This window comes from Diadema antillarum, unplaced genomic scaffold (assembly GCF_040938485.1).
Source record: "Diadema antillarum isolate AM-2024a unplaced genomic scaffold, OU_Dant_1.0 seq00000106_RagTag, whole genome shotgun sequence".
NCBI lineage: Eukaryota > Metazoa > Echinodermata > Echinoidea > Diadematoida > Diadematidae > Diadema > Diadema antillarum.
In genome coordinates, this window is record NW_027271192.1 from 5,977 (window position 1) to 78,065 (window position 72,089).

At 38.9% G+C, this 72,089-nt stretch overlaps 1 protein-coding gene across 1 annotated transcript; it reads left to right on the top strand.

The window, feature by feature from the left end:
- Nucleotides 1-30,625: 30,625 nt before the first annotated feature.
- On the top strand, nucleotides 30,626-53,843 carry LOC139726956 (monocarboxylate transporter 7-like). Its single transcript, XM_071637944.1, has 7 exons — nucleotides 30,626-30,640; nucleotides 31,066-31,474; nucleotides 42,969-43,265; nucleotides 48,099-48,550; nucleotides 49,248-49,470; nucleotides 51,219-51,362; nucleotides 53,551-53,843. The coding sequence occupies exons 1-7, from the start codon at nucleotides 30,626-30,628 to the stop codon at nucleotides 53,841-53,843; spliced, it is 1,833 nt and encodes a 610-aa protein (XP_071494045.1).
- Nucleotides 53,844-72,089: the final 18,246 nt, after the last annotated feature.

Sequence of the window (72,089 nt, forward strand, 5' to 3'; positions counted from 1 at the left end):
GGTATAACCAAGGTGTGCAATATCTATAATACTGTGATGTTTCACTGGACCCAGGTTGCTGTATAGCCCTTACAGTCAGCACTGTTTCAACTAGAGTCACTTGTAACATCTAAACTGTATAGGTATGGTATACCTATAGGGGGTAGTTTAAAAAGGATGAGACCTCTCATTTTTGCTTCACTATGCAGATAGCACTTGAACAGAATAGAGGTGAAAGGTCAAAGATCAGTCGTCAATGCACTTTTGCACACACGCAAAAAAAAAAATCATTTTTAGCCATATGTTAAGCTAGAAATGTACAGAAAAGATGTAAAATGGACAGCTATTTGCATGAACATAATAATGGTAGTAGTTAAAAGGTTTGTGAAATTTGGGTAAAAATGTCATTTAAAGCCATGACTGTAGGTATGTCCACTGGTAATTTTTGGTAATAGGTTGAAGAGTAAAGGTTAATAAAAAATCAATTTTCTGAAATGGCAGGGGTGAAAGATGACAGGTCAAGATCGGAGGTCATCAAAATTATGTGAAAATGTCATTTTCTTGCCCTAAATTTCCTTAGGTTAGTCCAATAATATCATCATTTGGTGTAATAGATGGAAATGGAATTGAAAATATTTGTGCATCGAGGGTTGAAGGTCAATCTTAGATCAGGGGTCAAAATCAATGAGCTTCATCAGAATATCAAGGGCCTCCTGAACCCCCTGAAAAACAAAAACAAAAAAATATGTGAAAATGTCATTTTCTTACCCTAATTTCCTTCGGTTAGTCCAATAATAATATCATTTGGTGTAATAGATGGAAATTGAATTGAAAATATTTGTACATAGAGGGTTGAAGGTCAATCCTAGATCAGGGGTCAAAACCAATGAGCTTCATCAGAATGTCAAGGGCCCCATGAACCCCCTGAACACCCCCCCCCCCCCCCCCCCCCCCCCCCCCCAGTTAGGGGCCTGTCAGGGCCACATGCAGTGTGTACATTTAGTGATTGTGAAGCAGAGGCGTGCCTGTTCACTATGTGGCAGTCATTTGGGTTTTTTTTTTTCATCTGAGATTGATGTTGATGTTGATTGATCTTTCTACTTAAATATTATGTGTCTGATTGTAGCACGCTGTTTGTTGCACATACCTGGGCGGTGTTTCATTTATCTCGCTAAAAATACATCACAATAACCCAAAGATTACGATGTGCCTCAGTGCCCTGGGCCATGGCAGCATTTGAATCTGTAGGTCATGCCATTGGAACATTTCATTGATACTGTTGAGTCAGATGTTTCAGTGATTTTCTTTGTCATTGCGTGATACTTTTCTATCAATTCTATCCATACCCTGGTTTGTTGTGTGATTTCTGAAGGTTTGCATGTGTCAAGACTGGAGAGAGAAGGAATGAGGAAAGTGACAAGAACAGCTTACTCTCTCCTCCTACCTTTCTTTCTTTTCACTCTCCACAGTGGCTTGTTGGTAACATTCTGTAAAACCAAAAATATTTGCATGCATGAAATTGAATGAAAGGCTGATCCCTCCCATTCAAAAAAACAGAAAAAAGATTATGCCACAAATATTTTTCGTTTTACAGTATCCTGCTGTCAGGATGCCACATTGGTTTAATAAAAAAAAAAAGAAATGAAAAAAAAAATGTGTTACTGATCCAGACATTTCAATGTTACACTGAGTCCACTCTCCAATCTTATGGATGGTTTAAGTTTCAGTTACTAGTAGTTTCAACCATGCTTCCTTTTGACTGCTTGTTGGATCAGGGACTGTATTTTTATTTAGTTATAGTTTTTCATGATATTTAAAAAAACAAAGAGTTGTTTTTATTACTCCTAGCTGTTACAGCAGTTTCTATCATTTGTAAAACTAGACTATGTTAAGGACTCCTATGGTGAGTTTAATAATGATATGAGTGTTTGGAAAGCACCATGGTATAAATACTGTGGATCTTCAACAGAATATCTTGGGTTCAAATCCCACTCTGCGCGTTCATCATTGGACACATGAATTCATTCCACTAGACCACACCTACAAGTCATACAGTCCACATATTCGACTCTGAAAAGAATGTTCAGCTCTTGACTTCAACCTAGGCAAAGTAGACCCATAAGTGTGACACTACAGGCAAATAAGGCCCATCAGTTGAACATGAGGCAAAAACTGCCCAAGAGACTGACATCGCATCACAGGGCAAAGTGTATCTGTCTCATGGGCCTTGTTTCCAAAGTGTCAAACTTGCGAGATTTGTTTGCATAAAAAAAAAGGATATTCAGCCCTTGACTTTGACCCTAGGCAATGAAGGCCCATAAGTTTGACACTAGTAAAGAGGCCCATAAATGAAAATGAGGCAAAAATGGCCCAAGAGACTGACATAACATCACAGGACTAAGTGTGTCGGTCACGTGGGCCTTGTTTGCTTAGTGTTGAACTAATTGTGGACCTTGTTTGCTAAGTGTTGAACTAAGAGACTGACATTACAGTACATCTCAGGGCTAAGTGTGTCGGTCTTGTGGGCCTTGTTTGCTCAGTGTTGAACTTGTGGGCCTTGTTTGCTAAGTGTTGAACTTGTAAGCTTTGTTTACCTAGTGTCAGACTCATAGGACATATTTGCTTAGTGTCAGACTCATAGGCTGTATGATTTGTGGGTGTTGAACTAGTAACATACACCCAGACAAACTGTGTCACCCACAATGTCCCACTTGAGCCTGGTGCATAAATTGGTACCTGGGCAATGATAATGGCTGGGCCCTCTGGTACAGACCAGTGCTAACACTGAAGAGAGTCCTTTGGATGAATGAGACAGTGTATCGTCCCTGCCAATATAAACACATTAGACGTGTCTTCATCAGCCCGAAGTTTCAAAATAGCGTGCTATCTTGCGGTTACCAAACTAGCCCGGTGTCAAAATAGCGCACTATCTGTGTAGTAGAGACGCAAAGAGCGCGCTATTTGATCGGGAAAATTTCTCCAAAAATCTTGGTCTAGTTTGTGAACTAGAGCGCTAATTCGTGAAATAGTGCGCTATTTTGGGTGCATTTCCATCAGCCCGAAATTTTCTGTATCCCTCCACACTTCTGGTTAGCCAGCTGGCTATGGAAAGCGCATAATATACAAGCTAGTGACTGTGTATAGTACATACACACATGGTGCATTCAAGGATCACATGTGTGTGCTAGGCGTACTGTTGTTGACATCTTTAATACCAGGGAGGTGATTCCTCTCACCTGCCTGTTTTTGGTGCTTCTGGTCCACTCTACCTAAGCTGAAGATTCTTGGAGATTGTGTGTAGTTTGGACTTGTTTAAACATTGCAAATCATTAATTTCATATAAGATGCCTCACTGGACAGAAGAAAGAGTAGCATTATTAATATCCCTTTGGAGAGAATATGCTGTACTGCTCACCTCCCTGGTTGTAATATCGTATCGTACATATGATGATAAAAGGAGATTTTGAGCGGGGAAATCCACTTTCGAACTGCAAGCTAAGCAGAGTTACGATGCAAAGTGCGCATGCGTCAATTTTCGGGCTAATTTCCCCAAGCGGGCTGTTCGAGCTGATGAAGACGCACATTCGCTGTATCGGGCTATTTTTCAAGACCGCAAAATATCCCGCTAGTTTGAACTTCGGGCTGATGAAGACACACCTATTTAAAAAGAACTAGAGGAATCAGTTTAAAGTTAACCTGAAAAACTCACTATTACATGTTGCATAACTGAATGACAATCTTTTTTTTTTCATAAGCAATTCATATGTGATATTGTTAATGTTGTGTTGTATTACTGTGTAAACTACCTCAATTGGGTCTGTCTTGGTTGCCATGGTAGTTGCTTTTTTTAAGCCATTAATAAATAATTGAATAGAAATCCTACTGTACCTGCAGAATGTCTCAGTAATCCCCCATTATATTGTTCCCCTGCCTGTGCAATAATGGAATAAAACTCTTATCCAAGACTTTAATATATGAGTATTCATCTCTCTCTCTCTCTCTCTCTCTCTCTCTCTCTCTTTCTTTCTCTTCTTTATATATCCAGGATCAACTCTTGAAAGAAGGCCTAGTCTGGGTGGATGACCAGGATCGAAGAGAGAGACTCTACTGGTTTCCAGGCCTCTTCCCAGAGACCTGAGAGTTGGCATGACCTGCACCACTTGGCCCCTAAACCTGGATGGACCATCGGGATATACATTGTATTTCCCTTCTCATGCCAAGTGTTCTCCCAGACATTTTCACAGAAGCTTGCCAGCTTCAGTAAATGAAACTTGGAATGCATTTGATATAATGCGGCCTGCTGTCACACAGAGTTTTCAAAACTTCATCTTTGAGAAATCATGTGATATTGAACTCAGTTCGAAAAGGCTTTTGAACAGAATTTATGATTGTGTTCATGTATTAGAATTAAGAATTGATCATGGCTAGACTTGCACAACATGATGGGTTGCATAATAATCAAGTGAAAGTCACTCTAGTAGTTCTAGGACCCTTTTAAGACCACGTTGTTGATTATGGGTCGCTGATGAGACACAGTATGTTTAAACTGTACAGGAAATGAGAGTGCAATCACCGGCCAAGTCATCAGGGTCAAACCTACGATAAAGAGGATCTTTTAGAGAAATGGGAGAAACGACAGATAAAAGGGGATGCTTGATATACAAATGTGGACGAGAGTCCAGCCGACATTACGTTCGAGACGAGGTCGACTTCATCCAGTGGGAATAGGTTTCCAGCCAGACCCGGGATCCAAGTACGGAATGAAAAGAACCCAACTCATCTGCGCTTAGTCTTTACTCAAGGCAGCGAAGGGAATATCCAAAGGGTTATGATGTCCACAGCTGTCACGCGGTGCACTTAGTCTTTATCTAGACCAATGTACCGTTATCATATTTAAAGTTCCTCATAAAAGGGATTATCTATACTGTTTTTATACTACCCTATCAACAAATACATCAGTTTTAAACAAAAATCACTCTGTTCATTTACAATATCATTCATTATAATGTATCGTAGTGTACCGGTACATTGTTTTTGCATTATGTTATATTGTTGGAGGGAAATAAAGCGACATTGGCGTGGTATCAGCGTTTTCACCGTAGCGTTTTCGCTGGAAAATGATAAATAATTGAAAGATATGGTAAAATTCACAAGGAATTGCTTTTGTTGTTGTTGTTTTTAGATAAAAGGATATACACTGTATCATGCGCTTTGGATGTTCCCTTCGCCGTCTAGAATAAAGACTAAGCGCTGTGGACATCATAACCTTTGGATATTCCCTTCACACACTGAGCAGTTTTACTGCTGTGTTGATTCATTGTTACTTTTCACATTTTTATTCCCATTATGTACGTAAACGGTGTGTAGCAAAAAAATAAAAAAAGAAATAAAGAAAAAGAAAAAGCAATCCAACTTTGGAAGGTTACAGTTACTATTTCATAATTGTCAGCTATGGAGAGTGCAATGTTGATTGTAAGGAAAGGGGAACTCTTCCTCTTTCCATTGATCCCAAATTATGTTGATAAATGTCATGCATGACTGAGCACATGAACTTTAAAGACAGCAATGACAAATTGCACTTTTTTCCAAGTTTGAATGTTATCGTGAAGGAACAATGAATGTCTCACTGAATGGTTTGGATCTCTTACTGAAAGTGATCAAATTAAGAGGCCAGCCTGCACGACTGCAGGCTTGTGTTTAGGGTTTGTTATAACCTGTCATTGTCCATAACCTTCTACATGGCCACATGTTAAAGTCTTGGTCACTCCAACAAAGGCTAACTTATTTTCCATTTTCTGTCTTCACATTATAAGACATGGTTTGTTGCTGCAAGCTATTTGTTGAGTATGAAGAGTAAAAAGTGGACTGTGTGGGTTGGCCTTCATGGGAATGACCAAGTTATCGCCTGGTGACCATGTTAAAGGTTATTGACCATAAAATGTTACAAGACACCCTAAACACAAACCTGCATTCATGCAGGCTGGCACATTTATTTGGCCACTTTCATTGACAGATCCCATCCATTCAGTAAGAAACTCATTGTACCTTCAGGTGCGGGTTTCTTCACTTTGTCTTCCTCTACAAATTAAATTTGTTAAGATCGCAACTGCTGATCTGTAAATTAACAAACATGTCGGAAAAAGGAACCAGTGGGACTCGAACCTGTCATCTACAGTAGATGTACAGTAGATGACAGGTTCATTTCAGTACAGTAGATGACAGGTTCGAGTCCCACTGGTTCCTTTTTCCGACATGTTTGTTAATTTACAGATCAGCAGTTGTGATCTTAACAAATTTAATTTGTAGAGGGAGACAAAGTGAAGAAATTCGCACCTGAACCTTCACCCCGCTGAATAATATATTTCTTTCATTGTACCCTCATGATGACGTCCAAACTTAGAAAAAGTGAAAGTCATCATTGTTGTCTTTTCAAGTAAAGTTCATGTGCTCAGTCATGCATGACATTTGTCAAAATTATGAGGTGCCAATGGAAAGAGATGAGTTCTTCTTTCCTCACAACCAACATTGTGCTCTGCATGTCTGACGATTATGAAATAGTAGCACTCCAAAGTTGGATTACGGTTTGTTTATATATTCATATATATATATATATATATATATATATATATATATATATATATATATATATATATATATATATATATATATATATTTATATGCTCTGTAATGCACAAGTCATGTCTTTGAAATAAAAGTCTTTATCAAAGAGAAGGACCATTTTTTAAGCCTGTAGGTCCAGTCACAGATCTGTGCAGTGACAAAAGCAAAGTGAAAGGTAAAGATAACCATTTGCAATGCTGGCAAATACAAATTTTACATCTGGCATGTCATCATGATCATGTGTCATTGATGAGCATTGCAATAAAACTTGTCATCCAGTTTGCGCACTCAAAGAAGAGATCTCCTTCAGAATTTTATCAGTTACATAAGAGAAAGAGAGAAACCATGCAGAATAGTACAAAGATGATCAAAATTGGATTAGAAAGAAGGCAGTTATGATATTCTGAAAACTCAACTTTTTTTAAAAACACTTCTTGACTTATTGTTATAAATATTCTTTCCGGCAAGCTGATGATATCATGCTTTCACGATTTCTTGTTCATTTCATATACAGATTTTTTTTTTAATGTGATATTTCAGCCATATGGATTTGAAACTTGCCTTAAAATCACCACAAAACAAAAATAAAAAGAAACAAATGAAACTCTGATATATTTTGCAATGGGAATATGCTTTTACCTGTACTAGCTAAAAAGATTTGTTTTTTCTTCTGAATTTCCCATATAACATAACATGAAAGATTTGTGAGGGCCTGACAGCATTTACTGGCTCGTTTGAATATTTGGACTGGTCAAGAAATGTTTTTTGAAAAAAAAAATGTGAAATTTTACTATGTCCTATCTTCCTTATTTCTTATCTGATATTTGTCATTTTTGGAACTTTCTGTAGGGATTTTCTTTTTTTCTCATTCTCTTGCAGTTAATGTATTTTGGGGTGGATTTCATCTTTAGGGTGGGAGACTGGAGGTTTTGTATTCCTTCACATTGTAATGATGCCACTTATAGATTACTCCTATTTTTTATGAGAATGCAGCATCCTGTGCTTGTTGAGCAGCCAAAGAGGAAATTCAAAACATGTCATGGTAAAAGCAGTGTTTGATCTCGCTTGAAGTACCTGTGCAATGCACATGCCTGTGGACTTGCGTTAATTTGTGACACCCTATAGTCATCACTTATATAGTAGCAACAATAGTATATGAATATGTAGCATAGTTATTTTTCTGCTATTTTTCTTCAGATTACTTGGATATGCCTCAGAAAAAAAAAAAAAATCTTCCAAATGAGGGTTCTGTCAGTGATATCATCTGCCAGTCACTGCTATATTACAAATTTTATTATGAACAGAGGAAACTGGAATACACCCTCTCTTTATCCGCCTGTGTGCCACATTTATATCCTATCCATAAGTTCATGCATATTTGACTCATTGGCACAGAAAAGATTAATTGAGCTTAGTTTGCCTAATTTTGTTCAGTATTTTTAGTTTGTCATAATATCATGAATTGCATGGAATACATGCAAGTTCTGCTCAGCATGGGGTATTCATATATTCTTTTTGCAGTATAAGTGATAATCATGATACCATAGATCAACACAGAAGTCCAAATGCATTGCCTTGAATAGGTCATCTCAAGAAATATTGAGTACACACGTTGTGCCGATGTGTGCTGTTTGTGATGGTAGCTAGAGTCACTTTATGGTATGAAAAGAACTGTCCGTTTTGTAGTCTGAATAAAATGCACATAAATCTGAAAATTGTCGGATTGTAGAATTCTTTGAAAGTAAAGAGAGGTGTTGGTCTGTTTGAAGCATCCAGCTTTTTGTTACAAGTGAAGATAAAGGACAAAAAAAAAGGAAAATGGAATGGCAGAGAATGAAATGTGACCTTTGGCATAAGAGCTGCCTTTTTATTATGCTGCTTGGTATTTTAAGTGCAGCACCGTGTATTGTTAGTTGCAGTTTAGAGTTCTGGTTCTGTGTCACTGCCCCAGGGGGTGGTCTACAACCTCAGAAAACAAGAATTCCAGAGAGCCTGTGGGCGGCTAAGTCATTGTTATAGCAATTCTTGTTTTGTTGGCTGAAAGGGGGAGGCAAGCCCAAGCCTCGTATCTGGTCCGTCATGCTTGATGGACTGCATTGTGGTGTGAGCTACCATCATAGAGGCTTTCAAGGCCCATCATTTTACAGCCAAAGTTTTGCGAAAATGGAAGGGATGTATTTGTGTACATGTGTGTGTGTGTGTATGTGTGTACATATGTGAAAGTGAACATTTTTTGTCCATTAAAGGGAAAATTAATAATTATAAACATAATCGTACCATCATGTGGATTTAGCCAGGATATGCAGAATGAAAGAAGTTGTCAGTGATGTTTGAGGAAAATGATAAAATCATTCAGATAATCTGAATTTTCATAGTGGAATTTAAATTTATATAGCTGGATAAGAAGGCTACAAGAAAATATTACGAGCATTCCGCAGAATTGCATTTATATTTCTATTGCAAAAATTCCTGGTGTTCCAGTATTCCAGTTGACTTGAGTAAGAGTGAATTTGCCCATGAGAATGATGAGAGGTTTTCTCAAATCACAATACTGATCAGATGTAATGAAAAAGGATAAGAAATGTAAAATGCTGTGTGTGGTGTCACTGAAGAGGGACATTTATTAATAATTGATATTTTTAGAGCGCCTTTTCCACCGGATACAAAGCGCTATGAGATGTCATCCCTGGTGATAAAACAGGAGATAAAATACAAATTACCAGACAGTGACAGTACAAGTCCATTGCATATATTGGGATATCAAAATAAGTAAGTCTTCAAGTTTTGTTTGAAATGATCAAGTGTTGGTGATGATTTGAGAAAAGGAGGGAGCTTATTCCACAGCCTATAGGAGCAGCAGAGGAGAAAGCTGCATGGCCAGCTAGTTTGTTGCAAATACATGCAAACATAGTGGGTAGTTTTGCTAATGCAATCTTTCTTCTCTCCCTTAGAAATAATAAAATTGATAGGTGAAGGCAAAGATGTGATGATGGAGGACACTTTTTTTAAGTGATTTCTTGCTCAGCAGCAAAATCATTTGAGTATTACAATACATTGGTTAATAGAAAACTTAATTATGAGGCCAGCGGATATCTTCACCTCATTTGCATCAATGGTTCCTGCTAATATCTCTGTCCGGTGAACATTTTTCAAACATGAAACAAAAAACAATCAAAACTTGCTTCATTGTAATATCTGATTTTGATGGAAAACGAAAGTCTGACAATCTTTATACTTGATTTAATCCATGCATTGGTCGTATTTAAAAAAAAAGTTGAACATAATAGAATTACACTTATAAGCTGTTTTTTGTGTTTCCATAGTGAACCGTGCAGTGTGTGTAAACAAACCATTAAAGGACAAGTTCACCTTCATAAACATAAGGATTGAGAAAATGCAACAATATTAGTAGAACACATCAGTGAAAGTTTGAGGAAAATTGGACAATCGATGCAAAAGTTATGAATTTTTTAAATTTTTGTGTTGGAACCGCTGGATGAGGAGACTACTACAGCTTGTGAGTCATATGCGTACAACAGTATAAAGAAAATGTAAAAGAAAATTCAACATATTTTCACTTTTTTCGCATAATAAAAGAGCACTTGACTTGCCTCTTTCTAAAGGCATGGGGAATAATATTACCCATAACATTTGTCGGTAACGAGTCAGGGGAATATGTACTTTTTTCAAAAGATGGAATTTTGTGAAATTCTCTTTGTATTTTCCTTATATTGTTGTACGCATCTGACATCTAAGTTATTCATACACTGTAGTAGTCTTCTCATCCAGCGGGTACTGCACAAAAACTTCAAAAATTCATAACTTTTCAACGGATTGTCTGATTTTCCTCAAACTTTCAATGATGTGTTCTACTAATATTGCTACATTCTCTCAATCCTTATGTTTATGAAGGTGAACTTGTCCTTTAAGATCAGATTATTAAAGGGCAGTGTACTTGTTAGTCTGAAAAAAAAAGAACGTGTAACAAGCGCAGCAATGAAAAATTGATCAAGATGGATCAAATTAGGGAAGTTTTGAAATTGTGAAGTTTTGCTAAATTTCACAAAACCGTTCTTCAACAGTCAGTATGAATATGCAACTGACTGAGGTGCCATTGTCTTACAACTTGATATAGTTTAATACAAAATCTTCGAATTTCCCGAGATGGTTGTTGTTGTTGCTACTGTTGCTGTTCAAACGCAATTTGGCCCAATCTCAAATCCTCATAGACGTGACTGACCAATCATTTAGAAGTTAAGTCATTTATCCAGGAATAACATATTTTACACTTATCTGGCAGAAAAGAAAAAAACAACATTTTTTTGAGTGTATATCATACAGGCAACTGAACTGTGTTTGTTGACATTATGAACTCACTCATTTGCATATTCATCAACTGTTGGAGAACCCTTTGTCAAAATAGCTGAGCTTCACAATTTCATAACTACCCTCATTTTTATGCAGTTTTGATCAAATTTTCATTGTTGTCGTCATAAAATTTTTACTATTTCTAGACTAATTATTAACTGCTCCGGAATTGCCCGTAAACATATCAGCTGAACCAGTATATACACTCTGAACAATTTTCATACTTCCGAAGATGTAGAATGAGTGTACGCTGTATTACAGCTATTGTGTCTCAAAATGTAGCATTTCTTAAAAGCTTTCCGTGGCGTCATGTGGGTGTTGAAGTTAACGTGGTTGTACATCATGCACATAGTCCTTGAAAGGACTGGTATGAAATACATAACATGAAAGATGATAGATGAGTGAATAGTAGGGAAAAGATCTTTTAGGTAATTATGACAAGAAATTGAGACCAGAACTTAAATGTGTTTTGAAGTTGAAGAGACGAACAGACAGACACACACACACACTCACACACACACACACACACTCACACACACACACACAGACAGACAGAGCGAAAGTATTCTTTTCCAAGAGAGTTGCAAAAAGAAAGGTACATGATGTGCTGAATAATAAACTGGAGTATCTCCCGACGATTGTATCGAACGCGGCTACCTACCTACCTACATGTATTTAAAAGTCTTTATAGTGATACAATCGCAAGACTTTCAACAGAATAGCAACAATAGCAACAAACAATCAATAGCAACTATAGCAACACAAAGGGGTATCAGCGGCTATAGGGGGGATACGAGGGGTGTTTCTTTTCCCTCTCTTGCTCTGCTCACTCTGTAATATCTTCGGCAGCCTTGTGGAGCCGGGATTTGTAAAAACGCCATGATATGTAAAAAAAAAAAGTCTCGGCGGGAAATGTAAACTTCTCGAAAATTGCATCAACGGGAAATGTGAAAACGTCTCTCCCAGAAATGTAAAAACATTCGATTTTGCCGGGAGATGTAAAATTGCTGCCGGGAAATGTAAAAAAAAAAGAAAAAAAAAAAAAGATCATGTACTTCAACGGTATTACGTACAGATGGTATGCCTATTTTGTATAGATAAACTCGATGTCTGGATGACAAAACTGTTCATGAACATTTACCGTTTTCATTTTCTTGTAAACCCCACGACGGATTTTCACCAAACTTGGCAGATAGCATCTTCATGGTGATATGATCTTATTTTTTTAATGAGCCCCCCCCCCCCCCCCACACACACACACACACCGCCGAAGCAGGAGGGGAGTAGTTGAGGCCTCAGAGTCCTTATACTCTGGATATTTTGTTTTGTTTTTTAAATCTTCTTCTGTGGAACCAAAAAAGATATCTAGAGCTATAAGTTATTACTATGGAGAAACTAATGATTGAAAATTCATGTCAGGAATTTACGTCCTCGTACGTCCTTCTGGTCAGTTAAAGGACAAGTCCACCCTCATAAACATGTGGATTGAGAGAATGGAGTAAAACACATAGGTGAAAGTTTGAGCAAAATTGGACAATCCGTTCGAAAGTTATGAATTTTGAAAGTTTCAGTTCCGCGATCGCTGGATATGAAGACTACTACAGCTTGCGATGTTATTGTGTACAACGATATAAAGAAACTATGAAGAAAATTCAACATATTTTCACTTTTCTCGCATAATAGAGGAGCACATGACTTGCCTCTTTCAGAAAGCAGGGGGAGTAATATTACCTTAAATGTAGTCAGTTACAAGTTGAGGGAATTTGTTCTTTTTTCGAAAAATGACATTTTGTGGAATTCTCTTTATATTTCCTTATATCGTTCTACGCATGTAACATCATCAAATGCAGTAGTCTTCTCATCCAGCAGTGACTGCACAGAAACTGTAAAAATTCATAACGTTTGAACGGATTGTCCAATTTTCCTCAAACTTTCACTGATGTGTTTCACTTATATTGCTGCATTATCTCAATCCACATGTATATGAAGGTGAACTTGTCCTTTAAGTTATTCCACAAGCATAAGTTATTCCACAAGCACTTTTTTTTTTCATGTACAGGTACTATTACGTGGGCTATATATGACTTCCTCATTTTATCGACACATTGTGTTACGATTGTGAGCACAGAGCTAAAGTGACTTTACTAAGTAATTGTTGAGTGGTATTTTCTGTATAACAGAGCATGCTTAATTATCATCGTAATTGTTCTAATGCTTTCTACAAGTATTTTCTACAACTTTCTAATTTCATTATGACCTACTTCGATTGCCGATGACGTAGAATCAGACAGCATAATGTCCTAGGCTGTATACTGCCTACAAATTCATGTTGTATTGTTTGCATGATGACCTGCGATACAGTACTCTCTAAATAAAAATCGAGTGAAAATATTCACTCTTAAAAGAGTGAATACAAAAAAGAGTAAATTTAGAGTGAAATTGGAGTGAATTTTGAGTGAAAATGCTCATTTTCACTCATTTTGGAGTGACGTCAGGGATCACTCCAAAATCTTCGAGTGATCCCTGACGTCACTCCAAAATGAGTGAATATGAACATTTTCACTCAAAATTCACTCCAATTTCACTCTAAATTCACTCTTTTTTGTATTCACTCTTTTTAGAGTGAAAATTTTCACTCGATTTTTTTAGAGAGTAGTTTATTATGTTTTTGTATATGTTGCAAGTGTCTCAGAGAGAGCATATCACACGTATTGAATTGAACATACGTACTCTCAAAATAAGAAGCAAATCTCCCTCTCCCCCCCCCCCCCTCTCTCTCTCTCTCTCTCCCTTTGTGTGTGTATGTGCGGTGTGTATGTGTATGTCCTGGCTCTCTTGCTTGTAACGGTTGGATGTGAATAGATACAGGGAGGTGAACTCACCTCCCTGATAGATTACAGGTCCACCAGGGAGGTGAATCACCTCCCGGTGTCCACCAATCGATACGTTGAGAACGCTTCTTTGAGTGTTTGGCGATGTCTGGACGTAGTATTTGCACTTCGTTTCCACAATGAGCGTTAACTAGCGTCAGGCAGTTATTCAAATTCTTTTGTGAATACACAATTTGCTGTTGCGTAACGGTACATCGCACCAGGGAGGCGGGACCAGACACATGAAATGGTTGAATGTTATCTAAATGCATTGAAATAACACCCACGTGCCCACTCTCTGGTCAAGGATAATGGTTTCATTGCGGAGTATTACGAGCTGCGTTACATAACACCGTCCGTGTATAGGGATTCAGTTGAATACAATGTAGTTCTGAACAGGGATACCCCCTGCTCTGAACAACTGTTTCGCAGATCATTTTTTTTTTTTTTTTGGTCATGATCCAAGGAAAAGTGTGACACTCTTTGTAAAATGTCTTTTTTCCCCTTTCTTCCATTTTCATGTCGTAATTTCAGGCACAGTCTACTCAGATAGTACCTTCATTTTCACATGGGTCGTTGAAATGCTTGTATCTGTATTTAGAAGCTGTTCTTAATCAGTCAGGATTGAGAACGTCGAAATGAATAGCGAAATCTTGTAGGAAAATTTCTTTGTTGATTCTTCTGGATCAATTTTCAGTGGGATTTCTCTTTACAGAAAACGCAACGGAATGTCAACTTCTTTGTGTCTTTATAGTGAAAATCCATGTACATTAAAGAAACAAAGAAAAATGGAAGGTAAAGGTCGTATGTCCCTTGTGCAAATGTCACTAAATTTTGCATGCCTCCCAACGTCATGTATGAAATCGTATGAATTCGTATGAAATCGTGCGGTAATACACCTCACACTTCAGAGCTTTGAAATAAGAAATGAAAAGTAATCTCAGGCATGAACTCGATAATTCGGCCCCTTGTCTACCGAGAATTATGATTGGAATTTTTTTTTTCGGGGTCCGAATAAATTCACTAAAAATCGGTGTTTCGCCCGCCATCATTAGGAAATATCCAGTTTAATCATTCCTGAGGAAAGGTCTGAATTATCTAAAAAGGGCACGTGAACTTTTAAGCCAACATACATGTAAAAGAGACAAAAATAACATTTGTCCCGACTATTGGTTTATCTACTGGGTGTAAGACCACAATAGATTTCCACAAATCTATGTACACATGGCACTATCGTATCAGGACAGTATACAAATTACCAGGCAGTGACATGCAGTACGAGTCCAGTGCATGGAGATTTCAGAATAAGTGGGTCTTCAAAATTTTGTTTGTGAATATGAAACCACATAGCCATGCGCCATTGTAAGTCTGCATACATTGAATAGGATATGAATGTTATGACAATTATCATTGACGATATCTTTGAAAATAACCTACAGAGAGAAAGAGAAAAAAAATAAACAAGTGCGCATAACTGAATACAGGACATGCTACGGACGCGCATTCGTCGAGAACAGAAAAATACAATAAAACCTGTCAATAGCGGCCACCCAAGGGGAAAAGTGGCCGCTATAGACAGGTGGCCTACTGCTCAAGAGAAGACACACTTATAAAAAGGCTCCAAAAAGAATTTAGACAAACAACCCCCACCCTCACACACACACACACACACACACACACACACACACACACACACACACACACACACACACACCGAGTCAAGGATAACGTATTCGTGGAGTCCACATTTCCGAAGTAGATGAGCTTTGTGCCTCCCGACAGCTGAGAGCTCGGGTGGGTCTTTCGCCCCGTCTCTCACCTATGCCCCCAGACACTTCACTAAACTGCCACCACATAGACAAATTAACCAATTCGAGGATGTCAATACCGATACGGTAATTCATGACAGACACCATTGTCTAGGTACTAAACCAAACCGTAGGGGCCCATTTCATAAAAAGTTGTTATGATAGCAACTCTTGCTGGAATGGCAATTGTCATGACAATGACAAGAATCCCAGCTTCCTGATTGGCTGTTGCTATGGGAAGTTGCCATTCCAGCAAGAGTTATCATCCTAATATCTTTTATAAAATGGGGCCCAGGTTACTGAGTAACGAAAAACATGTGGTTTATGAACCAATTAATGCTCGCTGTTGACATTCAGGGGTCTACCCCCTGGCTAAATACTGGTTAGTGATAAGGTTAGAGTAAAGATTAGGGTTAGGTTTAGAGTAAGGGTTAGCATTAGGTTCAGTATTATAGGATTTGGGGAAGGGTCTGGGTAATTGCCCAGGGGGTAATTGCCCTAGACCCGGCACTGTTGACTTATGAGTGTTAACTAGGTCTACTATATGATGTGAAATTATGTAAATCGTCACACGAGTAATCATCATTTTTATCATGGAGACCCTTATTCGTTGCTTAGTAGTGCAAAGATAGTTATTACAAAATCATCTAAATGACTGTTTTACGTTTCAATCTGTGTCTATAATATGGCCTTCCAATAACTGAAGAAAAAATGATTTCTTTTTTAATATAAGAATATTAGTTTTTCCTCAAATGTTCTCTATAGTGGACTTATTATAGGTCTTTCGTATGCGTTTTGTCATTTATTGACGAGCCCACCGGAGGTGCGGGGAGACTAGGGATCACCTGCGGCGTCTGTCTACGGAAGCCCATTCGTGCCACAAAGGATAAAACTTTCAGTGGAGCTAACTGGCGGCCGCCACTTTATGCAAGTATCTGGCGGCCGTCACATAATTATCGATATCGGTATTATCGATATCGCTAAACGATAATTAAGTGGCGGCCGCTACTTAATTATCTGGCGGTTGCCACATAATCATCTGGCGGCCGCCACTTTATTATTTGGCGGTCGCCACTTAATTTTTTGGCGGCCGCCACTTAATTTTCTGGCGGCCGCCACTTAATTATCGTTTTGCGATATCGATGATTATGAGAAATATCGACCACAAGTAGCGTTACAGATCTCAATTCAGTCTACAGCTGGTCTATCGCCTTCATCACCACTCAGACGTCTTTTATATGACGAAGTGCTGTCCTACGGAAGGCGATCGACCAGCTGTAGACTGAATTGAGATCTGTAACGCTACTTTTGGTCGATATTTCTCATAATTATCGATATCGCAAAACGATAATTAAGTGGCGGCCGCCAGAAACTTAAGTGGCGGCCGCCAGACAATTAAGTGGCTGCTGCCAGATAATTAAGTGGCGGCCGCCAGATGATTAAGTGGCGGCCGCCAGTTAGCTTTACTGAAAGTTTTATCCTGCGTGGCACCAATGGGCTTCCGTATCTGTCCGTCCGTCGTAACGTACAAAAAAACTGCAAAAACTTGAATAACTCTCTATTGAGGACTTTATATAGTTTCTATGAAACTTGGAGGGAAGAGTGGTTATACAAAATTACACATTTTACCAAACATGAAGGTCACCTCAATGTCAAAGGTCACACGTAGGGGTCAATGAACTTTAGGGCCCAATGTTAAGTTTTTACGGCGCGTTTCGATTATGGCTCATAACTTTTGATGAATTTGTCCGTTTGTGACCAAACGTGGATGGCAGATGTGACCACAAGGTCAAAGGTCACAAACAGGGGTCAACGAACTTTTAGGGTCCAATGTTCAATTTTTGCGGCGCATTTCGATTATGGCTCATAACTTTTGATGAATATGGCTGTTTGTGACCAAACGTAGATGGTAGATGTCCCTTGGGGAGATGAAGTTCATCGCAAGGTCAAAGGTCACAGACAGGGATCAACGAACTTTTAAGGCCCAATGTTAAGCTTTTATGGCACGTTTCGATTATGGCTCATAATTTTTGTGACCAAACTTAGCTGGTAAATATCCCTTGGGGAGTTGAAAGTTATCATAAGGTCAAAGGTCATAGTCGGGGTCAATGAACTTCCGGGATTTAGAAAAAACATTAATTTCTTCTACGCGAATGGGCGCAACACATTTTGGCACTTGCCTTGTTATTCATGCAGGCATAGCTACTGTGCTGTTAGGGGAAGAATGATAAAAGACATATGGTTTCTGCTATGCATCGATTGCATCTAGCACCAGTATGTGTATCTACTGTAGTGCAATGAAACTAACGAGTGACGAGTATATACAGATATTTATAGTTAATGTAACTTCTGTACTTCGGCACTATTATGTGAAATATCAACTACTATATTAAGGGTAGAAAAATGCTAAACAAAGATTCAATAGTTTTAACAATGATGACCCAGGCAGTGACAACGATGGCGAAATAGAACAGAGATATAGCAAACGAATACAATTTTTACTACCAGAGTAAAAAAAAAAAAATTAAAAGTTGATAACAGAAAAACAACATTAAAGGTAATATAAAGTTTTGGTACCTCAAAAGTTTCCCTGAGTTTCCTTGTCTTAGTTTGTGTTTCAGATTAAAGTACCTTTCATATAACTAACACTGTGAGACTTTCTCGCCCCAAAGTGCTCTCATGTCTTAGTAATCATGCAATAATGATTTCGTACATTAGTCGTGTTTATTGATTGTCGCGGTACCGCGTCGAGTCAAACTAACGGCTCGTTCGAATTTTTCAGAGCCCGCGCTCTGCTCTGGTACGAAACCATTATTGCATGAGAGCACTTTGGGGCGAGTAAGTCTCACAGTGTTAGTTATATGAAAGGTACTTTAACCTGAAACACAAACTAAGACAAGGAAACTCTGGGAAACTTTTGAGGTACAAAAACTTTATATCATCTTTAACGTCAAAAGGAATTTGCCCTCAAATAAAGAAAAAGTGATAATGTATCAATAACAAAGATTAGAACAATATGATAGCGATGTTGCTTTTGTTGACATCTGGCGGTGAAAATGTGGCCTGGCGACAATTCAGAGATGGAGCTATCAATCATAAGTTATCGGTCAGGCCTGACGGTAGCGCTGATTATGTGATCGAATGGCCGAGGTTAGACTTTTACTGACCGTCGTCGATTGAACCATGTTGAGCATAACGTCCTGCCTTCTATTATAGTTAAAGGCGGAACGCATTTGCCGAGAGATAGGACTTCAAATGGGGTTATTGTGTTTGAGTGAGTCAACAACTTCCCTCGCACATTATAGCATTGTAGAAACACAGTGAAGTCCTTCCCACCCCCCCCCCCCCCCCCCTTTACACGCAACCAGCAGAAAATGGGCCCCGTTAAAGGGACTGTACAGTACTGGTTGAGGTGGGGATTCATGTTTTAAACATTCCTAAGTGAGATAATGAGAAACCTCTTATGAAATATGAAAGAGCGTGTAATTTTAAGAAGGATTCAATGTTTATTTGATGAAAATTGTTTTTCAAATGGCCGGAGATATCAAAAAGAGTCATAATAATAAAAGGCGACAGGCCACGCCTTTTATTAGGATCTCTTTGTTTCATCTTGTGTTTTGGATATCTCAGCCATTTCAAAACCGATTTTCATCAAATAAACTTTTGATACCACTTAGAATTGCATGCTCTTTGACATCTCATAGAGTGGTTTCTGAATACAGTATCTCGCAAAACGTTAAAGACTAAATCCTCACCTCAACCAGAACTGTACACACCCTTTAACTATAGCATCAGTCAGCCACTGTCAGCAAGCTGTAGGCATGGATGCATGAATGCATTCATTCACAAAGCACAAATCACATGCAAACATATAAAACATGACATAAATTATATGAAACAACTTGAGCATAGAACACAAACATACTTACAGGAAAGCAAAACCCAAAGAGAAATGCTCTTCTAGCATAATGAAAGAGCGCTTGACTAACCGCTTTCAGAAAGCAGGGGAATAATATTGCTGCCCTTAACATAAATGTGAGTATCAAGTTGATGGAATGTATGATTTTCATGAAGAATTGATTTTTTTTTTTAGAATTCCCTATATATTTTCATTAGATTGTTGTCCACACGTGACGTCATAACCTCTAGTAGTCTCCTCATCCAGCGATTCCAACACTAAAACTTTAAAAATTCAGAACTTTTGCATCGATTGTCCGATTTTCCGCAAACTTTCACTGATGTGCTCTACTAGTGTTTCTATTGCTGCTTTCACTCAATCCACATTTTTCTTTGGGGTTTCGTTTCCTTTAAAGGGATGATATAGGTGGAGATGAGGATTGGACTTTTAACTTTTTGCAAGATACCAAGAAACCACTCATTAAAAAGTACAGAGCATATCATTCGAGAAATTCCAAGTTTATTTATTAAAATCGGTTTTGGAATGGCTGAGACATCCAAAAACAAAGTAAAACAAAGCGATCTTATAGATGGGTCCCACTTTTTATTAGGATCGCGCTGTCAATGTCTGTTTTGGATATCTCACCATTTCAAAACCAATTTTTATCAAATAAACATTGAATTCCTCTTGGAATTACATGCTCTTTCACATTTCATAAAATGTTTCTCATTATCTCGCCAATAAATGTCAGAAACCTGAAGTTAGGTTTCCACCAAAACTATATGATCCCTTTAACGTACGTATAATACAATTTGCATAAAGGTTTGTAAGCATGCAATATAAATACTATTCATAAAAGTCATTTTTGTCAAAAAATGTGCAACCAGTTAAATTAGATTATCGGTCAAATATCTATGTCATAGTCTAATAAGAAATGATAATGAAACAATAAGTGGCATTAAACGCTTCGTTCTGCCGAGAAGCACTATTTCTGAAGAAGGAGGTGGTGGTGGAAAAGAAGAAGAATAAACAAACAAACACGAAGAATTATTGACAGAGGAAAGGAGGGGGAGGAGGGGAAGAAGACGTCATAAAGGATTGCCTATAGTGCCTCATTGGGTACAGCACTCTTACTGAGTATGAGAATTCAGATGCAAGTAATACAATTCATTTCATCGACATATTGCTATAGAGAACGCCCATTATTGAAATCATACTTCAAAAGTAGACACCCGCAAACGCTCGTGCTTCTTTCATTTTTTTTAGATCATTTTGATTTCTGTATCAAACTTGACAAGAACTAGTCATTTCAACACCGTACTTTTTTATTTCATCAAAGTTCCGCAGAGAGAGTGGTCTCTGCTTTCGACATGACTGTGGTCTTCTGCAGTCCACATTAGTACAATCTACGCGCTCTCCGCTTCCCTGTGATATTCTATCATCATTATTTGGGTATAGGTTTTGTTTTTTCGAGGGATTTTTTTTATCCGTTCAAGATCTAAACCCCTTGCTCTTTCGTTTCATTTTATGTTCAGGTAACAAATTTTTCCAAACTTTCAAAATTTTATTGAATTTCTACTCTGATTTGTTTTACGCGGCTGCTAAAGAAGTAAAGCGAGAGACAACGGGACCTGACTCGGGGAACAGCTCCCGCAGCACGGGCTTAGAACTACGGCGACCATGATGGGGATTCCTTTACATTCTATACACTGAGCCAAACACAGTTACATCATTAAAGGACAATTTCACCTTTATATACATGTGGATTGAGTGAAGGCAACAATATTAGTAGAACACATCAGTGAAAGTTTGGGGAAAATCCGACAATCTGTTCTAAAGTTATGAATTTTTAAAACATCTGTGCAATCACTGCTGGAGGAGAAGACTACTACAGTGTATGATGTCACATGCGTACATCAATATAAGGAAAATAAAAAAAGAATTTCACAAAACTTGACTTTTTGAATAAAGTGCACATTTCTCGACTTGTTACTGACTTATGTTAGGGGTAATATTATTTACCCTGACTTCTGAAAGAGAGAAGTCGAGTGTTCGTATGTGAGAAAAGTGAGAATATCTTGAATTTTCTTATACTTTCTTTATATAGTTGTACTCATATGACATCACCAGCTATAGTAGTCTTCTCATCCAGCCGTGACTGAGCAGAAACTTCAAAAATTCATAACTTTGAACGGTGTCCGATTTTCCTCAAACTCTCATTGATGTGTTCTACTAATATTGTTGCATTCACTCAACCCACATGTCTATGAAGTTGACTTGTCCTTTAAGATTTAGACGTAGGCGTCCTCAAAAGCAATGCAGAGAAATATGTATAATAATACAGCCACAATGGACTTGGGGAGATTTTGCCTTTTTTACTGTACATTATTGTATCTCTGTACGAGCATACCAATGCATATTATGCGAACCCATCCTTAGAAAAGACATGTCGCAGAGGATCTATGATACATACGTGAGAGCAATTACATTGCCTATGAAGAAACTCCGTTTACTATACACATGCACATGTTTCCTCAACTCCAGTCTTTTTTGTTTGGTTGTTATTGTTTTTGTGTTTTTTTTTAATCAAGCGGGAAAATGGCGAGAGCTTGATAATAGAATGCCGTTATGAAAATGTTTTGGATTGCTGATCAAGCACAGATGTCTGTACATTGTTCTCAGTAACCGATGTCACAGGGAACAACTTAAACCCTTGAACTCAGTGATAAACATTAGCAACGATGAAGAAATGTTGAGGAAATATTGTCGTATTGATGGTTATATCGTGCCTATTTTGGCTGCCAGCCCGAAGTCCACGTTGATCGGGAGGAATGCCATGCGCAGCCAAATCGATGAAGCGAGTCGCGCGTTGTGATCAGTTATGGTCCGACTGCGACTGCCGACGAGCATTCGTGCCAGCAGATCTCAGAGTTGTGACGAGCTGAAAGAGGAGACAGAAGTAAAAAGAGATACAATGTCTAGCGAATCTGGGTTATGTAATGTTATGTTTATGGAAACTGATACGACTAGCATAGCAGACATAGTATTGTGTTTTCATGCGACGTAGCTGGAACATTCAGGACCCTTATTGAGGTCAGCATTTTGATCCCCAGGGCCGCCGCCAACAGCAATACATGTACCTTGGTCAGGAATCGCTGGATGTGGCCGTGGCGCGTTGTTCTGAGCTGAGTTGAGCGGGGTCGGGGAGCTAGTCGCCAACAACTCGTTTAAACGCACATCTGCAACCGACGGCGATCTACTGTACAAGCGTATTATTTTTGTGCTGTAAGTAAGCGTTAATATTGACGCAAATCAACACTGATCATTGTGGCACATGCATCCTTTGTCAGCCGAATACAACTGAATGTTTGAAAGGATGTTACAATATTTTGCAAGTTCAGCGTTCTTTAGAAGCCATGTTTTTTTTTTTCTGTAAACTGATGTAGATTATCATTCATCGAGCCGAAGTATAGGCTAAACTCCAAAATTATTATATCACAAAACTGGAATGGGAACTTACGTCGTGCGACATTTCCCCCAGAAGAAGAAACTGATTGTTAATCTGCGAAGCGTCGCACGACATATAGTTTCCATTCCAGTTTTGTGATTTGTAATAATTTTGGAGTGTACTTTTTTCTGTGTTACTGAACACCTCTTGCTGGATATATAACATTCGCGATACTGGACCATTAAATGACGGACAATTGATAATGTTTATCTAATGTTTGTATCGATATTTTTCTTTACGGGGATGGGGAGTTGGCATCGTCTGCAAGCACTGTCTTATAATGCAAGCTAGCACTTTTTCATTCGCTATATAAATGAAACATTAATTTTGTCAGTTGTTTGCAACGAAAATGAAACATGATTTTGGCAGTTGTCTTTCCGCAAACATAGTCGAGTGGAATGAGTTTAAATCTTGAGTCAGATTGCATTGGCTTCTTAAATTATAACCGCAAGTTCGAGATTAACTCTACAATTTTAGCACAAGTTTTACATTACGGTACCCCTTTTTGCGCGTGATTCCTGATGTGAGTAAACCACAACTTCTGTATATTGCACAGCATCATGCTGTCTTGATTCCTGATGGTGGAGACCATGCAGTCACTTATATGTCAATTCACCATCTTTATTTGTGCGTACAAGGAGGTGGGACCACTTCCCTGGTGCGTAACATCCCCGCGGTAAAGTAAAAGCATTATACCATTCGGAATTTCTCGAGCGAGCAACGCATTACCTCAAGGTTTTAATACAAATCCGTCTCTACATTGTATTCCGTCACAGACAGACGATTTGGGCGGACTCGGCTGATTTGTAATCAATATATCAATATCTTAAGACAATGCGTTGTTCGCTCGAGAAATTCCGAATGATATCTTATGCATTCAAGGAAACCAAAACCAAAAGAGCAATGTGGATTGAGTAAAAGCAGCAACATTACACATCAGTGAAAGTTTGAGGAAAGTCAGGCAATCGATGCAAAGTTATGATTTTTTAAAGTTTTGGAGTTGTAATGACTGGAAAAGGAGACTACTAGAGTTTATGACGTCATGTGTGGACAGCAATATAAAGAAAATAAAAGAAGAATTCCACAAAAATAAGAAATTCGTTTTTCATGAAAATTACACATTCCATCAACTTGTTCACGACTCACACTATGGGTAATATGATTCCCCCTGCTTTCTGAAAGAGGTAAGTCAAGTACTCTTTCATTAAAGGTCCAGTTTACCTTTGGGAGCAGTGATTTAAAGAATGTTAAGATATCTCATTTTGATGCATATTGATACATACATTTTTATTTTAACTATTGTTCACATTTTGTACTTTTTTACTTATTACATTTTTTATAGTGGTTGTTCTATCCCTAACTCACATTTCAGAACTATTTTAAAGCACTAATGTTGGTTTTTGTTTCATCTGCAAATGGTAAATTATGCCTTTAAGGTAGAAAAGTGAAAGTAGGCCTATATTGAATTTTCTCTTTATTTGTTTATATTATTTCCCTGAGGGGGGGGGGGGGGACGGGATAAAAAGAAAAGCATCGCTTTCTCGTCCCTTTTGCGCCTGGGTCCCGCCAACTACAGGGCGTGGTATTATCTTGTCTGTAGATATGGACAAAGTGGGGGAAGGCAAAGGCGGGGAGGGCTGACAAATTTGAGGCCTATTCTTATTTATCTTATACAGTGTATTCCTTTCTTTCATGAATACTTAAGATATGTCTGGTTACATATTCCCAGAGATATTAGGGCTACAGTGTACGTATAAGAGTAAAGGCTCATTCCTGTTGATTCCATGTTGGACAAAGTCCTGATATCATTTTGATACAATAATCGTGTCAGTGAGACGCATGAGTTGCCAGACGATATCACCTTCGATATTCGTCTATGGTTGCCAGTATCGCTGTTTTGTGAAAACATGTGACTCTATCATAGAATCCTAGAGCTTTCTCATGGTTGCACTTTAATAAAGAAATCTTTACCCATTATCATTTTCTTTTTTCGTCTAGTTGACGCCGTGTATTAGAACTAGCCCGAATCCACCGTGGCAGTGCAAACAAATACATTACAATGTTACTGGTTAGTTAGTGTCTTAAATTAATAAAAAGTTAGATTCCATACAGGTCATTATTATGACTAAATAGACGCGTTTTGCGATAGTGCACATGGCAGCCTTTTAACGCACCGTTTCTAGCTCACAAAATTATCTCCTGAACGTATAAAGTATAGGCCTACTTCGTTTGCAAGAGAAATGAAAATGATAATACTACTACATGTAGGTCTATTTTAGAGGAGATGGCTATCGCAGGCAACACATGGAGCTATATGTACGTTGTAGCTACATGGACAAACCATGGAGCTGGTTGAGTAGCTCCATGGACATACTGCATTATTGTCCAGCCAGCGATGCGAGAACTGACCTCGACCGCATGCCAAGCATTAATCGCCATTACTGCTCTTGTATGATGGGCGGTCGGTCAACAGAGAGAGACGTAGCGACCAAGGCGGGGAGGGTAAAGACTCTTAGGGAATTATGTATTATGCGCATACACGTAGCAATGAGCTTCTGGCATAATTATAATACAAATGCGGGTTGTGTGATTGTAAGCATATGCCAAAGCATATATGATATGTGTATATTGCTTGGGTAGTTCGTATCATATTGTGTATCGTTGCGTTTTTCACAACTGTCCGATTCTCTTTTTATTACGCCTATAGTTCCGTAAACAGAACGCAATACAAGTTCATGCCATTTAAAGGCATAATTTACCATTTGAAGATGAAATAAAAGACCTGCATTAATGCTTCGAAATACAAGTGTAGGTCTAAAATGTGAGCTAGGGATAGAAACAACCAATGTAAAAATATGAATTAGTGTAATCAGTGTTGAGTATTGTTCAATACACAAAATGTGAACAGTGGTTATAATAAAAATGTGTCCAGACTATAAAACCGTTTACAGTTACGGTTTATTGAAAAAAATAGTGATATCTCCCAATATTTCAGGTTCTATTGCAAAATTCTTATATGGTACGATGTTTTGTGATACAACAGACCTGCACATAATGCATGAAATGCGATACCTTGAACATTTGTTAAATCACTGCTCCCAAAGGTAAACAGGACCTTTAAGCCAGGCTGTTTCTGTAATACAATTCAATATCGATGTTTCATTTCCTATATCTACCGCATAGTAAAACGAACCATTTATTCACCTGCTCCTTCTAAATTTTGCTCACAAAGCATCCACAGGATTGCGATACATTTACAGAAACAGTTTATTGACATTTGTTTCATATAGGCCTATATAGGTGTGTATATATCACCAATGCATACACACCAACTTGGACTGAAGAACAGTTTCGTCGCTGCTAATTGTATGTAGAGGTAGAATGTAACATTTAGTAAATGGTTAAATGCGTTAAAGAATTAATGTAATCAGGGGCGGGGCCAACTGATGGCAACATACAGCATAGGCCCTATTTTGGAGGAGACATTCAGGTTATACAACATTTTGACTGCGAAGTACTACTGTTCAGCTGTCTGTGAAGTTTTTAACATCCAACCATTTTTACCCAGAACCAGAAGTGGCTACTATAGTATCATAGTTGTTTTAAGACAAAAGAAGAAGAAGACGAAGAAAAAAAGAAGGTACCGCATTTGGACGATCATCCGTAGATAGCAACATACGTGTAAGTTATCATAATTAATATGATGGATATACTCTGCTCTACATGTCATGTACATTTATAGGAATATATGCTTATCGGAATGTAAAATACAGTGAATCTGATCACGTGCAGACAATATATGGCAATCTATGCCATGAATTGACATGTACCTGGGAGGTAGGCCCAATCTGATATGTATATGTAATATATATATATGTATATATGCGTGTATATATATATATATATATATATATATATATATATATATATATGTATATATATATACATTATATAAAACAACCATGGATCTAGGGCCTATAGGTCTTCATGAAAACTTATAAATATTCCTGTATAATAGGAACTATAGTTTTCTTTCATGTAGAGGTGAATGTGTTTTCTCTGTAACAAAGTTAGCAAGAGTCATAATGATAAGGCACACGTAAAATACTACTTTCTGCTTGGCTGTTTGCAACTGCTCTTTCGTAATTAAGTGACTGATAAATGTTTTGAAAGGTTTGTGGTTCAGATGTCATTATCAAAATAGTCTATGGGTGTTAACTGTGAAGTCACTATTAATATATAGTTTTTCCCGCCCAATTTCTTCAAATTTGCATTCGATTTAATGACGCGATCATTCAAGTTCGAGCGAGATTTGAATGATCACCGAGATCAACATTCCAAAGGCTAACTAGTTTATAAAATTTGATTTCATTGACATGCTGTTTCATGCTTTTCTCACATGAACGTGTAAAAAGCGCGTTCAAATTAAAATTGCACGCGAAACGCATTCAATTCGCGTTGTGGTGAACGTTATACCCTAGATAGGGAATTCATATTCGCGAAAAAGCAAACATTTACAGCATTAATCTTGGGCAGTGTTTTTCGTTACTACTTATTCATGCTCTTTGTAGCAACTCATCTGTTTAAACAAATACTACAAACTTAATGTACTTTGAAATGGGACCTTTTACTCTATGCACTGAACTTTCTCATTCCTCGACAAACCGTCATCTGAAGCAGCAACTTCCATTATACGCATACACGCATGCATAATATGATTATACATTCACTTTATATGTACAACTTTGGCGGCTGCTCGAGGATAGATTTTAATACATTAAAATGTGTATATGCGTTTCTATATCTGAAGGCACTTGGATTCTCCCCCATCAGTCGATAAAAAAGCAATGTTTTATGTCCCTCAATCTCTGATGTGCACTTCGTCTACAGTTGCACGTTTTACTGCGCGTTTATCAGTTGAGGTTATCAACACGATGGCTTGATTACTTGCATGTAGTCATGTCTACGTCATATCCAGTCTTTATTTCTTTCATTTTTTTCAGCTGTATCACCGAGTTTTTATGGTGTGTCAACAGATGATCAGGTTCAAACATTGTTCTCACAGACATGACTTCGTACTTGCTGACTTAAGCAAAATCGCAAGCTACTTGGCATCGATTTCATAAAGTTCAGTGACGGTCGAAGCCTGTATCAGATATCAGATTATGTAAATCTGCATTCGTATAGTGACTTCTTAGTAGACCTACTACAATGTTAATGTCTACGGGTGTGCATTTAGTACAACTTCATCAATGTTGAAACCAACATTCATTTCAGACTGAACTATACTTGATAATGGTGAAATGGACCATGAAGTATTATTATAGTAAATATACACTGACGAAGAACATCCGAATCCAATGATCGGTTGAGAGCGTATATTCCACTTGACCAATCCTTTATTATGCCAAATACATGATTTTGCTTATGAGCGGTCATAAATAAAAGTATAATGACCGGTCCTTATTAGCACTTTCACGTATCGATGATGATCAGGCTTTGAAAATGCGGTTTTACCGAAGATAATCAACTTCTCTTCTCGCTTAAAATCGCGAGCTGTTTATTGGGACTGTCCTCTGACATCCGGAATTATGACACTAATTGCTTTCATAAGATAAACTTTCGAGAAAGTCAGAGGGATTCGATATGATAATTATCAATGAGTACCTCTTTCACAGTCATATAATGCGAATAAACGTTGTCTGCCATTTATTGATGTCAGCCGTGACGGAGGAGTGTACACATCAACACATAGTTCGAGAAACTGTTGTGGTGTTAACAGTATATGAGACGCCATGCACACACAAAACACCGTGCGACAAACATGCAAAGCAGAATTGCTTTAATACATTAAGCAAGCATTCCATGTCAACCTTAATGATTGAGATCGAGAGGGGGTAGACATCTTTTTTCGACTGTTGTTGTATGGGGATTTTGTACTATGATCCCACCTACTTGGAACAAACAAGATTTGGAGAAGGCGTAAAATTATCTTGTCTTGTAATCGGGCAAAGTGAGAAAAGGCAAGGGGGTGTCACAACTCACAAATTGCAGACTTTTCAAATATTCACAGACCTTTCTTCTCTGTATACAGTGTCAGATATGCCTAGATAAAGTTTTCCTCAACACGGGACATCGCTAGAATGGTAGAACATTAAATTTGTAGAAATGGAGACAATGTCCCAACAAGAGGCTTCATGACAGGGGTTCTCCCCTGCTGGAAAAAGGAGCTCAGTTCTTCACAGTGTGAAACAAAATGTGAAACACAATGTAAGATCTCTTCACACTGTTAAATTCGAGCGTTTCAACGTTGTGAACACATTGTGAATCAATTCATCAATTCATGTGGAACAAAACATTACTATGTGTACTCTCTGCGGAAAAAACACACCAGTGTGATATCACCACCACACTGTTAATTCGAGCGTTTCCGACTTTGTGAGCATACTGGGGACACACTGTGGGGCACACTTTCATCAGGGTCAAACAAAAAGGAGTCCTCAGAAGCCTCTTGGACAAAAGTCTCCAACTTGGTTAATCTTCAAGCGTCTTTTTCTCGAGGACTTTCAAGTTTTGTTAACTTTTTTACGTAATGTATATTCCTCAAAAATGCGTTCAAGCGGAATTTGCGATACTCGCGCCGAGCACTAGACCCATGCGAAAGGTCTCTTGTCTTTAATTCGTCACAATGGGCGTAGAAATCTCAAAGTACGATAAAGAATTCAATGAGCCAGTTTAAGGTTCCACTTTGCGATCGATCAGAAAAAGGTAATTTGTACAATGAGGTCCGTTTCTCTTTAATTGAAATAATTATATCCGTGATGTAATGACTATTCATACTATGACATCCACCTCTCACGTGACAATACGTCTCCATGGTATCAATATCCAACATTAAAAAAGAAATGTTAGTACATTCAATACAAAACTAAGAAATTGATCCCTGCCGAAGACGGGCGATTGTGCTCATCTATCTAAACGCAAGTTCATTATTAAAGATTTTGTTGGAACATGAATTCCGTACGTTACTCCTGGGAAGCTTATGCATTATACCGCCTGAACACGAGTGAAGTGCCCAGTCGACTGAGAAAAAAAAAAAGTGAAAGGTTATTTCTATCAATAGCGTGCAACGTGAACTGGCAATTCAAAGGACAGCCATATGTTGTACATTGTTGTACAACAAAGTTGGTTGTTCCCTTGAATCACGATTTTAGAGAGCGAATGTTGATAGACTGCCTATTTTGACATGGCTCTTCAGAGGACGCGATTTGCGAGCGGGCTAACCTCGTTACGCAAGAATGTTCCTTACTTTTCCCTGGCAGTGTGGTGTTGACTTCGATAGGACAAGGTGACTTGGGGCACATTATTTTTACTGAGTGCCCTCTTCGTAGATGCATGTAATGGGTGCGGAGTCTAAATCTCTTGTCCAATAGGAACTTACCAAAGCGCCCTTACTCGCTGTGGAATGGAAAGATCACACACGGGGGAAAGAGAGGGAGAGAGAGTGCGTACCGATCTGCGCGCTGGTGCGTGCACTATTTTCCAGTATACCTCGTACCTCACAAGAACGACCATGGAGCTCGGTCCTGTGAGACTGAAAGGAGCATTAATATTCCCAAATCGCAGAGAGGAAACTGGGGAGGAATAGGAGCACCGTCGGCGTTGAGATGATGCCATGGCGCTAAGTGGTTGACCAAGTACAGAATTAGGAAATTTCCAGTGTCCTTTTTTTCCGTTATACAGAGCAAACTTCCTACTACTTTTAGCTTGCAAGATGAGAAACGGACGCGACTTGATTCTACGCGTTTGGAGAAGGTTACAAAGGTAGAAAAGGTAACGATCTATAGTGTACAGAGTCCGGACCGTAGCATTTCGGCATTTTACCGAGTTTTGGCAGACTTGGTTAAAAGATTTGAAGTTTTCGCACGATACCGATTTGGCAATGTGTTTGAAGCAATTCCTAGACATCACGCAATCCTTATGATTTAAATTTACGTCTCCTTTGCATCACAGCTGATTCCTGTTGCGACAAACTCGCACAGTCGCTGTTACTCGAAGGCGAGTTCTCACCGCGATAGTCGCCTCTATCTCTCCTGGGCCTCAGGTTCCTTCCTCTTCGTCGCCACAAAAGCCGCCAAAATGACGGGCAGCAGGTCTCTGCGAGGCAAGGCCAAATCTTCAGCTCGTCGAGAACTCGACTACGAGCATCTGTCGAAGGTGGGAGTCGGGGAAGAGGAGAGATACATTAGCAAGTCGTTGATTCCTCTCTACAAGAGACTCTGGGTGGATCCACTTTACTTTAGATATATCACCACCGTCGTCTGGGCCTTGGGCGTGGGCGTAACGTTCGGCATCATCGGCGACTTCTCCATGTTCTTCATCTTCCTCGAGAGGGACTTTGATTCTTCCATATTAACACTGAGTAAGTTTGGTCCTTTTTTTTCTTAAGTTTTGATCACCTCAAGGAATTTTGGAACATTATTCAAAGTCATTATATAGGCACATTGTTTTCGTGAAAAATTTGAAAATGTTTAAAAGTGTCACTGCTCCTATACTGACCGCTTTATAAAGATTCTGCACGGTTTTTATTTACATAAAAGATCGGATAATCTTATATATGTATCGACAAGTTGCACTTCATGTAATTTGATTTACAGTATAATAGAAACACTATGGTTTACTTCAGGGTAACGAGTTATACACATCAAAAGCGATGGAGAGTTACCTTGATAACAGTGTTATTAACAGTGAAACTTAGCTCTCTGTTCAAGATGATTTCAACGCCAAAAGAGTCAACAACAACAACAACAGCAGTGGTTTAATAAGGGTTCCATGTGCCCGCTTGTTTCTAATCACTGCACTTCGTTGTTTGATAAGTATTATCGTCAAGTTATAACAAAGGCACAACATTAAATCATTTTATCTGAACCTACGAGACCATCGCTTAGAATTAAAACAGCCTAAGTCCAGACGCAATGACTTAACTGGGTATCTTTATTGAACAATACTTGGATGAATCAGAACTTACATCAGTGATTACCATTAAGTTTCGTTAATTTGTCAAAGTTTGTCATGTTTCTGACAAACATGTTTATTGGTCAATTTCATAATCATTAACAAATTCAATGAGGTGATGGCATCATCGAACAACATTATATCTCAAGACAATCAGTACAAAAATTATCACCAAAGTGCGTGTGTGTGTTTAAATGAAGCCAAAAGTACTCAAATTTCAACTCTGACATTGAACCTATTGTAAAAATTGTAAACCCATGACTTTATTTTGTTTTCTTCATATTTTCGGACTGACAAATCTTATTTCATTTCGGACTATCGAACCTCTGGAACAACGAACCTTATCTCACTGTCGGATCAACGCATACCTGTGCTAATGAACGTTTGGAATAAGTTAACGAACCTTCGAAATAATTTCACGAAAATTCGGATTAATGAACACTAAATTTTAATTTTCGGACTAAAATCTGGAGGGACCTACATAAATTTTGTGTGTCTCGGAATAATGAACCATTATCGAGCATTACAACGAACCTTCAGAATAACGAACATCATGCACCTTTTATGTTCCTTGACTCAACGGCAGTCGTAAATGCGATTGCACCGGCGAGAAACGGCCGTTAAAAAAGAAAAACATTAACAACAACAAGAACAACAACTATCTATACCTGTAAAACATGATATATTCGCGGCATGAATTTTTCGCGAATTGGAGCTGACGGCTTTTTTTGCGGCATGAAATTTTCGCGAAATGCCACTGGCATTCAATGCATATAGTGTAGACAAGAAATGTTCGCGTGCATTTTAATTTCGCGAATCTTTGCGCTCGCGAAATTCGCGAAATTAAAATGCACGCGAACATTCCTCGTTTCACAGGTTATATTCGATCCCTGGAATTCCCGGGCCAGTTTGTCCTTCACATCACGCTGCTGCGCATGGATTTTGACAGTGTGATAAGGCCAGTGTGTGTGTGTCGTGTCTGCGTGTTATCTTCTCGTTTGTCTATGCAAACAAGATTGACATATTAAAGGATGTACAATATTGGTGGAGGCGAAGATTAGACTGTTAAATTTTTGTGAGATACCAAGAAACCACTTATGAAATAGTACAGAGCATTCCATTCTAAGACTTAAGTTTATTTGATGAAAATCGGATTTGGAATGGCTGATCCAAAAACAAGGTAAACAATAAAGCGATCATAATAAAAGGTGGGTCCCACCTTTTATTGGGCAGAGGATTGCTCTATTTTGCGTATCTCGGCCGTTTCAAAACCAATTTTCATCAAATAAATGTTGAAATCTCTTAGAATTACATGTTCTGGCTTATATTATAGGAGGTTTCTCATTACCTCACCCAAAAATGTTAGAAATCTGAAGAGTTAGGTCTCAACCAAAACTATGCGATCCTTTAAATGGACCTATTATCTATTATGTTCGATCCTTTAATAGAATTCCCGGGCCGAATTGTCTTTCACATTACGCTGCTGTGCATGGATTTGACGACTTGTATGATTCAGGGGGGCATTTCATCAACGAGTTCGTCGGAGTTTTCACCGACAAATTTGCTACCAGCCAATCAGACGCAAGGATTTCATTAGCTTTTAACAGTTGTCAGTGTAAATCCTTGCGTCTGATTGGCTGATAGCAAATTTGTCGGTGAAAACCTCCGACGAACTCGTTGATGAAACGCCCCCAGGTCATCCTGTATTGGCCCGTGTGTGTCGTCATGGCCAGCGCAACGTTTTTTTTTTTTTGTTTTTTTTTTTGTTTGTTTGTTTGTTTTTAAAGGGGTGGGCAGTTTCTGCCGGGTTTCATCAGCTAACAAGCAAAGAAAAAAATGGGGAGGGGCCCAAATGATATCCCTCCCCCCCCCCCCAAAAAAAAAAAAAAAAAAAAAAAAAAAAACCGGGGTCCGCCGGCCCTGTCGTGTCTGCGTGTTATCTTCGTGGTTATCACCAGATGTCTATGCAAACAATTGCGGGCAAACAGCGTTAGTAATGTTATCGTCATTGACAGGCACTCACTCGTACCTTTCAAACCTGCAAAAACATATGACTGACTTTCTTTCAACGAATCTTAAACCCAGTTTTATTAGTTAAACCCGAAATATACATCTAACTTTCTAGCAGTCATATGTACTTGCTTACCCCAAAATATACATCCATATTTCTATGCATGGATTCAGTAAATGCATAGTATCATTGGTACACATTAGTGCAGACTAAGGAAAATGGGACAATCAGTTCAAAAGTTTTGAATTCATAAGTAGGCCCTATTGGTTCTATCATCGTGCTGTCGTCGCTGGATAAGGCGAGTGGCGATGCCATAGTACGACAAAGATATTTAAAAAATGAAAAGATACTAAGTCAGCATATTTATATTTTTCTATAGCACAACGCAAGAACAGTTGACTCACATTATCAAATTTTAAAGGGCAAGGGAAATGATATTACCATTATCGTAATACTCTATGTCTTAGCAGTCTTAGGTACGGTATTTGTCTTAGAAATATTACTTTTGATGAAAAGAACAATGAATTTATTAGAGGATTTCTCTTATTATTCCATATTGTTGCCCTACTTTGGCATCACGAATTGTTAGTCTTCTTATCCAGCCACGACGGCCCATGTTGATGAAACAAACACCAAAAATGTATAACTTTTGAAATAATTGTCGCATTTTCCCCGAACTTCACTCATGTTTTTTACATTTATATATTCACTGAATCCACTTTTTATATTTGAGGTACAGTTCTCTTGAAGACAGGTGGCTACAGGCTACCACATTCCTCCCAAATGAGCTAGATGGACGTGTAATGTCAATGCAAATACACTCAAACGTATCTAAAATGCCTTCAGCATTTTCTTTTTTCGTTATTACCTTGAATCCTACACATTGTTATCAGCGTATTTATCACCATTGATCTGTGGAACAAACTTGCAGAAATGTTTCATAAAAACCACGTGGAACCCCTTCCGATAAGAATAGATGTGCACTGCTATAATTAGTATAATGGGATTTGTCGTTCTTAGATTAGGATATCGTCTGCAAACTCCGATGTCTTTTCTGTCTTCTGTTCATCATAAAGGTTTGTCACTTGACTAGACGTTTCCACATCGTCATATTCTCTTCTTCAAAATAATTTACTTCCCTTTGATGGATCCTTCTCCCGTTTTTAAAGCTACCCCTTCCTTCAGCAGAGAACCAATGGGTCTACTCTGGAAAAGGAAAAAATACACTGAAAAAGGATGATGGCATACATTCTTGAAGGCTCACATATTTCAGTAATATAGCAAAGTACCACAAAACCAATTTGCTTGAGAAGTTCACCTGTGCTTTTGTTCTGCATCCTTGAGCACCCACTCGGGCATTCTTATGAATGTAAAGCTAATGTATGTCACTTATACCTGTTCAAATGCAAAAAATCTAAAAGTCATCTGGATTTCTCCTTTAAAGTTCCCACGCTCTCGTGTGAACAAACTTTACTAGTATAGAGCAAGATGCTACAAAAGCAATGCCATTGGATAAAGCAGCATAGATCACAAATACAAACGTAGGTCTATAGGCCTACTTCGTGGCGGTAGCCTGTCGAAAGAGTATCCTGCCCTGATTGGGGTCATCCGTCTCCATGGTGATGGCTCACCCTTGACCTTGCCCTGGAAGACGTATACTAGACAAATTCCGCAGAGCTTTGTTGGGATTACGTTGCGTAATGCAACAGCCAAAAATGACGTGTAATGACGATTTCTAGTACAGGACATAATCCTTTTATTGTGGACATGGTGATGAAATGAATTTTAAGGAGAAAAAAATGGCTGTTCTCCAATGTTTATGAGTAGGCCTATATTCTTCTTTTGGTCTCAGCACACAGTCACACGCTCTGATATCCACGTATAGAACTTTTTAACCCTAATTGCTTTCCAGTCCCAAAGAGTCCGAAGTAAGTCTGTCAATTTCACTATATTTTGGAATGTCAACATAATGTAGTCTAGTTATTTGTAGTTATAGATGAATTTACATCCCAGTTGACGGTATGACATGACATTCTTGGAAACTGGAAATGCATATCTTCCTGTATACATGCGAAAAAACACTGCCATCTTTGAGGGGTGAACCGTTAGTATCTGTGTGCCTTCTTGTAGCTCCAAGGAGGGCAATTTACCACCTCCAGTCCGGGAAAATTGCATGGGTGGAACATATTTGGTTTGCAGGTTACAGAAATACGAAAAACAGTGCATTTACTTTTATGTTTCTCACTCCTTGGGTCACTGCATATCGGTCTCCTAAAAAAAAAAAAAAAAAAAAAAAAAACTATTTACTGACTCACGTACACCCGTTAGAAGTTTGAGCAGGTCGCGGGTATGAAACGTGCGACTCTTTCATTCACACTGAAACTCATCAGTGCCTTGACAACATGCATATTTTTGGTTTCATGTATAGTAGCGCGATTCCTTACTTGTGATGCGCCGTATACCTTTATACTTTTTCAATACCTATACAAGTGTGTAACAACGCACCAACTAGAACAGTTATTGGGTCACCTGTTCGCACTCGGACAAATAGACCTTGCCTTTATAGCCATGCCCTATGGGCGTGACGTTGCCTGGCAAACGGTGTGGAATTTCAAACTAGTGTGCAGTGGATACCACACCAGGGTCCCGTTCTATGAAAAGATGTATAATCGATTATAAATTTCTTTACAACACAGGCTGCCATAGACTTATGATAGAAATCGATAACTCTTCATAAAACAGGGCCCAGATATGCGCACTCCCCTATCAATCGAGTCTGTGTGTGCGTGTGCCAGTATGTGTGATGTGGTGTGTGTGTGTGTGTGTGTGTGTGTGTGTGTGTGTGTGTGTGTGTTTGTTTGTTTGTTTGTTGGGGGAGGGGTAGCTTTAGAAATGAGAGAATGGATCCATCAAAACAAGGGTTCTGACAGCAGCTTCTGCATGCCTGTTTATATATGGCGCCACATCAGCACTCTTGACTCATAGAAGTCAATCGTTTTGTTTTGTTATCCTTGAACTGAATTTTCATGAACCACAGTCTACAATAAGCCAGTTCGGGGTTCCAGTTTGAGCATGAGCAGAAAAAGGTAATTTGTACCGAGAGACAGGCTGGTATTTAATGTCACTGAGATAAGCATCTAACGCTATGATTGTTCATGGAATCCTTATAAATGGTGACTGCCAGTACATCCACCTGACAGCAAGCCTGGTATTTGGCAATGTTAACAGAAAAGTTTGTTAATGTATTCAAAACAGCACAATGAAATAGATGCTTCCCAAAGTGTTGATTAAGGAACAATTCTGGTCACTTCATCTACACAGGTTTATTCTTTGTTAGAATACGAGTTCCATGAATTGCTATGTTGGGCAAGCTGCTGCATTAAGTCGCTTTGAATTGAGTGAAGTGCCTATGCAACTGAGAAAAATGAAAGGTCATTTGTACCCATGTGCCCATGAGCTATCTTCGAACTGGCTTATTAGCAGACGCGAAGAATCCGATGTTGTTACTTGACAGATATGTCACTCATAAATGTATTGTTAGTTTTTTAATACCAAAACTTCTTACCGACTGCCCTCTTAAGGACTATACATTTATTTGTGCCATCTGTTCTCGAGTTGACGCTCTATAAAATAGCAATGTATCACGCGATGCGAAATGCATCGATGATTTTGATATTGCTTGCCCTCCGCCTGCACCCTGCAAGTCGTATCCAACTCGCGCACTATGTCATGGAAGGTAGGTCCATGTCGGTCCATACTGTAGGCCTAGGTCCAGGTAACTACAGTGTTATTCCCTTTTCCCGTTGATCCTATGTTTGATGCCGCCACTTAAATATTTGAAGTATGTGCTAAATTGGAGCTGCCTCACAGATAGGAAGACAATTGATTCATGTGGCATTGCATCATGACTCGTCACTCTCAATGGAAAATATGTCTTAATGATGGCAATTACTTTTCGCTGTCCCTTCTTATGAAACATGGGCGGTACTTAAAGGTACAGACACAGGGATGTGCGAATAAAAATTCCTCAAAACTTTATGGAATAAGGATTACAATTACCCGACTTTACATGTTTTTACACTAATCTAACATATAAATGGATAAAGAACTGCACTTGAAGATTATACCATATCAGTTTCATTTGTCGAAAGTGATCGGAAAGATAATAAAATCGACTTTCCAGTAAGGGTGCAGTTCAAATATTTTCACAACGTACGGCTCAGATTTACATTTTCTGACATAATACTGGACAGGAGTTACTTTCTTTTTCATATGCCTTATCATTAGCTGAAATTTAAATCCCTTTAATACAAAAACAAACTAAATATAGCCGAAAATAGGCGTTTTCACATCAGCCCAATGTTTCGAAATAGCGCGCTATTTTGCTGACTATTTTCTGCGAAGAATATCTCGAGCTTGGATTTTTATCGGGCTGATGTGAAAACGCCTATTATGTCAGCGCCATCCAAATGAATCATCTCTTTGCTCGGAAAGACGGTGGCATCGAACCCCGATCATCAAAAGGCGTTTTCACATCAGCCCGAAGTTTCGAAATAGCGCGCTATTTTCTGACTTGGGAAATTAAAAAATATATCGAGCTTGGATTTTTATCGGGCTGATGTGAAAACGCCTACTGTCACAAATGCACCTGTGGAATTCTTTTGTATACGTCAAAAGAAAACTAACAGTTGTTTGAATGTTTACAGCCAGTTGGAACTCCATTTCTCAAACGTTAAACCATGGACCTACTACACATGGACATTCATCGCTCGTTAATTAATTCGTGCACCTGTTTCTGTCAAAAGCGTCACAAAACATTTCGAACATGCTTTCCTGCTTTCATCCAGTGTTGTCCACCGACAGCCAGCCTGGATAAAAACAAGACGGCGCTTTTAGAAATCTAAAAACTACGCGCGCAGAAGCTAATAACTCTCTTAAATCAAGAAAAATGCATGTGCATTTGTAGTGTATATTGCAAAATCATCGCTAAAGCAATTTCATTTGCGAAATGCAAGTACTTTACAAGAAAAAGCAAATAATTAAGCAGATTGACTGTGATTTGTAATCTATTTTTCCCCATTTGTCGCACATTGTTTCAGAGTAAGCACAGGCAGTGACAGTAGACGACATGCTTGTATTGCCATTCAGGGGTGTTACATGCAGTGGCCGCAAGTGGCCGCTTCAGTGATTACCAATTTTGAGACGCAAAATTTGTCCTTGTTTCAGGTTTGGTGCTCCCCATCATTGGTGTTTATTCAAAGGCAGTTGAGTCTGAAAAGGCACCTCAGCAAAATAGGACCGAAAAGAGGGAAACTGGGTTCTTTTGTCAGTGATGATGCACGATTACACAATCGTCATTGTCCAAACGTCTGAATGTACTCATTAAGATGCACATAATCAGGTGGCGGTGGTGAACATTGGATCAAACAAAAAGACCTCCGTTCATGGTCCATATGTGTAGTAGGTCCATGCTTAAACCTTGAGTCTAATTCTATTCGAATGGGTTTTTTCTTTGTCCAGATCGTTGATGATGAGCGTGTAAATAGCGGAACGCCCGCTATTTATAGGGACTGAGACGCCAAACTCATTATCATAACAAAAGATTTTGAATTTCCTTTGTGTGATCTCTCTGCCCAAGGACGCAGAAATAACTTATTATGCCTCTGAAAGCTTGTACGAAGTGTTATGTAATAGATGTCGATACATGTTGAAGCAGTACAACGCAGAAGAGAGTTTGCCCTTTACATTCGCAATGTGATTGTTCCAGGTGATACTTGTAGGAGTTTCTTAATTCTGTCCGCAAAAATCATTCACAGTAACCGTAATATTGTCAAGAATCTTTCTTTTTTTTTTGCGCACGGGTGTGACAATCATGTATTCATGTATTCTACTTTGAAAGCAAGTTACCCCATTGACTAAAACGTTCAGAAAGACTTATCCTGTCTCGAAATGTCGCCTGATTTCTGCACTATACGTCTGAATTTTACAAGTAGGTGCGATTATGAACAGTCAAACCACTCCATCATACGTTTGGCTATTCAGCACCTCAGACAGAAAGATCTGTCTGTCCGGAGGAGTCTTTTATTTTCTTTGACGTTATCGCTCTCCTCCGAATAGGAGGGGATTCCGTGAAGCCAGACGCAGTCTCCGCGGAACATCTCCCCGACGACCAGATACAGACCGATCTTTCGGTCAATTCAGCACCTAGTGACGAGGTTCCATACAATTATATAGGCTCGTAACCTCGCCTAACCGTCACTAGTAGGAAATAAACATTTCGTCTTTAGATGCAGGGAAACTGGATCGTTAACGAAAGAAAATTATTAGGTGATCCGAGTATCATCTCGGATCACCTTCTGTATCTGTACTGATTCTTTCTTCCTTTATTCTTTATTTCTCCTCAAATCTTGTGCAGAGGTTAACTTCAAAAGTTGTTTGGCTATCAATTTCAAACTTCACCATGTATCATGCGCTTAGGACAACAGATCTGTAGTTGAATTTGCATCGTTCCGTCAATGATTCAAGAGTCTTTGCAGAGGAAAAATCTGTAGGTAGTGCATAAAAGTCTACCTTGTGGTGGACCTGAACTCTCCAGTGATCCATGATATATCATTATCCTTTCACACAATGGGATACCATGCCCGAAACAAACATTTAGGGCCTATTATGGAAAAAAAAATATGTGTCATATTTTTCTTTTAACCTTTTCGGGTTTTTAGATTTCTGTCAATTTTTTTTTTTTTTTTTGCATTTAAATCGATCTAACTTCTACGAAAATTCTATCTCGATTCAGCAACATTCTCATTCCGATCCGGAGGATGTGCCCGGAGCTTGTTTAACAACCAAGACAACGTAGTTGCTATGGAAGAAAATGACAGCGCAGCTGCATGGAGTGCGTTTAAGTAACTGTTGTTTTGTAATGTATACAATTGTAATATATTTTTTCCTATAGCCTATAGTAACGGAAAATTTCGTTCACCTGCTCCCTCCCATTAAGTTTCATAGGCAGAAATTCGCTTCGTTGTTACTACACATGACGTTCATTGCTCGTTAATGAATTCAGACACCTGTTTCCGTCAAAGGTGTCACAAAAACAAAGCACACACGTTTTCCTGCTTTGATCTCGTCTTCACCGCCGACATCCAGCCTGGATAAAAACAATACGGCGCCTTGAGATATAAAAAAAGAGAAAAAAGTTGCTTGCGCTGAAGATGATAACTCTCTTAAATCAAGAAAAATGCTTGTACAATGTAGTTTATATTGTATAATCATTGCTCAAGCAATTTCATTTTAGAAATGCACGTACTTTATATACAACAGAAAGCAGATATCTTGGCAGGTCGATTTTTGACTTGTCGTGTATAGTTTTCACATTTTTCGCAGATGTTTTTCCGAGTCAACATTTACAGTTAAAAGTAGACTTGTATTTCGTACCAACGCAACGTTCCATGCAAGTCCACAAGTGTCCACCTCAGTAGTTACCAATTTTGTTACACAAAATTTGTCATGTTTTACTTATGAGTAAAAAGGAGAAAAAAAAACCCATGAGAGTATTCTTAATCTTATAAGCCTTACCATTCTCAATCTATGAAACACTTTCATCCACAGCAAACTCTTTGTTAATCTCAACATTTTTGTAGAATGACTGATTGTCCTGGGGTGTAGAAACGATTTCTTTCATCACCTTGCTCACTCCTGTCCAGAACAATTTTGGCCCAACGTTTCAAAATTTTGTGCAAAAGCCCGCACCACGAGACTTAATTTTCAAGTCCTTCAGGGCTTTTATGACCCCCTCTGTATACAATTCTTCAATATTACAACGGATGCAACGCTTTCAGTGCTCTAATCTCTCCCTCGCAGAAGGAAAGTATTAAAAATCTTTCCTGCGTGTGAGTAAGAGAAGAGTAAAAAAAAAAGAACCATGCCTATATCAAACGGGCTTTTTGTCGTTGTTGTTGTTTACAAACCTCGAATGGCTAATTGTGGTGAGGACGTATTTTGCAGAAAGGAAAAATGCTAATTTCCCCATTTGTAACAGCAGGATAGCAATTAATCAATGACCCTGTTGATGTCCCGTCCAACTTTTCCCCAGGTTTCGCAGCGTGGAAGGGAAAGACGCGATTCAAGTTGGCACTTCTATATAGTCATGTAGAGACCCCAAGCCTGTACGATTTTTTTTTTTTTTATGTACGTACAGGGAATCCAAAAGAAAAAAAATGTATAGTAATCGTATTTGAAAGTCGACATGATATCAATAGGATAAATGGATAAGGAATGAAAGAAGAATACCCTCGGTTAATGGAGATTCATTTCCTTCAGATATTTGAAATAAACTGACATTTTGAGTGTGGACCTGATTTAATTATCAACCGATAATTCACCCCATCCCTTCCCCCAGTTAGTCGATTCCACCCAGTGATAATACAAGATGCAATATAAACTGGCTGATTTGTTTTGCGATTCAAGTTCATCTCGCGGAGCGTGCTTTTTGATCACATTTCGTCATCTCATCTTTTGCACCACGGGATCTCCCACTCCTTATACTAGAGCATATTATAGCTCCAATCGTAAAACTTTGCAAAGAGTTTGCGAGGGACCAAAGTCGTCTTCACTTTCAAAAAAAAAAAGATAAATAGGCCTAAATTTAAAAAAAAAAAAATCTTTGGACAATTATTCTGCGGTGATCATAAAACACCAGCATGATCAACATTAGCTGTGCTCATAACCTTGCCGAAGTATTGGCAAGTGAGAAGAAAGGGGGGGGGGGGATACATAAAGAGCGAAGCGCTCACAAGATTGGGGATGATGAGACACTCGACGGAAGAAAGACTACAATAAACGAATCGGTCAGTGGAATTAAAATTTTGTTTTATTCCTTTCTGTGTTCTAGGTTGGTTGGGTGCGCTTCCCTGGGTCGTCTGCTGCTTATTTTCTCCGCTAGCGAACATCATCGCCTCGATGTTCGGCTATCGCGCTACGATATCGGTGTCGTGTTTCCTGGCGGCGCTGGGTCTGCTCACCACGAGTTTCGTCCCGAATCTCTGGATGGCGTTTATCACATACAGCCTCACAGTTGGCGGAGGCGCAGTGACGCTATACACGGCTGGCTGCGTCTACATCACCAGTTACTTTGACAAGCGTCATTGTACAGGTCCGGTCTCGGCAAATGGAGTGGCGTTTGAAACAGGTACGATGTAACTGTATCCCTATACCATACATTATAGTGTCTAACATTATAAGCCCTTAAGGACATGCTTTACCATTTGCAGATGAAACAAAAACCCAGTGATAGTTCTTTAAAATAGTTCTAAAATGTGGGTATCCCTACCACTGTGAAAAAATTGAATCGGTAAAATCAATGTTAAGTATTGTTAGATATAGAAAATGTGAACAATCGGTATGATAAAAATGTTTCCAGATTAAACCGTCTTCAGTTACGGTTTATTGAGAAAAATACAGATATCTTATTATATTTTAGGCCTTATTGCAATTTTTATGGTAGGATTTTTGTGGTACAACAGACCTAACACATGTGCATTAAATGTTGTATCTTGAAAATTTTTTAAATCACTGTTCCCAAAGGTAAACAGGAACTTAAATACACAAAGGTAGTTTGAAGGGATGATATTGGTTGAGGTGAGGATTCACTTTTTGCAAAATACTTTGAAACCATTTCATGAAATGTTTAGGGGCATACAATTTTAAGAGGAGTTCAAAGTTTCCTTGATGAAAGTCCGTTTTGAAATTGCTGAGATACCCAGAAACAAAGTAAAACAAAGCGTTCATAATAAAAGATGGGTCTCACATTTTATTAGGATTGCTTTGTTTTAGATTTCGTGGCCATTTCAAAACCAATTTTTCAGATTTTTATCAGATAAACTTTGTATTCCTCTGAGAATTACATACTCTGTCATGTTTTATCAAGGTTTCCCATTATCTTAAAAATTGTCATTAAAAAAAAGTTGAAAACCCGAGGCCCCATCTCAAAAGAAACTGTGCCACCACTTTAAATCAAATTCGTAATTCAAAGTTAGGCCATGGTCGAATTCAAACCCCAAACAAGGCCGCACGAGTATTTAGCATATGCAACGTGGGTTTCATTTGTGCCTAATATCAGTGGTGCGTCATGCGCAGTTTGCGCTATCGAAGTTTGCATAACTGATAATTCTTGCGACATTTTCTTCAGTGACTTGTATTATAAGGGACAAAATCAGACCGACTTTAAGTGAGGCTGGTCAGTTGAAGACCAGTGACGTCATGACATCAGCCCCTCTAGATTTCACAACTTTGATCAAGGTCCGATTCTGCAGAAACTTCCAGCATTGTGGTTTTGCTTGTTCCTGCATGTTTATGTTTACCAAAGCTAAATTGAATCTCATGATTTGGAATTGCATCTTCAGTGCCATATATACGACCTATTTTTAACATAAAATATAAGTTCAGCTGACGCGGAGATTTGTGGACTTTCAATTCAATTAACTTTGCACGTATTTTTTATTTTTTTTTTTTTGCAACTAAAAGGATTCGTTGTCACGATCATTCAACAGCCGTTACGGCATAATTATAAACGTGTCCCATTTGATAGCTGTCTCCGAAAAGAGCCACGAAGTACGACATGATAATATGAAGACAATGGAGTCGAGGACATCAGTATATAATTAGAAACTAAACAGGCCAAAGCTCAGATGCACAGGCAAAACGTGAATATATTGACTTATGATTAGAAGACATTACATACACAATTTCACCAGGTTTTACCTGATTGGCACGACCAGTGAAATATCCGACACTTTTCAGGGGGATGTGGCTCAATGTTTAAACTCATTTCAACTTCATCTATACTTTATAATAGTCATAGCTGCAGAATGATTGTCTGCCTTCCGGTAGACATTAATGCATCTTTACGTAAAATATAAGTCGTTGTCAACTATTGCCAGAGATTCCCAGATTTGGCAAGAGTGGAAACAATGACAGTTCATGTTTGACTATGGACTAAGACTTGCCATAATCTTGAATAAACCAACAAAGCGACAGTAGAAACAATGACAGTTCATGTTTAACTATGGACTGAAACTTGCCATTATCTTGAATAAACCAACAAAGCTACTGAGATGTACCTGTATCTTTACATCATTGTGTCTACACTAGAGAATGAAATGTTGTCAAAACCGGTTTTATGAATTGTTTGCACACTCCAGTGGGCTCTTTCTTCATCCCACACAATCGTATTGTGTTAACCAGAGAATTGCGTTTGCCACGTAAAGAAATGAAGACCCGTTTGAACCGGTTTCCATCAATAGGGATATAATATGTGGTTATGGGGTGTTCCACGGCTGAGCAAAATTTAATTCTTCCCTTTATTGATTTTAGTATCATAAAACAAAAGACGTGCATGAATGGGACACTTCTTTTTTTCAAAACTGCGGAATTTGGGGAATTGTGTTCGGAGATTTTGAAGAAAGAACCAGACAGATTTTTTTGTTTCATGAAATGCAATCGTGAGCATAATCTTGTTCACATCGTTGTCTCTTTCTTTCTCTCTCTACCTCCCTTACACACACACACACACACACACACACACACACACACACACACACACACACACAATCTATTCAGATTTTATATTCTCCCTTCCCCTTCTGGTTTCAAGATGGCGGGAGTGAATTAAAACAAAAAATACACACACACACACAAAACGTTTTTGCTAATGTCTAGTGAGCCATATCGATGCATGCAGGGCTCTATATTTTGCTATATAGCCTTTCATGGGCAAATGCTGGATACATTCAAACGACTGAAAAGGCATTTGACTGAAGTATCATGAAATCTGTAAATGACTGCATTGCATACGATCAGACCAATAGAATGAACACCATACGAGTACTTGTTTATCAAATGAGCATCTTTGATGTAACGATTATTTAAGAATCCTTTAAAAAATGGTGCTTGCCAGCATACCCACTTCACAGCAAAATTGGTGCTTGGCAGTATCAATAGAAAAAGATTATTACTACCTATACATTAAATGCAAACTAATGAAATGGATGTTTGCTAGTCTGGACTCCTGATCACCCACGCCAGCTCATCTTTTATTTGAACATGAATAATGAATTCCATATCATGTCGGGTAAGCGTATGCATTGTGTCGCTTTGAAAAGGAATTTCGTGCCTATAAACCAACTGAAGAAAAAAGAAAAAAAAGCCCATTTGTACCCATGCATGTGCACATGAGCTAACTCCAAACACACTTGTAATGTTGCATGACTCATGATGTTGTCCTCATCAGGCTTGCAACTCTAGTTTTACTGACTACTTGGGAACGGCCATTAAGACTGCAAAACGAGAAAGAACTTGACGCAGCATTGCCAATTTGAGAGAGAAAGTGAACTTTAATCTGACAATATGTGCGCATTAGAGTTTTAAAAGTTTTTGATAATTCTGCAACCCGAATGAACAGTGGTATTTGACCAAATGAAGGCTCAAAGGTTAAAAAAAAGTTTTGATGCTTACGAAATACTCAAGTGACGATCATGATAAAGTGATGCAGTGCAAAACCTTAAGATTTGTTGGGATGATCTAGAGGCTTTTTTACAAGTACTGTACACTTAAATTCAATGTATATTTCTTCAAGCTATTCCAACCACATGTACACACCCAATGCCTTCCAATACTAGGAATACACTTTGCATGTATTAGTTTAAGCCTAAAACAGTCAGGCCTTGGGAAGGCTCTCTGATGGCCAAGAGAAAAAAAAAAAATCATTATTATACATGTACGAATTAAGGCATGCAACCATTTTGTATGTATTGGTATTAAAACTGGGTCATTTCGGCCATGTCAGTGTCCGCTTGCAACCTGACACATCACGGCTGAAGCGGCTGCAATGCCCGGGAACCGACGCACTCACAGTTCCCTGAAACCCTATAGAGAAACAAACGACACTTATGATAGACTCTGAAAGATAAGACGTCAAGGAACAACAGTGTGTTCAAACACTTCTATTTTAATACATGTGTCACAAACACATCATTATGTTATCAATCAAGTCAACACATTCTGAACTCTGTGAATACATATGATTTGACAGAATAACCGTTGGACTATGTACTCATTTTAGACGAATTTATATTTGATATACTGACAATAAGAATGGGGGATGAAGGTATATCGTGACTAATTATCGCAGAATAAACCAATCATGAACAGTCAAAGAAGGTACATTTTGTTGAACAGCAGTGTCATTAACCTTGATTTGTAGGGTTGGACATTTATCTATTTTGAGCATGGTGTGATTGTCATGCTAATTATAGAAGTAGCACCCACCACATATAACTTGTAACTGTCTTCTTACGCATCAGCAATACTCCCGCTGTTTTTCCAGCCCCCCTCCCTATATCTTCCCCCCCCCCCTTCTCTCTCCCTCTCCCTCGGGTGAATCGTCAAATTAGCACCAATTATTCATTTTCTTAGTGGCCAACATAGGAGAACGTGCCAGAGGCGGATTCAGGAAATCCATTAAGGGGAGGCGCCTTTCCTTTTTTGTTGTTTGTTTGTTTGTTTGGTTGGTTTTTGTGTGTGTGTGTTTCAACAAAAAATAAAGCGCGTTTGCCTTATGCTGTCTTATATAAAGTTAACCATTGGAAAAACAAAATGAATCTACCCACAACTGTCATGCTGCTGAGAAAAGTAAAGAATTAGTCAGATCTTTCCCGGCGCAGTAATGCAGGGGAAATGATGTCACATACAACTTGTTTCCCGCCATAAAACAGCGGGAATCTCTTCAATATTATTTCCGACCAATTATAGTCTGTCAGAGGCTGGTCAATTTGCCTCAATTGAACAGTATAAAAGGTACTGAGAAAATGATATTAACGCGTCAAACGAAGAAATAGGCATATATTGTTAGGCCTAGCACCCACAGGAGGTAACTCTCGTCACTGATTTGCATGGAAACCACTCTCCTTCTGTCACAAAGTCATAAAGATAACAAGATTGAAATGATCCTCTGGTTTCTTTGCAGCTATTCTCGTCTTCAGTCCGATCATTCAGACCACGGCCGAGGCGTGGGGATGGCGGTGGTCTATTCGTCTGCTCTCGTGCTTCACTGTGTCGACCGCCTTTCTACTGATGATCTTCATCAGGCCGGCCCCGGACAGTCTGCGTTTCGAAGACGACGAAACTGAAGAGGAGCATCGCGATAACTCCGACAGGAAGACGGCAGAACACAAAATTGTCGAGGATGGAGTGGGCGGCGAGCTCAAAAACGATGATAAAGATAGGACTGACGACGTTGGAGAAAGAGAACCGATGAATAAGAAAATGGAGACACAATTAGATACCACAAGGCCAGGCACAAAACTCGTGGACATACTGAAACGATATTTGACTCTTTTTCGCAAACCAGCTTTCTGGCTCCAACAAATCGGCATTATCATCTCCTTCACCGCTCTGTCTTTCAACCATATCAACTTTGTAAGTTTCAACTTCGCCACTCTGGTTATTCTCATTCAAAAGAAAAAAGAAAGAGAAAAGAAAAGAAAAAAAAGGGATCATGCTCGTATATATCTCTGTAGCATGTAGTAATTAGGTTTGTAGTCATAGTCATATACCCCCCCCCCCCAAAAAAAAAAAAAGGAACACCCACAAAACACACTAAGATCAACCAGAAACGAGAACCAGAAACTAAAAACAAGCAAACAGACCCTGCGTGTCCATGTCCCTTTCCATTTCAAACATTTCACGTGTAACAGAAGTGAAGTTGTAAAATCATAAGTATTTTCTAGCCAGAGTAGGCCTATTATATCAAGTATTGTAAAACTGTAAGATGTTAGTTCTACATTTTGCAAAAGCTTCGAGACTTCCTGATGTCTCTTAATGTGTACATAATGTAAAAGTCGATATATTTGAGTGAGTGTTTTCCGCGCTTGACCACTAAAGATAAATTTCGCGAGTTTTAATTCCGCGGCATCTAGGTTCTAGGCATGAATTACTGGAACATATAGCAAACAAAAATATTCGTGTGCTTTTATTTTCTGGTTTCTGGTTGCGCGATTATGCGCGAAAATTTCGACACAGCGAAAATGTCCACAGTAACAGTAATAAATGTATTTGACCTATGTCCCTCTCTCCCGCTCTCTCTCTCTCTCTCGCTCTGTTCTCCTGTTCTCAGGGAAGCTACCTCACATCTGTCGGAGTACCGGACAAGAAAACCGCTGAGCTGCACTCCTTCCTGGCGGGCAGCGCCCTCATTGGCCGTGTGTCAGTCCTGTTTGTTCACCTCCTACCTTTCTCCATCCTCCTGACCTACCCTGTGATCGCAGCGATAAGTTGCATTCTTCCCGTTTGCGTTCTCTTCGTGCCTCATATCAGCATTTTCTACATCTACGCTGTTGGTGAGTTTCCGTTATTGTTCTTTAATGGAATGATAATAAGGGCACCGTGGCATTTGGTCCTGCGACAATTGCTTTCTTTAATATTAAATTGCACGCTAAGCCAAAGACAAAACCTACTCACAAACATAACCCTAACCCTAATCCTAATCCTTATCCTAATCCTCACATGAAAAACTAAACCTTAAACCCTATCACAGCATAGACCGGAGCAATTGTCGCAGGAGCAAATGTCATGTCACCAATACAGTATGATGTTTTGCCCCACTTTGTTAAGAGCTTAAGATTTCTCAGGAGCTGAAGCAACAGGGGAACGAAATTACGTGCAAAACGCTGCAGAAATTATACAGTAGAGGTCATAGTCTTAAAGGGGAATTAACCCCAAAAAATACATGTTGATTGAGTGAATTGGGCAATAGTCTCTGTTATCAAAGGAAATGAATATGTTTTGTCGAAAAATTAGATATACTTTGATATTGAAAAATATGAGTAGAATACATTAGTGACAGCTTGAGGAAAATCGGACAATCCCTTCAAAAGTTATGAAGTTTTGGTGATGAAAACCGCTGGATCAGAAGACTGCTACGGATCATGACATCACAATCATATGGACTACCATAATATAGAGAAAACAAAGAAAATTAAGAATTTTATTTCCCTTTTTTAGCATAATGAAAGAGCACTAGATTTACCTCTTTCAGAAAGCAGGGGGAATAATATTCCCCTTGACATATGTCAGTAACAAGTCCAGGGAATGTGTACTTTTCATATAAAATGATATTTTGTGGAATTTCTTTTATACTGTCTTTATATCGTAGTCCATGATGTCATCACCTGTAGTAGTTTTCTGATCCAGTAGTCTCGTCACCAAAATTTCACAAATTCATAACTTTTCAACGGATTGTCCGATTTTCCTGCATATTACTGCATTCACTCAATCCACGTGTATATTTGGGGTTATGTTCCCCTTTAAATCTTTTACTCTGCACCTCTATTCTAATGCAAACACCTGTTTCGAATTTGGATATAATGCGCGATGAGATTTACTCACGATTTGTTGGAAAACAAGTAATTTCGGTTAGCATATACAATAAAGGCCTATTCTTTTATCTGAATTTTATCGACCATCACATGAGAGGGTTCAGCCTGTGTTAGAATTTTCCAGCGATCGTTAGTGATGTATTTTGTCTGGATATGATTATTTTAAGACCGTTTTCAGTGACTCAAAGTTTTTTGTTTTTTTTTTTAACTTTATGAATTTCCATCGTAGGACGGGACGATCTTATATCAACAGTAACTGTTGTAGAATTTTTAGAAATTTGGTGCTCTTCATGAAATAGCTACCGAATCAGATCAGATGTTCTAATAGCTTTGCCAGTTTCACAGATTACGGTCAGTTGTGTTTATATGAAAAGGCTGCACAATTGATTTCCGTTGATTTTCCTCTGTTTGCTTGTAAGCTGTAAGTAACAGATGGTGACATCTCATGTTAAACAGGATATTTTAGAGGAGAAATTCGTTAGTGAGAGATATTAGGTCCTCTTTACCTACTTTACCAAGCTCTTGTACTCAGACAGTTTCTTGTGGGGACTTCCTCCCAAACACAATATTTTATGAAACAACTATCACCCTCTCATCGTGACCGTAATTTGTAGACTCTGTAAACAGATATCGTAACACATCTCATTGCCTGGCCTTTGTTGTAAGTATGGGGCTCTTCTTCTTTATATTCATTATTATGATGTGCATAGTAATTGGATTAATGCGCGGCCTCTACTTCTCGCTGACTACCGGGGTCGCTGTAGAGGTCAGCGGGCGAGAGCTGGCGGCAGAGGGCTACTCGTCGGCCTTCGTTTCCTGGGGTCTGGGGAGTGCCCTTGCAGGTTTTGTGCCAGGTATAGCTGCCTATATCGAAGAAAATCTCATTGTAACTTTCACTGTTTATTAAAGTCATAAGTATCCGTGATGTTCCGAACATCTAAATAAAACCAGTTCGCACGGTGAGTACGTCGAAAATGGTCAAAACAAAGCCAATATCTGTTCGTCTTATTGATTCGGACGTTGCTCCGGACTGGTTCCACATACATATACTTCATACCGATCCTTCAAACACAAAGTTTGCTTGCTTGCAAACATAGCACACACGTGATGTACATATACCTTTGAAGGTGGCGGCGATCATCCCTTCAACAGCTCCCTCTTATATCAAATTATCTCATTCATTGACGAGAAGAATACGATTTATTCTTCCTAACGGAAGCAGAAAATTTGTGTGTGGGGGGAGAGAGGGCGAGGAATTGTTGGAGTCTCGAATGGCAGTCTTGGGCAAGTCAATCAATTGTCATGAGTCACATGAGTCCTATGGGTGTCCGAGAAACCTATTATTTCCTCATTCCCATTGCTCAAAAATTTTCTCCTTATAAGAGTTTTTCTTTTCTTTTCTAAAAAAAATCCTGCTTTTTATCCACTTTTTACCCTTTTCCTTGTTTGGGAAAGGCAAGGTCTGTATAAGCTGACACTATGATATTTTTTTACTTGTGAAATCGTTTATGGAAAGAAATCCATTAAGGAAACATGACCTGAAATATATGCAGATTTTACAAACAATAGCATTTACTAGTAATCATCATAATACATAGGCACTGCAAGTGACAGTTGACAGTTGAAGATTTAATGGTTAAACCAAGGAGGTTTAAGAGATGGAGTTCCAACTGGCTCAATAGCTGCCATTTTTCTATTGATGCGCAAAAGAATTCCACAGGTGCACTTGTGCCTTTGATGATCAAGGTTCCATGCCGCCGTCTTTTTGAGCAATCTGAAGATTCATTTCAAACTAACGTTATATCGTCTATATTCTGCTTGTTTATTGTCAAATAGAATGAATGTTCTCTTAATGATAAAGCATATGAAACAAAGGTAAATCCCGTCCAAGATTATGTGCAAAAATGTAAACCTGAGCTGTGCGTCGTGGAAATGTTTGAAACTGTACTCTCACTACAAAGCCGATTTTATCATCTTTCCGATCGCTTCCGACAAATGAAAGTGATATGATATAATTTTCGAGTATAGTTCTCTATTCATTTATATGTAGATTAGTGTAAAGTCATGTAAAAACGAGTAATTTTGATTTTCATTTCATCAATTTTGGTACAAGTTTTATTCGCACATCCCCGTGCCTGTACTATTAATGTGCCGCTTGTTTTCTAAGAAGGGACGGCGAACAGCAATTACCATCATAAAGGCATATCTTCCTTTGAGAGTGACGAGTCATGATGCAATGCCACATGAATCAATTGTCTTCCTATCTGTGAGGCAGCACCAGTTTAGCACATACTTCAAATATTTCTGAATGGCGGCATGAAACATGGGATCAAAGGGAATGAGACTGTTGTTACTCCATTTCTCAAACCTCCTTGGTTAAACTCGAGTCCATGCACATCTTTAAGAACACAAACACGATTTTAATGAGTAATAAGAATATTGAACTTGACTTTTACTCACTTAAGTTTCTGTCGTAGGCGAGCCTGTCAAAAGCCATTGTCTAGCTCTCTAAATTTTTTTTTTCGCCATACAACATGTACATGTATTATTACAAATTGATAGGCTTTTCTTGTTTATCGCATATACAATGTATATAGTATATACATTGCATACATACAAATGTTTGATTGTGCTTTTTACATGTTTTACCTACTTTTTAGCTTCTTATTGTTTTGGGAGGGCTACTTAATCATAAGCTGACTGGATGATGTTTCTTGCTGAGATCGTTCATTGCAAGAAAAATCAATGTTATAAACAACATGGTCGGCTGATAAGAGCTAAAATTCGCGCGGATGCAAACAGTGGTTATTGTGTATCATCATAGCACCAATACTTGCAGATTTAATCTTTCTTATATCAAAATGAAGAGAAGAAGCGAATAATGGTACAAAAGTTAATGAAAAAATAGTTACAAATTTTATGTTTAGGTTTATCCTATGAATACGGACTCATTGCAAAATAATAAGTGGGTACATTAATGGCAACCGACTGTATAAAAAGTCTAGTTCCACAATCTAAAGATTTATTTATTCTTTTCCCCAGGTATCACCCACTCTATTTCTGGATCCTACAGAGCCACAATCGCAGTATGTGCCTCGTTCTGGGGCATATCTGCAATCTTATTCTTCTTCGTCTATGTGCTGAATAGGCGTTCAACCAGAGCGAATAACGACTTTATCACGTCAAGCACCAGAGAGGATCCAAAAGCGCAAGACCACGTCAAAGGAGGTAAAAAAGCGCTGAGAGACATCGAGAAGGACAGGTTGGAACGCACGTTTGCGTCAAATCCCGCGCCAGAAATGCTCTGTGTGGTTGACAAACTGTCCAGCGTATGACGTCATCTATTCGTAGTGACAGGATGCTGACAGCTTGATACTCCATACCATGTGTGGTTCGGTAGATTTTCAGCAAGTCATTCTTATACTCGCCAAATTTTGCAATATTTTGCAACAGCAGGGGTGCTTCGCAGATGAAGGTCATGTTCGGTACGTTACAATGCAATCACACCAGATGTGTTTAAGAGGCTAAGAAGAGAAGAATTTAAAGGGGCATTCGAGACGATTTTTCATAATTTCACATCGTGTATAACATATCCGACAGTGCGATGTATAGATCTGTGGAATTCATTATGGTCTTGAGCAGAGAAACCAATACTCTAAAAAATCTTGAACAAAGCCTCACGTATTTCAGAAATGTAGCAGTGTAATACCGCTTGATTGACAAGTTTACCTGTGTAGAATGTATGCATACCTTCCTCTTTTTGTTTTGTTTCCTTGAGCCCCAATTCATGCATTGTCATGGTGTGGCTGCCATGTCATCATAATTGTGACTCGCAATTTGTTATAAATTTTGAAAACATTCGAATTCCTCATCCCAAACACTATAAATTCTGAAACCCTGTTCTCAGTATAAGTAATTTATCATTGTTCAAATGTACAAATCTGAAATTCATCCGTAGGTCTCCTTTAAAGAGTATATTTATACTATTTGACTCAGATGCGACAGTGGTGGTTGAAGTAACGGAAATTAAACTTAAGGCCGTGTCACATCTTTCCGGGCAAGCTACTCGGGCATGTCGCGAGGAGGGATTTTCCAGCACGCAGGAGAATTTAACCGGGCGGACAAGAATGTTTGCGAGTTTCGCACTTGTTTCTTACCCATGACTAGACGCGTGCTACTTACTGTATCTTCTACTTACGTGTATTCTGTGTGACTTGCCTGAAAGCTTTGAAACCGATCCGTTTTCTGTTACGAGCGACTTACAGGTACTGAGAAGTACCTGCGCTGGAGTTGCCTGAGAGGTGCTGCCGGTAAGGGTCTCCTATACTGTTGTTCTGCGTTTACCTCTGCGAGCAGACCCCCGGACTCACTCGGAACAAGTTTTGAGCATGCTCAAGGCCTTGTCATACCGTATCTTGGGAGGTTTGACGGCTTGACTTGCGGGGAAACAAATTTGTTATCCAGAGCTGTCCGCAGTTGGTCCGCACCTGACAGAACCTAGCGCGTATCTCGCCTGTAGTTGCCCGGAGGTGCGCACGCAAGTGCCATTTAACCGCAGCCAAGTTTTGAGGATGACCAAAACTTTTTCTGGGTGAGTCGCGGTCCACGCAGAACGCCAGTAGGAGGCCCTTAGCGGCAGCACCTCGCAGGCAACTCCAACGCAGGTACTTCGCAGTCCCTTTGTGCAGCCAAGATAATGACATTCTGTGGGACTTCTGCCATTCCTTCAGAGGAATTCCTTCACTGAGTTGTCAGCATCCACGCGACTGGTACGCACGTTACACAGTATACCCGCAAATAGAATTTATGTAGAACGCGTCCAGCAAGTAAGACACATGCTCAGACTTGCCCAAATCCTTGTCCGCGCTCAGATATTGTCCGGTATGCTGGAAAAAACCTACACACAACAAGCCCGCGTAGCACGCTCGGAAAGGTGTGACAGGGCCTACACATGGTTGCGGGCAAAAAGATTTGCGTGCGCACCTCCGGGCGACTACGAGTGAGATACGTGCTAGGTACTATCATGTGCGGGTCATCTGCAGGGACCTCCGGTTGGTAAAAATTGTTCTTCACAAGTCGCACGCAAGGCAGCCTGAAAGGTGTGACACGGCCTTATCGTCAGAGAAGGTGAAGTTGATTAACTGACTGGGAGCGAGAGTGTGTTCAATACTAATAAGCCCAACTGAGGCTGTTGTAACGTGTGATGTGTGTTACGAAAATCCTTGTCTTTCATAATTTCAGATAGTTCCGACAGCATTTTGCACTGTGTAGAGAAGTGTCTTTTTTCGTACTTCTATTTGGTGTTTGATGTTTATTTGTTGCACACAAGTGTGCCTGTGTGGATAATGGTATATATACGTGAGTTTCTGTGATGGTACGTGGGTCTGTGTGGATAATGGTACCACTGCGTTGACCCCTCTTGACCTTTTACGGGATCATCGGTCTACATTGTGTGTAGACTTGATCCAAGTTGAGCTCTAAATATTTCATAAGGGGAAAACATTTGTACGTCAGGAAGAAACATTGAACAGATTGACAAATACAGAAGTGCATGATTAATTCACAGTTGTATAGTGTATAAAGTGTATGTCTGGCTGATGCGATCTGCCAGGATAATGAGTTATTTTGGAGTATTTTGATTGATTCAAAGAGTAGATTATTCAGAGCGAAGTGCTCGACTTTCATTCCTGAAAAGCACGCTATCGTTCAGTGGTGGGTATGTAGGTAGAAGATTACGTGATGATCTGGATGCATGTTAATATACAAGATCTGAGGTAAGAAGAGGTCAGAGTTTTAGATTGATTCACCAGATTGGAGAACCGTGAAATGAACATCATTTTCATTAAAAGGGCAGATTAAACCATAGGTCAGAAGGAAAACGGCAATATTACATAATTGTTTCATTTGAAAGAATGGGGCAATTGACATTCAAAGAGATTCATTGCCTCGCGATGTTTTTTTTTTTCTTTTCACTAGGAGAGGATAATCTTTCCTCTTTTGTTTATTGTCTGTTTGTAGAGATGGGTGTGGGTGTGGGTGTGTGTATTTGCGGATGAGTGATATACTGTATGTCTATTGCATGTAGAAGTATGTATCTGTGGGAAGAAACCTGTAGTTCAGACCTGTTCTGAATATTTATGACGAGATATTTATCATACTGCTCGACTTTTTTTAGAGTATTATATGTTATGAATAATAAAAGGAGCGAAATTGTGATTTTGGTGAATTTTGAGGTATTTTGAGAGTTCATCATGGAACACCCCCCAACTCACTTGTGCTGGGAGGAAAAGATTTTGTGTTTTCTTTTTCTGTGAAAAAAAAAATTGAAGTGTCAGTATCGGTCCGTTGGGAGAGGCAAGATGAGTGTTGGGGGAGTTGGAGAAAGGAGAAATAGGCCTTGATCGTTATCTAAGTGATCACAAAGTGTTTTATATGGTATTACTCAATGTCGACACTAGAGCTGATACAGTTACGATTGGGAAAATGATTTTTCGAATTGTGACTTGTATTAAGGAATTGTAATTACACCACATACTGTTTTGTAAAATGTTTATTGATTGAAAAATAATTTGCTTTATCAAAGCAAACACACACATAAACGCAGCTACGTGCTATTCACTCTTTTTGTTTTTGTTTTTAGAGAATATTTATTTTTCATCAGTGGAAACAAGTTCCCCATTCCCACCTTTACTCCCTACCCCTATCCACCACCCCCCCCCCCTCTCCGACAACGAGAGAAAAAAAAATCCTCAGGGAATATATATGTATGTATATGTATACATAATATTGTCATGAAATTCGGTGGAGCCGATTCGGTTTTACGATATCGATCATAATTTGTTATAATCTATTGTGCCTGTAGCACAGGAAAGGGCGCACTATCGGATAGTTTGACAATTGTTTTAATGTGGTAGAGCATTATAACGCGGGTTTAAAAATTTAATGTTAAATACAGTGTATGTGGTTATTGAGGTGGTTATTGGTAATTGATTATTGTTTGTCGTTGACAAGTTTGGATTGTTTCAATACCAACTCCGGTTTAGACCGATGATGCATGCCAATTTTTAGTAACCATGTACAAGTGATACTCCTAAAATCTCAGTTCTTGTTCGACCCATATTGATAGCATTCTCGTGAATATCTCTGAAAAAAATTCTGCGGTATAGATATTACTGTCCAAGTTCGGACTGTGCGGAATCTCTCCGTCACTCCGCGATAAGAGAGGAGGAAGCCTATTAATTGGGCGCTGTATGACGTAGTCTTGCAGTAAACAGCCCGTGTGTGACAAACTTATATGTACTGTATTGTACCGGTCCACTTCTAGTTATGTGTATTAAACTGTACATGTGTTCCTGAACTGATGACTGCATTGAGTCTTCTTGTGTGCTGCTGTAATCTACGGTTTGCAGAGTGGTGGCACATGTTCCAGAGGACTGTTCCTGAGGAGACAACTAACAAGTCGTTGGATTTCGGGAGAAGAAGGTGGTAATGTGACTTGTCACATATGCCCCGTGCCCAATCCAAGTTCCAGTCGTCACCGTACGATTTCGGGAGGAGTTGGTAATGTGACTTGTCACATATGTCCCGTGCCCAATCCAAGTACCAGTCGGCGCCAGAGGAAATGGGTAACGGTGCGATCTAGCACTTTACCCCGTGCCCACCAACGATACGTGTGCCACCACATGATGGGTGTGAAAGGTGTACCACGTTAGCGTGACTGAGTTGGTAGCAAAAGTTGGTAACAAAAGTTGGTAACAAAATTGGTAGTACAAGTACCAACTTAATACCATTCACAAGTGACGCTTGGAAGTGGCGTAATTTAGGTGATGCTGAACTTGGTATGTGTGCCGTGTTGATGAGCTGCATCTGAAACAAGATATAACATAGTTACGCACAGACTAGTAGTTTCGTTTCGTTGTAAACTACAACAAAACGAACCCCGCCTACTCGGCCATCCTGACACGGCTCGCCGAGGCATTTGTACAGACAGTAAAATACTCTCACAATCACGACAAGGCGAGTTTGTCACAATATATATGTATAGTGTAAAAACAGTCGTATAAACACCGCAGGAGCCAAAAAAAAATTGAACTGACGTTTCGGTCAAAGACCTTTATCAAATTAAATCTGAACATCAATGTTCATAGTTGGTGTTCAGATTTACTTTGGTGGAGGTCTTTGACCGAAACGTCAGTCCAATTTTTTGGCTCCTGCGGTGTTTATACGACTGTTTTTATACTTGATATCTATTTACTACACACCGACGCAGAACTTTCATATTTTAATATGAAAGTTATATGTTTAATTTTTTCCACTTGTCCAAAATGTATTGGAAACGTATTGCGCATAATTGCTAACTGTTTCTTCTTCTAACTTTTCTTGTTCTATAGACTTTTTCATCCAATGCTCCGTTAGAGGAGTGTTGTTTTTTCTTCTTAAAGATAATTTCTTAACCAAGATAATGACATGATTAACTATTGAGATTTTCCTTTATGTAATAAACCAATACCAAAAATATTCTCTTCCCAAATTAGCTGTTGCAAATCAACAAAATAGGTAAAAAAAGTACTGCACTTCTCCCAAACCCCTAAATTCACACATAGGAAATACATTTTTATAAATCTCTTCCTCTTTTTGGCAAAAAAAAAATCATTAATTATTTTTCAAGTTCAAATTGAAGTTCAAGTTTCATTTCCAACAAACAAATAATCAGGAAAACAATGAAATGTTCGCGTATACTGAGGTCAGGAAATCAGTGCAACAATGCGAAGAACAAAATTACATGTAATAAAGACACAGGTAAATTATCAACAAAAATACCAAATGTTGTATCATTATGATAAGGGCAGAAACAAAAATTGCTGAAAATGGAGGGGACTGCTAAAAACAGAGCTTGTAGTATGCAGTCTCCTCGTGAGAAAAAAAAATCAAATTAAAAAAAGGCAATTTGCCTAAGTGTTTGCACATTAGCAAACACAAGACGGCTCTCTTGTAAAGGAAGAAATGATGAGAGGATAGAAGGATTAGTGAGGAAGGTAGTAAGTCCGAGGTGGACGATAAAAGGGGGAGAAGGAAATGGTGGGTCATGACCAGGGCACTGAGGCACAGAAGCTCGGGCTCGCTGAGGTACAAAAAGTAGTAAAATTAAACCTGAGCAACAATTTTAAAATCAAAAGTAAGGAAAAAAAAAGAGTATGTCACTGCATTGTATACGAAGTTTTTACTTTAAAGAAAACGTATGAAAACTTAATGCTTCTTTTATATTCTTCATGCTGTTATCCATAAGTGAAATTTGATAAAAATCGGACAATCCGTTCAACTAATTTTGTTATAGGTTTTCCCGGCCAATTTCGCACTTTTGTCAGTCCATTTGATAAAAGGTTCATTCAATTTAGCGAAAATCCTCTTCACTGCACATTCTGTCATTCGAAATTTCAACTTTTTAGTTCAATTTAGCATTTTGATCAATGAAATTCGCACATGTGCCTTTTGAATTCGTAAAACGGGCATTCAAATTGGCACGTGCTCTTCAGTCATTCAAATTCGCCAGCATTGGCGGAAAATGGTATTTCAGTCATTCAATTTCGAGGACGGGCAGTCAAATTCCAAACATGTTTATTGGAATTGGCGTAATGTTATTTCTATTTCGAAAAGGCGAGAACCGCGATGATTTTTACGTACTTAAATGTGAATTTTTGTTTCATCCACACAAGGGGAATACTAAAGAAATATAACTACATATGAAGTGAAAGAGTGGGACACATAGAACAATTTGTCGTTTACATCGTTTAAAGTGGCCTTTTTGAAGTGGAGTTAGAGGATTTTGAAAATTAACACCTGTCACCCCCCTGAAATCTAGGTCACAGCGTAAATTTCGAGGCTTTGCCGATGACGTCATGGGATGAAAGGAATCGCGCAAGGTCTCGAGCGCCGCAGGCCCCCGCGCGCATAATGCATGCATTGTATCATACAACGTTTAAAAGCTTGTTTTTCGATTACTTAGTAATGCACGACATCGTACGTTACGGCCATGCAGTGATGATCAGGATGATTTCTTGGTGGAATTTGAATGTGGGAGCGATGATGAACTCAGTGATACAGTACACACTAGTGATGATAACGATGATGAAACTAGTGATAATGACCCTGGTGAAGTTGGAGATGTTGCTGACGAGCCGCACGGCGGGGCGCAGGAGGGAGCCGCTACGGGCGAGCTAGTGGGGAAGGCCCAGGGCGGGCCGGTTGAAGCGGACTGACTTAGTGGAGATTGACAGTACGAGCCCCTGCCACACGGCATGTGGCATTAGCAGGCCAGGGGACAATGTTGGTGACGCAGGACCAATGCCAGGTTGTAGACTTCAAAATTTAGATAAGATTTTTTTTTTTTAATTCTGAACTGAAAATGAACCGAGCTTAGTGCTGACTTAATCTCGTACTTCAGAGCAGCAGTAGGCCTAACTGAACACAGCCCAGTCGCTGTAAGCATAGCGCAGCGTCTGGTCGGGCTATACGTATTATCAATCACTGCACACTCACTTCTTACTGTACACAACCCAGTCGCTGTACGTAGGTACGTCGCGACAGGTATTCGCACAGCGTACTTACAGCGTCTGGTCGGGCTAACTCACTCCGTACTCCCGTTCACAGCTCATCAGCATTCTATATATCAAGAGCTAGGTACTGCACGATCCATTCGTTACTTCACCGAGTCCATCAAAGTTTTATCACTATCGATGAAAATCGCAGTGCTCTATAGTGTTTATTTTATCACCAGATAGGCCGGCCAGCCTAGTCAAGACTTCGACTTAGCCGATGCCCGCGCATTGATTGCGTGGTATCTAGCATTAGCGATCCACGTACGCCGAATATTTCGCGAGGTTTTTTTTTTTATTATCATTTTCGCCAATTTCGCGAACCTGGTGCTTTTTGCGAATTTAACAACACGAGAAAATATCAACTCTCTTTCCGTATATCTCCCCCTACCGTGGTGTACTCCACAACCACGAATTTAAGCACTCGCTAAATTATAGGTCCCGATTTGCGAAAAAATAGACTCGCTAAATACATGTATCTATATGGCGTACACAGCTGTAGTACTATACCGAGGAACTGCCGATATAGTACATTGTACGTACCAAAGAGGTACGAAGCTCAGGCTTCTCCGCTCTTTGATACACGGAGGCTACTGCACTGCGACATACTCAGTACGCGGCCGGTGATGGGCGCATGCATGTGACTGATCGACTACGAAGCACCATATCGTACAGGCACTAGGCCTGACAGCTTCTGTATTCGTGGCCTAAATAACACGTAACAGACTCTATTTAAACGAGGAAATGTGTGATTTCACAGGAGATTTGAAGTAGAAAACAATTTTATTTCATTTTTTGTGACATTCTGATTAAAAATGTCTTGGGATTTCGGGGTATGAGCCTCGACATCACGCTCTCATCGAGAGCATACAAAGCTTAGGCTGTTGTGTGATACTTCCGGGTTTGCCTTTCATCCCATGACGTCATGGACACACCCCCAAAATAACTACGGATCTTCCGATTGAGCATGATTCAGGATATAATTTTTCTAAGCAGCCGTTCTCCAAAACGCAATTTTCTAAATGGATGAATTAAAGCCGCTGTGTTTAACATGCTCTATGCTTGAAATGGGGGAATAATCCAACAAAATATGCGTTTCCTTTAGTATTCTGCTTTAAGTACCTAGTAAAGGTATCTTTGACCCTAAATAACTCAAGTTTGTTGTTTTGTAACTCCCCTCTCCTTTCATACATGTTATCAGAACTCTACATGCACCAGTACCATAGATTCACTTCACTTTCTTGTGTCCAGTCATGGCAGCACGAGTTAGATACACGCGTATCTCTCAAGAAGACAGGGAGAGAAATATATAGAAGCATTTGAGGGTAATAACCTTGACAAATTGATGGCTAGAGCTGATCCAAGAACTTTATTCCTATGGTGATTAACGTAATATAGCACCCGCCAAATGAAAATAATGAAACATGCAAATGAAATGAAAAATCACGATGTAAATTGAAACCTCCTTCTCCTAATTAATGTTAAAACAAACTTAAGATTAATGTATCTGTAAATGAAATAATGCTATCGAACATTATAAAGACATACACATATCAAAATAAAGAATGAATACGAAAATATGAAATGTTAAGATGCTTGCACACAATACCTATGATGAATGAAAATGGGAAAAAGGAATAAAAGCATAAACGTGTATGCTAAATTGAATGCAGTAAATGCGAAATTTGATGCCCAAGAATAAATTCAAGGAACAAGCGCAGCGTATACGTTATCACGTGACTACGTGTATATCATGCTGAATTAATTGAACGATTTGCAAAATGGTGCTTGTCTAACGAGTGCCGATTCGAATGATATTAAAGGTAATTTGAATGCTCCAAAACGAATTTGAATGAAAAGATTATGAAACTGAAATACTTAACATGCCATCTAGGCTAAATTATGGTAAATTGAATGCAGCAATTATGAATTGGACTGAAAAAAGTGCAAATTGGCCGGGAAAACCTATATTATTATTATTTTTATCATTATTTTAGTTTCGGTTCCGCCATTGGAGGATGACAAGACTACAACATTTCGTGATGTCGCTCATTGACAGCGATCTAAGGAAAGTATAAAGAAGATTTAACATATTTTGATTTATCTGACATAATAACGAATCACTGGACTTACCGCTTTTAGAAATCAGGGGAGCTTTATCATCCTTAAATACATGTACTATGTCAGTATATGTCAAGATTAAGAAGGACTGTGTAGGGCCTATACACTCTTAGCAAAGCAAAATTTTGTGGATCATGTGGTCCCAAATAGTCTCGACATCTGTCTCTAACACCAGTGCAAAAAACTGATAGAAGGGTTAGTAAAGATACGAATACTGTAAGAACCACTTTTAAACTCACCTGTATGAGCCGAAGGCTCCATTTTACTGAGCTATTGTGATCGCTCACCTTCCGGCGTGCGTTGTGCGTCGTGGGTCGTCCGTCTTGCGACACTTTTTTACATTTTCATCTTTTTTGTTAACAACCCGATATGACGGATTTTCACCAAACTTGGTATCCTTAATGACATGTACACCCCTCTCCCCCCCCCCCCCCCCCTCAGGTTAAAGAATCTTTAAGAATATTCTTCTCCCGAGCCCAAAAATGTTATAGCTAACTTGATACTATAAGTTAATACATTGTAAGTGTAGTTTCAAGTTTGTTCATGGCGGATCAAGTGGTGCCCCCTTGGGACCCAGGGGAGGTCGGTGGGGGCCCAAATGAGAGCTTAAATTGTACATTTTCATCTACTTCTTAAAGAACGCCATGATGAATTTTCACCAAACTTGGCAGGCAGAGGGTAGGATCTCATTTTGTACAAAAAGGCAACATTGTCCCCCCCCCCTCCCCCATTTACGAATTTTTAAAATCTCATCTAGAACCAGAAGATATTAGCTAAGTTAAGTAGATGTGTGACATAAGCTATGTTCACACGTATCGTCATGGTTAAGAAACTTAAAGTTTGGGATCGTCGAAGTTTCGAAACCACGACCCTCAAACAACGACGCGGGTTCATGCACCGTGTGACTTTCGTGGAATGAGGCCGCTAGAAGACTACACCGCTAACTTCGAGTGAAGCATGACGTCGTGGTTAATACTGGAAGAAGTACATGACATATTGTATACCCTTCGCGCGCGCTTCAGATGAAACTCGCACAGACACATCTTCCAGTTCAAACGTATAGCTGCTAGCCACGGCCACGCCCTGGCCTTGGGCCTGGGTACGTGAGGTGCAGGTAGCTGCTTCAGCTGGCTACAGTACAAATACAGCTGATAAAGAACTCAGAGCTGACCCGGAAACGCACATTGGAGGGAGAGGTTTGTTGTGTCCACACGTCCGCTAACTTCAATGGAGACCCCCCGCGGCTCGTAGTTTATCGCGCTTATCTTAAGATTTTGTCGTCTTTTTGTAACTTGAGGTTAACTTGAAGTTACGAAACCACGAGTCGTTCACAACCACTCTAAACTTAAAGTTAACTTAAAGTTTCGAAACCACGAGTGAAACTTCAAGTTTAGGGCTATGTGTGTGAACCCCACTTGTATTGTGTACTTTATTCATGACAGATCCAGAGGTGGTATGGGAAGGGGAACAATACGCTTTCTTCTTCTCCTTAGAAACACGTGGTCAAATTTGTTTCAAAATTCAGTGTATTATCACAAGGGTGAAAATTCATATACAAATCCGAGCACCACATCAGAGCCCCTTATTTCAAAAAGAAAAAGAAAAGAAATTACTGTTAAAACTGAAAACATTCTGAGAAAATGCATGTACTTTCCAGGTTGTTTGTCGTAGATCCAGGGGTTGGGCGGGTATCGAATGGAGGGAGGGGGAATTTTGCATTTATTAGGATTTCTTAAATTTTAATTTACTTTTCTGAAGGCAGTGTATTCCTACTTGGCAGGTATTTTACCAGTGTGATGGAATATGCAAATGGACACCATGCCCCTAGCTCTTAAAGCTGCTCCCCTTCCCCATCAAGTTTCCAGTGTTCTCAGGCGGTTGGGTGTAATAATGGCAGAGGTAAAAATGGCAGAGGTAAAAATGGCAGAGGTAAAAATGGCAGAGGTAATAATGGCAGAGGTAAAAATGGCAGAGGTAAAAATGGCAGAGGTAAAAATGGCAGAGGTAAAAATGGCAGAGGTAATAATGGCAGAGGTAAAAATGGCAGAGGTAAAAATGGCAGAGGTAAAAATGGCAGAGGTAAAAATGGCAGAGGTAAAATGGCAGGGGTAAAGATGGAAGAGGTAAAAATGGCATAGGCAATAATGTCAGAGGTAAAAATGGCAGAGGTCAAAATGGCAGAGGTAATAATGGCAGAGGTAAAAATGGCAGAGGTAAAAATGGCAGAGGTAAAAATGGCAGAGGTAAAAATGGCAGAGGTAAAATGGCAGAGGTAAAGATGGAAGAGGTAAAAATGGCATAGGCAATAATGTCAGAGGTAAAAATTGCAGAGGTAAAAATGTCAGAGGTAAATAATTATGTCAGTGGTAAAAATGTCAGAGGTAAAGTTGTCAGTGGTCGAAATGTCAGTGGTCAAAATGCCAGAGATAAAAATGTCATTGATACAAATTTAGTCGTAGAAATGCAAGAGGACGAGGTAAAAGTGACAGAGATTTTTTTCTTCATGTTTCTGACACCTTTCTCGTAATACGCGCTTTTCGTGCCTTCTGAAATAAAGCACGGGGGAGACCGGGGAGAAATGGGACACGGGGAGAAATATGGGACACTCATGTAACTTGAAAAATGCTCGGCCAGTCAACAATCGAATTATATCAGTGAAAAGATGAGCCTCGGTACACCTGAAAATGGACATATCAACCACTTTTACAGCTCTTCAGGTATGTTGTCAGTAAAATATCAAACTTACTATAGATCTGGCAGGTCCTATACTATGTTAATAGGTATTTCAATAAGTGTGCAAACTTCAGAAAATAAAATTGCTTGATAACAGACATGCAGGTTTGAAAAACTGGCTGGGATCTTTTACTGTTTCTGTTACCACTGGGAGAAATTTGATAGGGTAGTTGTACATTTCTCCCCGCGGCACATGTAAATCCTACTTTGGTCATGATGGTTATCCAATTTCTCTCCAGGTTGTCTCATTTCTCCCCGCTTGATGTCCCATTCCCCCCCCCCCCCAAATTAGGGGTTAAACAAATCATTAATTACACGAAAATGTTTTTTATATATATATATAGGGGTATCACTAAATACTCTACTATAAAGTTCAGAACCTATACTATATAATTATGATTATGACCTAGTTTGATTCGTATTACTTTTTTGTGAAGTTTTCTTACTGTTGTTGTATAACGAGGGAACAACGTCATTTTCGGAGGCTGAATCTACCAATCTTTAGCAGGACACCATGTTGATAAATTTACTACGTTAAACATAATGGAATCTGACTTTGGAGCAACAGCTAAGTTTGAAAGGCATCAAACATTTACTTTTTTCGCCTGCGGATTCGTTCAACAATAATTGAAAGAAATCCCACGGCAAACTATCGGTTTTTTACTCTCACTAGAACAGTCTATTGCTAAAGTTCGTCTCCAGTTTTAATAGGCATAAGTTTGTAAAGTGACCACAAAGTGTTCATTAAACTTCGAGATATTTGTTTTTGCGCCATGTGATACTTAAACAATGTAATAAAATATTTTGCAAGAGCTTATTTATATCTGCCGATACATCTGCTGTAGTTTTTTTTTTTTGCGTTTTGTATTTTTACTACATTATGTCGTGATCAGGCCTTGTGAGATAAATAGGCTCTTACGAAACCTGAATGTGAGAACATAACATAGAACAGATGAAAAATTAGCGGTTTGCTTCGACTATGTCTCCTTCACTTCTTTACACTAAACAATTCAAAAAATGAAAAATAATGACATTATACTCGCCTGGACGTGAGCGGAATTCGTTTGTGTAAGAGTGTGTATGTGAGAGTATGTATATCTGCGTATAGAAGTATATGTTTATACCAAAAGTGGGTTCGTGCGTGTGTGTATGTGTGTGTGTGTGTGTGTGTGTGTGATAACTTCATTGGGCGAAACAACGTAGGATTAAACTGTTTAAGGGGTTTGCAGCACTGTTGGAACCCCCTTATAATGATAAATAGTAGTAGTAATAATAATAATAGTAATAATAATTAATAAAAATGATTTACCATAGGCCTGCTAGGCTCTTAGCTGGTTTAATATTCCTCTAAACAGACAGATTACGCCACTGCACTTGAATCAACTTAGAATAATGAGAGTGCTCTAATTTTTTTTTTAACATAATTCCATAAATATTCTTCAAATCTGCAGTTTGGATTTGATAATTCGATAAATACAGTTTGCTCTGGCTAGGTTATTATTCAGAACCTCTTCATACGTTTACCTCTGACGAAATCGCTCTCATTACTTCTGACATTTTTACTTCTGACATTTTTACCTCTGACATTATTACCTCTGACATTATTTCTCACATTTTTACCTCTGACATTATTACCTCTGACATTTTTACCTCTGACATTTTTACCTCTGACATTTTTACCTCTGACATTTTTACCTCTGTCATTTTTACCTCTGCCATTTTTACCTCTGCCATTTTTACCTCTGCCATTTTTACCTCTGCCATTTTTACCTCTGCCATTTTTACCTGGCACCTCTCAGGCAATGTCAGGTAGTAGCCTGCAAGAATGCATGGAAGGTGAACTTGCGATACTCATATGAGCGCCAGACCCCCCCCCCCCCCCCCCGTCTCTTAATTGTATACGAATCATTTTCCTTAGACATTGAATTTTAAAACGCTTTTAAAATCTTTGTTGGGTTGTTGAAGAATAATAATTTTTGTGTGATTTGATCAAACGTCATCTTACATTGCTCCCACTTGGACTCTCTCTCTCTCTCTCTCTCTCTCTCTTTCTTTGAATCTTGTGGAAGCGACTCAATACCAGAAGTTGACTGATTAAATGATAAAAAATGAAATGATTTTGAATAAATCTAAATCAAATTTTACGATGACCAACATAAGATATATAAAAAATATCTCCCTACCGTCGGAGGGAGTCGCTTCCCCCCCCCTTTTTTTTTTACGGAATTGATCTGGATCCGCCCCTGTTCTCTGCCTATTTCTGTCAACTTGACGTGCTCAAGAGACAACTTTAACAATTCGAAAAGCAAATAACAACAACAACGATAACATCCGCTGCTTAAGAGGAAGGAAACACTTGAGGTGTAGTGATCTGTCTGCGAATTGCTTCCTGTCTCGGGATTCGTGACCGTTCATGACCGACTTTTTCGGCCTTCGGTGATCCATGGATACGAGGTAGATTGCCTTTTTTGAAGTTACTCATAATCGCTTTCCAGTCCTCTGTCATTCAATTCAATTCAATTCAATTCATTTTAATCGTCCAATAAAAAAAGCATTACAGGAAATTTAGTGCGGGATTTTTACATATAAATGACGAAGCGTAATAAATACAAGCTTATATACATAGAGAGAGAACAAGACGAAAGAGTACATCGAGATAAATAAATAACCGAATATGTATACTAAGTCAAATTAACAAGAACAATTGTATAGACATCTGTGTCTGTCCATGCATGATATACAGCCATATATATATATATATATATATATATATATATACATGAAGAGTTTCATTGTGAAATAAGCTAAGCGCCATTTTTAAACATTTTAAAGTATGTCCATCGTCAGATAGAGCAATATAAAACATTTCCCGTAAGGTCCTGTAAGATAAAAAGGAATATTCTACAAGTAATGATTGAAAAATCTCATACTTTTTTTTTTCATTTTCTTAGTTTTTTAGCAGCTTTAATCACAAATATCTCAGTTAGCTCGTTTTGCAATATAGCTCTTTATATATATATACATATATATATATATATATATAATATATATTGACTGGACGTTTCATGCCCAAAATAGTATGAACAGTATGACTTTAGAGCCAGTTACATCACTCATGTGGTCTATGCACAAATCCACAAACACATGTATGAAATCTAGTGGTGTAAAATATAATACCAATGTTTAAGATTTACTCTGTTTCTTGTTACTCTCTAAGAATTTCCATACAGTAGGGGCCTAATTTCTCACTTCATCGCGATATTTTGCTATAGCTTACCAACAAACCTAATGAACAGTATAATTGAAGATTCGATCGCGTGAGCCATCATCATTGGCGTTCTCAAAGTTGAGACTATAATCTTATTTCGTTTTTCTATGAATCGAAGGAAGGCGCGGATTCTGTCATCGAGGTTACGTTCCGGTGAAAGGTTACTGGCTCCACGTGATGCCATTGTTGCATCAAGTGTAAAGTTTATTTTGTAATACTGCATGTCATATTGTTAATGTTTAGCCACAAGAGTTTAGAAAAGGAAAATAATCGAATAATATTTCAGTCGTGTATAATAAACTATATAGCGTCCGGTAAACACACGTCAGCTGTCTTTCCGGAATTTTTGTGAAGGAGAAAGCTGTTTTCCTTTCCTGTTCATAATCCCTTTGGTGGGAAAGTCCAGCAGTATAGCCTGTTTATAATGAAAGTATTGTCTAATGCATCCGAATCTCCACTAAGACGATCTGAATGTGGATAACGGATGCGCTTTCTGTTTACAAAGATATACGAAAGAGGACATTTTAAACCAATACGAAACTTGATGAGTCATAAGATTTGTTAACAGGTAATGTAACTAATCGATCAATAGATCAGGTGGGTTTCAGTGAACCAATCAGAATAGTGCTGATGGCAATACAAAATACCCTAACCTTTAACAAGTAATGAAACTAATTGATCAATTTTTGGTGAGTTTTAGAGAACAACAAAAAAAAAATGAATAACGAACATTGCTGACCACAACACAATATATTCTATACTGTCCAATGCAACCTTGCGCAAACTAAAATAAAAATTGATATGCTTGAATCTGATTAAATTGATCCACATGCTGTGTCAATTTATTGCCTAGGCTACTGTTCAACGCCGTTCCATTAACACCCTGCCTCCCCCCCCCCCCCATCATGCATAGCACCATTTTGGTGTCGTTCTTGTAGTTTGTGAGCGTCTTCTTTTTCTTGTACAGCGCAAATTAATTGTACAGATATATTTCGATATATTTCGTCATCTCATCGAGTAACTCAGCTTTTTGAGGCAGCCCCTACGTCTTATTTTCATTTTTTTTTTCAAATTAAAAATCTATTCAGAGTTTTCTGCATTGAACTTATCACCAATGAAATTCAGTCACTTTCCCCCAGAAAACAAAAAATCTAAAATCTATATTATCATGATTGTGTACGATAGCCTGATTCTACTCGATTGCAAGATAAAATAGAGTTGTTGTAGATGTCTTGAAAGACATCAATTTGTTCTTTTCTTTTACAATTTACTTGAAAAAAAAACCAACTAGGCCTATTGGCATTATCAACATCATGTCTGTCTTTAAATTCACTATTGCATACCTCGCTATAAGCTTACGCTAAGTATTTTTGTCTTTATGATTGTTGTATGTCATTTCAACTTTTACGTGATAAATGTGAGTTGCAGATTTAAATAAACTGAACATTGATACTGACGGAACTGAACTGAGCTGAGGATTATTATATGAAATGGTCTTCTCTGAATACTCGTACTATTCCTATTTTAAATCACCGAAAGGAGTAATTCTTTCATGTCCTTAGGTGACTTTCGCCTCGTTTAGGTTTTTTGAAGAAGATCAACATGTAGGTTCTACTTCTGCCACATCACGTGCAGAACAACGGCTCCTAACAGGGTGTCTACAGATTAGAAAGATGAGAAAACAAGCCACATGAAGGCGCGGACACGTGCCCAAGCCCCAACGTTTAGATGGCATGTTATCCAGATATCTGTAAATCATCACATCAGAGGAAATTGTCAACTCTGATGGGAGACTGCAATATCCCCGAACGGTTCATATTTCAAACATATTGAAATATTGAGTTTACAGATTGATAATATGATAAACATATGATATTACAGGCAAAGCTTGTGTTATGATAACACAAAATAGAAGGGTAGTCTTTGGAAAATGGTATATTTTTGATTATTTCTATAATACCTATTGTTTGATGCATGTGTCATATAAAAGATAAAGGAAATAATAAGAAGACCATTTCAGGGTAATTCACAGCCAAAATTACATCATACTATGTCCTTCACAAAGTACAGCCAAGAAAACCCTCATATTATGCATTATTATATTGTTAACTGAAAGTGGAACAGAAAATCACGCAAGATCTCGTTGTCAGCTTACGGTTGTCATGGCAACCAGCAATATCGGACATGGCTGAATTTTATATCAAAATGTACGGAATAAGATTTCAGGAAAAGTAACCATATTTGGTTGAAATCGGGTAAATGGTGAAGGAGTGGCAATTGAAAATATGGTAGGAGGCACAATCTGCCCCCCCCCCCCCCCGGGTTTTTCTGGGGTTAAGGGTGAATGGTCCCGGTGTTTTAGTCAAATGCGTACGCGGGCGCTCGGCGCAAGTTCCCTATTGACCGATTCGGGTTCGTTGAGGGCAGCAGACATTTTACGGCACAGGGCGCAGCCATAGTGGGTGTATCGGTGTGTATCAGCCGACCCCCCCTGCTCTCCCCCACCCCCGGGCAACATGTTTATCACGCACTTGTAACAAAGGTTCGCGCACTAGCAAGCATTCGCGCACTCAGTACGAGACGCCCATTGGCTAAAGCAGTTTTTCATTCTGCGCGCGTGCTAATGTAGGGAGAGGGGTGGGGGAGTGTGGAGGGGGGTCGGATGATACACCCAGTATGGCTGCGCGCATGCCAAAAATACACATAGCGCGTCACAGAATCGGTCAATAGAGACTTACGCTATCAACTCCTCTTTAGCGCTTTCGCTTTGGCCCACTTCCCCGAGTCCGAAGAAGTCCGATCCACTGTAGTCAGTGGTCCGATCACAGTTCGGCTCATGATTCGGCTGAGGGGGATGACAGCTTTAG

Coding starts and splice junctions, on each gene's coding strand:
- LOC139726956 (XM_071637944.1), top strand. Junction 48,551..49,247: donor CTTTCAACCATATCAACTTT/GTAAGTTTCAAC, acceptor TCCTGTTCTCAG/GGAAGCTACCTCACATCTGT. Junction 51,363..53,550: donor CCTTGCAGGTTTTGTGCCAG/GTATAGCTGCCT, acceptor TCTTTTCCCCAG/GTATCACCCACTCTATTTCT.